The sequence below is a fragment of the Melitaea cinxia genome, chromosome 15 (genome assembly GCF_905220565.1).
Source record: "Melitaea cinxia chromosome 15, ilMelCinx1.1, whole genome shotgun sequence".
NCBI classification, from domain to species: Eukaryota; Metazoa; Arthropoda; class Insecta; order Lepidoptera; family Nymphalidae; genus Melitaea; species Melitaea cinxia.
In genome coordinates, this window is record NC_059408.1 from 8,099,037 (window position 1) to 8,170,068 (window position 71,032).

Sequence of the window (71,032 nt, forward strand, 5' to 3'; positions counted from 1 at the left end):
CTTTGGCAGATACCAGGTATTAAATGCGTACAAAGTAGCAACTAACTCACGTCATTTCCTAATGCGTAATTTTTTATTATTTTGTTTAAATTAATATTAGATATCACGTTAACCAGATCCGCAAACTTTTGTAACAAAACTTACTTCATAGCATAAAACTGAACATCATACGTGTCACTTGACAATTGCTTCTATCGGTGCTGAGAGCATGCACTGAGAAATTTTCAGCTTTTATGAAATGACGAAAGTCTGGCCCTCCTGGGCTCTCGGTCTAAAGGATTTTCTATGTTCATTTGTATTTTTTTTTTTTGTTCGCCGACAGCTATATGAAGAGAAACCCGCTCTTGTAAGTTTATTAAAATTTAATAATGGAATCTTGGCGAAATCAATAAACCATTTAATTTGAAATTTATCAAAAGTATCTTAATTATAAACAGCACTAATACTATAATAACATATGAAATAGATACCTATGTTTAAAAATTTTACTAAAATAACAATTGAATATAACAATAAGATAGTTATCATTAATGTTGACAATTGTTAAGATAAATTATCTCGTGTTGCTTTAAGTAGTAATAGAATTAAGAGATTTATAATTTAATATGCCGTTTCCGTTGCTAAAGCCACAATAGACGAGACATGTAAACAAATTATTTAGGAAAAGGTTGGTTTTTTGTTTTATGTTATGTATCTTATAACTTTTTACCGTGTGTACTGATTTTGATGGTTAATTTTTAATATAGTATTTAAATAATATCCCATTTAAATTTGAGTGTGTGAGTGAGATGTGACTAGTAATTTTTAAGTTATACCTAATAACGTGTATGGTGTACTATACTGCCGACGTAAACCTATTTTTTTTTAAATAACAATTATTTAACATTGATAAGCTAATTGCCAATGCGTGTTTTTAAATCGTACCTATTCTTCATCCTTTTAAATATATTATTTTCTGTAGCTCGTTGTATCTATGTTAATATAACAAAATGGAAGAATTTGTTTATTTGATACAACGTACTAACGTTACTACGTAAAGTATAGGTAGATATACCTATAATCACATAATTTAGAATCTATATATATATAATTAAAAAAAAATTTTTTTTATAGAAATCATGTCATTATTTTATATAACTAGGTGACTAACAAGCGTAGATACGGCTCACCTGATGGTAAGAGATTACCGTAGCTTATAAAAATGTCTTATGACAAATGTAAAATTAAGTAACATAAAAAAAATACTTTATTGAAATAGGCTTCAAAAGCACCTTCGAATCGTCATTTTACAAATTAAAATTTTTAAGTGATTCGGACTATAGATTCTGCAGAGTAAAATCGGCAAGAAACTCCGCAGTTCATCACTTCAGCCTATCGCAGTCTTCTGCTGAACATAGGCCTCCACAAGCTCGCGCCAAAATGGCGCGAACTCATGTGCTCGTAGTCACTACGCTGGGTAGGCGGGATGGTGACCGCAGAGCAGCCTGTGTATTTCAAAGCCAGCAGTTAGATATTTATCCCGCCATCGGTCGGCTTTTTAAACTCCAAGGTGGTAATGGAACTATGTTATCCCTTAGTCGCCTCTTACGATACCCACGGGAAGAGAGGGGGTGGCTATATTCTTTACTGCCTTAACCACACCGCTGTTACTCTTTTAAAAATAATATATAAACTGTATTTTAGTACACAATTAGTAATTAATAAACACTGGTATGTAACTATGTAGTGTTAAATTCTCTCATTATAAAAAATGAGAAATTAGTAAAACAAATAAACGAAACGATATCTTGCATGAAAAACAGCGTCACTAAGTCCACACATCCTTATCATCTATGTAATCCAGCACCGAATGATACGCTTTATCCATTAACTCATTTTTAATAAACAATTTAAATTTATTTTGAGACATTTGCAAAATTGTTTGTGGGATTTTTTTATACATGCGAATACTATAACCCAGAAAGGTGACACGTACTTTGCGCAGTCAAAAACCTGAAGTTATAATTATGTTATTCCTTCTCGTGGTTACAGTGCGATTTTTTATATCAAAACAATCAATATTCTTGTGAATATACATAAAAGTTGCTATAAATATAATGCGTAACAATTGTTAAATTATGTCTACCTTATGAAAAACATCCCGCCGGAAGACTCGAGCTCCAAGATCATGAACGCCGCGAATGGCCGTTTTTTTGCAAATTATATAGTCTCAATATCTGTAGCGTTACCTCAAAGTAACAGACCGTAAACCATAATACTATGGAAATAGCTAAAATATATTAAACGTGCAGTAGCAACATCCGACTCCGCGTTGGCGCAACGGTCACAGCCATGGATTGTGCCTGTTGCGCTGGCGGTTGCGGGTTCGATCCCCGCACATGACAAACACTTGTATTGGCCATACAGGTGGTATTTGCCGTGATCTGGGTGTTTGTGCAGTCCTTGTGGATCTTCCCAGCGTGCCTCGGTGAGCACATTAAGCCGTCGGTCCCGGTTGTTATCATAGCCTAACCTGATAGCGATCGTTACTCATAGTAGAAGCGGAAATATATCCGCCAACGCGCATTGGGGCAGCGTGGTGGATTAAGCTCTGATCCTTCTCCTGCATAGGCCTATGCCCAGTAGTGGGATATAACAGGTTGAAGCGAGCAACATCGGTCAGTTGTCGCACTTTTGTCATCGTATATAAATATTATGTAATCTATATAAATAAAAATGAATGTTGCTAAGCGCATAACTCGAGAATGGCTCGACCAATACGCCTAATTTATTTCTTTGTATGTTCCTTAAGGCTTGAAGGAAGGTTTTAATGCAAAAAAAAATTACTATTAACTTTTGATAAAACGAAGTCTGTCCGGGCAGCTATTAGAGTAATAATTATATTTGTGGGCAATCGAAATATTGCGGGATCCGTATTTATTTGGGTTATCACTCAAAGCGGATCAATAACATTAATGTCATCAATGAGGTAACGAACACACATGAAAAATAGGCAGCTATAGAGATAGCCGATAGAAGTGAATACTTAATTCTGTTAGTATTAAAATTTGAAATTTCATAATGTTAGAATTAAAAATTATATGTATAATGTTGCACAATATGTCAGCTGTATGGGTACAGATATACTGCTATAAGCATGTCAGTTATGTGAACACATGCGATTTCACCCATGCAAAAAACGTCTAACGCGCTCAGCACACGGCCGATGCGCTTGAGTCGTGAGCATGTCGGTGACGCGAATCCATAAGTTTTTCCCCATCAAAAAGTGCCGAACATGTCCTTAAGAAATTTTCACTTCAAAAATAGATTCAAATTTACCTCCTCCTTTTTCTGAAGTCGGTTAATGATTACCTAAATACGTTTGAATACGTTTGCTGTGTGGCTACGGCACTAAAGAATTTAGCCACCCCCTCTCTTCCCGTGGGTGTCGTAAGAGGCGACTAAGGGATAACAAGGTTCCACAACGACATTGGAACTTAAGAAGCCGACCGATGGCGGGATAACCATCCAACTGCTGGCTTTGAAATACACAGGCCGAAGACGGGCAGCAGCGTCTTCGGTGCGACAAAGCCAGTACTGCGGTCACCAACCCGCCTGCCCAGCGTGGTGACTATGGGCAAAACACATGAGTTCACGTTATTTTTGGCGTAAACTTGTGGAGGCCTATGTCCAGCAGTGGACTGTATAGGCTGTAATGATGAAATACGTTTGAACTTGCTCGCTTATTTTAGTATACTGAATATTACACTACTATTAATATTTTATTTTAGTTGGATAGATTATAGTTTATAATAACTACATATATAATACAGAATATAAATCTAAAAAGCTAATAACAAGCTAACATATATTGAAGCCACATGAGTGAACCAGTGACTATAACTGTCAACTTGGTTAAACTGTTCTCTACGTTTAGTACTGAAATATATGTGTCATCCAACAATAAATATCTACAAATAAGCACACAGGCTTGAGTATTTCTTAAATGGTTTTGCAATTTAATAGGTTATTATAATCGACCAAGAAAAATTGTTGTAGAGGAATACACAACAAGGCGTTTTTAATGACGTTTTACATTTTAAAAAAATAAGTATATGATATTTTTAACATTTCTAAATATTGTTTAGCATGAATAAGATACGTGTGTACCTACTCGTATTTATGTAAACGGTGTTATGTCAAAATGTATTAAGATGTTTGTAAGTTGACATGCCGTTATCAAGATGTGTCTCTGATCAAACAAACATTTATAACACGAACCTTCATTACTAATGACGCGATAACTCACTTTAGGTCTATTTTATCTATACAAATAAATAACATTTGAGTGTCTGTTTGTAATATTAAAATAATAGCTTTTACTAAATGCATATTGATGTATAAACGGTACAATAATTTTTTGTTAAAAAACGCGGACGAACTCGCGGGCACAGCTAGATATAAAATAGATTGATCGATATGAGGTCAATTAACAAATAAATTGTGTATATCAGCTCCGTGCTGCGTGCCGTTTTACGGCGACGGCACCGTGCCGTGGGCATGGGCCCGGGCCCATACTCTATTCATTGTACATTGGATTCATAACTAACAGTCAACTCCTCATTCATATATATGTTTTAAATTTAATAATTGTAGCTTTAGTTATTCAATAGATATAAGACAAGCCGTAAACACAGAGTAGATACGATAGAACTAAAATAGACAAGAATAAGTCCTCCACATAATGCAGAGTTCTAACTAAAGACGATATAATTATATGGTTGAAAAGGCTTTACATATTTCTTGTACTTAATATTCACATACATTTGCTTTGCTTTGTTAAAGAAAATGTGTTGATATAACCTTTTTTTCTGGACAAAAAAAAATGTTTAAAGTTGCCAGTTCAACGAAATAATTGTTTCAACCTTTTTAAAAAAATTATAAATAACTCGTCTCGTGATTCATAGTTTAGAAACATTATTCGCTTTTACCGTAAAAATAGTATAGTTATAAAAAGTACACGCGTATTGAACAGCCCAAGGAACTTCATAAAGAGAACGTGAAAGATTAAAATATATTATTTAGAAACGTTAGTCATAATTGGACGTGGAATGATATAGAAAATATTGAATATAAAAAGGTTTTTTTCACGTTCCAGAGGCGTTTATGAAGTTACTTTTAATATTTCATTTTTGTTCGTTCTTTTAATATCACTTTTTATAAAATAATACAAGAGAGTGTTTTTGTGTTATATCTGCAGAATGCTTAATATATACAAATAATGGCATTGTGAAACAAGTCTTTGTGGGATATAATTAAATTTATAATAATTGTAGATTTTAATCGGTGGAGACGTTGGATGAGCTCGGCCAAAAGCTGGCTGGCCTAAGCGGGTCCTACCGACGAGTCGATCTCAGTATGAATTTGGACAAAACGAAAGTTATGTTTAAAATCCAAGTTATACCGTCACCGGTATTGGTCGACGGTATCGTTCTCGAAGTTGTTCAGGATTATGTCTACCTTGGCCACACCATTCAACTAAGCCGAAACAATTTCGCGAAGGAAGCGGGTAGCGGTTCAGTTGGCGTTTGACAGGCTTCGTCGAGTCTCAACGCTTGAAGAAAAAAGACAAAAGTCGGAAAACCGGGATGTATGATGCGAACTTGGGGCGGTTTGGGGAACGCTGTTTGCACAAAAAAAATTTATTAAATTACCATACTAGAATGAGGTTTTTGACCAGAGTAGCACAGCGTGGTGAGTAAGGTCCAATTCTTCTGCTACATGGAGAAAGAGGCCTATACCTAGCAGCACTACCCCTTTACGGTTGGCGCTTTATGTTAACAAAACAGAATCTATAATATTGCTCTACTCAATAAATCAAGTGGTAAAATGAATTATGTGTTTTATAATTCGAAGTAAATAAAAAAACTCCAAATTTCCCAAGCTTTTCTTAGTAGTCACTAAGATAATACAGTTAGGAAAGTTTCTTAGAGATAAATCGCACAAAATTATAAACATACCTATTATTTTTGTTTACTACTACCGTCAGCAAAAACATTGTTACAATATTATTTCTAAGAGTCAATTATTTAATTTTAAAATATATTACATTAGAGTATTTAATTATAATAGCTAGCTGTAGCTATACCTGTAGGTACCGTAATATATATTATTGTTAATTTTCTTAAAATTAAAATGAAAAATGTTATTATTCCAGTAGGCTTGAAATGCACTTTTGTATCATCCCTGTAGAAAGTATAAAAATTAGTGTTTAATAAATTGACTATGGTTCATATGAAGCTAACACTAATTCGCAATATATATTCTTCAAAAAAGAATCGGCAAGAAACTCCACAATTAATCTTTTTAATTACAAACTATAAGCATATAGAAACTGTCAATTGTTGTAAACTTAGTCATAGATTACTGCGAGTAATACAGTCCGCGATTAAAAAAAATAAAATATTACAGATATTAAAAAAAATATATTAAAAAATTCGCTAAAATCTAACTCATTTCTATTAAAATCATTTAACTTTTACTTTGAATTTGATTTTATTTAAATAAATTAGCTGTAGTATACCGGAACAGTTTATTATTTCCCGTCAATCTCTTTTATATTCAACGTCAATCTCACGCAAAGGGGAGGGGGATCCAGGAAAATGTCACTAAATCTCACCTAGGGGGGAGGGGGTCGAAACTGATCGAAAAATAGCTCACGTAATTAATAGATATTCCCTTATACGAAATTCTTAATAAAATATGAAACAATTTGTTTCTGTTTATTAAATTTTGATAAAATTAACAAGTAAAAATTTTTATAATAAATTAATAGTTTTGACACTACATACCTATACAAAACCAAATGACCTTAGTGAATACGTACTGTCTAACGTCACTGAAAACTATTCCGGCTACCAGTAACATGAATTTTGAAAAGTAGAGTTCTTTTTGGCTAACTTCAAAAAGCTTATAAGATGTTATCAATTATAATGTATTTTTTTTTTCATGTGATACCTCAGAACTTTTTACTAGGTGGACCAAATTTGATGATTCTTTTTTTTTTTAAAAAATAGGTGCTGCTATTATGTGTTCCCATTTAATGGAGATCAGATGGACTTTTCAAGTTATATCTAATAATGCGTATTTACTTGACTATTTTTTTTACTACCTACGTTGTATTACGATTTAATTGAAATCGTTTTTTTTTTTTTATAGAATTAAAAATCCATCAAAATTAATTTTAAAAAAGCCTAAAAGTGTAAAATCGGTTTGAAAGATAGTTAATATTACAACGAAGTAACTTCCTTTTAGGTTTTAATAAATAAATAAAAAACATGATTTTCAGTGTGTCAAATGTGTAAACAAATTTGTATACCATCTAGACCATAAATAATGAAATATTGTTGTTATATGATAAGGTATAATCAATAAGTGTTTCATCTCTATGGAAATTCAACCAGGTGCGGTTTTCCTGCAACTAGTAAATCTATTTTAATAATGCTTTTACCATAAGATGAGTCACTATCTTAAATCTATGCTAAGTTAGAAAAACTTATCTGACTAGCCCGTTGGCGCAGTTTGTAGTGACCCTGCTTTCTGCTCCGAGGGTTGTGGGTTCGATTCCCACCCCGAGTCTGGGTGTAATATAAATATTTATTTATATATTTATATATGTATTATTTATAAGTATGTTTATCGAAAAAAAAAATATGTAGCTATATACCAGTCGGCTGTTACCTATAACACAAGCATTAAGTTGCTTACTTTAGGAACAGACGACCGTGTGTGTATTGTGTAAATATTTATTTATTTATTTATTTATTTATTTATTTAAATAACTTTGCAGTATATCGAACTTTCTACGATAGAAAACTATGTCCTAGTAAAATATTTTTTTAGCTTATTAACGTGTTAAAAATACTTCAATTCTATATCTTTAGTAGTGTATCCAAAATATTTTGTTCATAATGTATCATTATTTCACTGACTTAAAAAAAGGAGGAGGTTACTCAATTTGACCGCAGAATATATATATATGTGTGTGTGTGTGTGTGTGTGTTGTGCGTTCGGGGATAACTTCGTCGTTTATGAACCAATGTTGATAATTTTTTTTTTGTTGGAAAGGAGATATCCCAAGTGTGGTACCGTGATAAGGAAACTAGGATCTCATGATGGAATCCCAGAGAAACCAAGGGAAAACCTCGAAAATCGTAGTGACGACTAGTGCGTTTGTTAATCTTTTTCGTCTACTTACGTTGCATTACTTGTCGATGTAATTACAACACCTAACACCTTTAACACCCTTATCTGTTTTCAATCTCATATCAAAGCCGTATGCATGTTCATTTGGATTGGTCTATTGTTTTGCATCTGTTCACTCACCGGTAGGATATTTGTGTTGTCACAGTCTGTCACATAGGCTAGTCCACGTAAAGCCGGCGAAACTGCGGTGGAAAACTAATAACTTAAAAAAATACTAAATAATATGTAATAATATATGATTTTTTTGCTTACCGTACAAGTAGAAATAGCTCCTGTGACTAAACAATAACATACTGTTTGTCTGTGTGCGAACTTAAGTATCGTCATTAATTATTATATTAGTATTTCATTGGGAAAACCACATTATTTATCTAAATAGGTTGTTTTTATAATCTCTGTTCAAACATTGATGAGTATAAAAGTATAATCGAACAACAAGATAGCATCATTTCAATTAACTGAAACAGTGAAACAGTAAACATGAATTTTAAAGTACTTCTCGCTTTCTGCGTTGTTGTAAGTATTGTGCAATTATTATTAAAATTAATAGTAACGTTGTTTGTCTAGACCCCCTTGACTACCACTCAAAACTTGATATCACAATTACTATTTTTTCGTATAAATTTTTTTAATTCTTTAAATTATATTTTCTTATTGCAGTTGACAATAGCATGTGCACTTCCCCAAACTGGGTGGACTGGGTGGCCACCAACAGGGGCAATAAACCCTTGGATACCACCATGGATTTCTTCAGCTCCGTGGTACCCGCAGTGGACACCTTGTACTACTGTCGGCAAGTCTTGCCTCGATTGCTCTACTAAGCTTGTTTGCATGAAGATAGGCGGGATGCAAAAAATTTGTACCGACCCGACTATGCCATACTGCAATCTTGGAGAGTGTTCTGCAACGCCTTCAGCAGAATGTGCCCCGCCTGCGGTTCCTGCGTCTGAATAAAAATGTGTTCAGTTAAAATCATATATCTAAAATATTATGTAACAACTTGTATACTCACCGTGTAAAATTAACTTGTAAAATATATCTCACTTTAAAATGTCAAATAAATAAAAGTTTTGTTATTTAAAATAACGCATTTTATTTTTTTTTTCTTGGAGGATTATTTGAAATATTGAAACTATAGATAGCACCCAAAAAATGATGCTCTAACTTAAAGAACATATAACATACTTTTATGGCGGAAAATTCTAATATATTTTAACAAAAACGACCTTAACAAAAATGAAAAATCGTGGAAAGCACTAGTTTGTATCTAGTTTCTATTCAAGCTTAGAAAGCCATATTTCTCATACTTAAGTTAATCATTTAAAAATAGACGACTTATACCTACGCTTGAATGAATAAATATTCCAATATCGGAAATTAAATTCTACGGAGAAACGCGTACGAATCAAACAAAATTGGATTTATTGGCTTTCATTGAAGCGTCGAAAGAAATCCATATACATTTGTTCATTTACATAAATACACATATACACTTATGAATTAATAAATTAAATTAATGTTTGCCCGTGACTTCGTACCCGTTGGAAATTAAGATAAAAAATCAATATATTCATAATTTATTTTTTATTTTTTCGATTTCTTTTTAAATTTAATAATATTATTAAGTCAAAGCAATATTGATTTCATATTTCTCTCTACTTTTTGTTTATTAATATGTCTCTTAGGATTTTGCACTGATATAAATAAATAATCAGTTCAGCTATTAGTCCTGATAGGCATATGATCGATATAGACGATATAAATCACTGCAATGTTAATATCGAAATTGATATGAAATAATTGCTAAATCAAACCAGACGCGAAGGTCGTAAAATTAGTTTAACATCAAAGTACAAACATTAAAGATTAAAATAGTGAAACATTATTAGAGTATTATTATTATTAACAGAACGTTCAAACAAAGCTTTGATATACATACATTACTTTGCTTTTGATATACATACATTACTACTAAGTTTAACTTAAATAAACTTTAAGGTTCTTACAATCAAACAAATTTGAAATTTTACAAAATAATTTCCACCAGCAGCAGCAGCACTTTCTATACGCCGAAACCAATCATCAAAAATTTTATTCTATACTTTTTCAGAGACTTCCTTTTCTTTTCTTTTGTGCTAGTGATATTACGTAGTTTTTCCTTCAGGGAGAAGGAAAAGTCATAGTCGTAACTGAGTCATTGAAAATAGATGCTAAGACAGGAGTAACATAATAACAAGGATAATCATTTTTCGGCTAGGTAATGATATCAGAACCGACAGCATCAGACTTTATAGCTAAAATATTCTTCTTAACATCACATTCGGTTAATGAACGAAAAGAAAATGGGAAAAATGTGGGATTTACATCGGCAGAAAGAATTTTAATGTCGATCACAACAATATGTTAAATATTAATATAATACCAGTTTGTCAGATATGAAGTATGTACTAGCTTAAGAGTTCCATTGTATATCATAATAAATAAGTATCTTTTGTTCGACTAGTTTATTATCTTATTATGATATTCAATTTAAAATCTGCCGGGGACAGTAAAGAAATAATGTTTTAATTTCAATAAATTTAATAGTTTTATTAATTGTCGCGTTCGAGGCGTCGTTTGGAAAATTACGCCTCAATAAAATCTTATCAACGAGCTACATACTGTGGATTTAGGAACCGTTAAAATTAAGTGGGGAGGGCTTATTTCACATATATCTCTCAAATGACCTTAAAAATGATCCTCCCGTGTATTTAAAACGAATAATATAAAATGTAATCTTAATATATATAAATCTCGTGTCACAATGTTTGTCCTCAATGGACTCCTAAACCACTTAACCGATTATAATAAAATTCGCACACCATGTGCAGTTCGATCCAACTTAAAAGATAGGCTGTATTTTATTTTGATATATTATGTTATTATTATATTTCAGAAAAAAATAAGGTGATACGGAGTTCGCCAGGTCAGCTAGTATTATTATATGTTTGATTGATCTATTAAGGATTGATTGTGTGTGATATATTTTAATACGTAAAACAAAAACTTTGTACCCTTTTATACGAAAGTTGCTCGGACCGAGGAGTATGAAATTTCGTACACTTATAGTTTATATAGAGAACGAGTGCAAAATGCTAATTTTTTTTTTAAATTACGCATAAAAAATATTAAATCAATAAAAAAAAACATTACACACACTACCATGTATTTGACACACACACACGCATATTATACTATTTTGTTGATTGTCAAGGTATCTGTAGTCAAATTGAAAATTTAAAAAAAGGTTTTTTATTTTCATTATTTTTGGGTTTTTTTAAATTACCAAAATTTTAATTATGGTCGAATTTCGACCGCTGGGCGACCCCTAGTACATATAATACTACGGTAAATAAAGAATTACGCAAATCAAGGTTTTTTTATATGTTATAAAAACAACTGTGATTAAGTCTTATTTTTGAACTTTAGAATAAATTTCGTACTATTATTTATTCTACTTCCTGAACTTGTATAAAAGTAAACTAAAAAAACTTCTAGCGTTTCAAATCCATTGTTTCTATCAAGTGATACAGAGCCTAATATTTGTTTACTATTGACGTAGAATTTCTGTGAAAAACAATAAACTTTCCGTTGTTATGCACACTGTAGGAAAACCCTGCAATATACGTGCTCGCGATTTCCTTGTTTGTACTTTCTATGCTAATGATAGTTTGTTTAGATAACCACTACAGTATAAAAGCAATGACATTAATTTAAATTAGCAAACATATTATATAAAATCAAAGTAACAATGGCTGCTCTCAAGAATATTGTTACAATTTTTGTACTGGTAAGAACCGCTTATCTATATATTTTTTATTTCAACCGTAATTATAGCACATAAATAATATAAAAACTTTCTTTAACGTTAACGATAAATATCAAATATTTTTTTTTATTCTAAAATAATAAATAGAAATAACATTTAATATTGACCGCTCCAGCGGGGTTCGAACCCTTGTCTCCGACTGACCGTGTCGGCGCACTAGCCAAGTAAGCTAAGGAACGATGTACCCGCTAGATCGAAATTTTTGATATGATATTCAAAAATGTTATAAATAACATTTTATAGTATTAAGGGGCTGTCTCACCGGTTGTCTTTCGGTTTCACCATCGAACTTCTCATTAAATTAATAGGTAGATAGTTATAACATGCCTAGCAGACTATATATAGGTACAGCCTAGTAAATTTTTGTAAGCGGCTACAGCGCTTTTTTTGCGTTTTGAAATTCAATAAAACTAAATTGCGAAAAAATATTTTTTTAAAATTAAAAGCATATCATTAAATTAATAGGTGAATAGTTAGAACCTGCCTAGCAAAAACTATATATATAGATATATAGGCCTAGTAAATTTTTCTAAGCGGTTACAGCGCTTTTTTGCGTTTTCAATCCGCAAACAATTTTACAATTTTCTACCTATTTTATTAAGATTTAAAAAATCAGAAATGTATAACACATAAGCTTACTGTTCTACATAAGAACATTTTTTATATTTAACTGAAATAAATATCACTTCCACTTCGAATATTTACATTCAATGTGGAATGTCGCTACGAGCTGAATTCTTTAAAAAGAATGCTTGTAATACCCTGTAAAAGCATTGTTCAGTTTTTATTTAGGAACGTCAATCCTTTGACATTTCAGATTATTTTATTGGCTGTTTGTTTCGGGCAAATACTTCAAGGTGGATCTCATGTGTCACAAGGTGGCCCACATCAAAACCAAGGTAGAAATCGTCGCCAAGTACCACAAAATGTAGGACAAGTTGGTAATATTGATGATGAAAGTCTTCCTGGAAGCTGGCAAAACCCACGAAACTGGACGACATGCGACTTCACAGTTACTTCCAAGATTTCTTGTCATGACTGCAACACTCGTATTATCTGCAAACCAATTGGCGGTCTTCTGATAACTTGCAATAATCCAAATAAACCTTACTGCAATTCTGGTATCTGTTCCGCTGTAGCGAGTCCTGATTGTGTTTAAAATAACGAAAATGTTTACAAATATTCCGAATAAAAATATATTATACAATATTCTGTGCGTTTTTATAATAAAATAATAAACATTTTTCTACAATCTATGTCAGACAAAAATACCTACATTAACATTCCCCACCAATCCGACTGTAACAGTTCTCGACAAAAGAATTCAATTTGGCTAAAGTTTATAGCAGGATAAATGTTAGTGTTTAATGAAAATTCTTCGGTCCTGTTACGTCGATTACATCTTGTTACCCATGTCAGGCGAATAAAAGCACTTACCTCGGAGATGAGGAGAATATATTTCGTCCTTTAATACTTAGTCAGCAAATATATTAAAGTATGTTGTTGACTGAAATTCTGGAATGATTATTTATTTACCTAATGAAATAAAAATTCTCAGATAAGAGATAAATCATCTTCCAAGCCGCAATGTACTTAACGTGCAAAATAAACAGTTAGAAAAATCCAAACATGACGTCGTATATCGACTTATGAATATGTTTTTAATGTTCAAATATCATTATCTCTCTTATTGTAACTATTCTCTATTATCATTTCCTCTGCCGGCTCCATGCATCACGACCTCACGATGTTTCACTGTATTATTCATAAAGAAAACCGCTTTTACGCTGAAATATTGAATTCAGAACAATGTTTGCTGGTTCTATCATGTTTAAGGCCAGGGCTGAGGTAATCGTAGAATGTTTGAAATTTCGTAAATATTTGCTAGTGGTATCTCGATGGACCATGGTTAAAGTCATTATCAAGATAACACAAAGTTATGTAAAGTAACAAATTGTATAGAATTACGACATAGTTACACTTCAATAACATAGGTGATACTGTAGGTATATTTTTGTCAAACAAACGAAAAATGTTACTTTTATCTACAGATGTCTTGCTGTACCATTCATTATTTTGTTTGAAATAAATTTTAAAATAATTTATAGTAAGTAGTGGTAAATCAGACTATATATAATCCGTCATATCTCTACATTATCCAATTAGAACTGAGAAGAACTGACAAGCTTCTAAAGTTATGGTCGTTGGCTAAGACCTTATGATCGTAGGAAACACAGTGTCTAATCACACAACATTTTATACCCTCCTAGGACATATAGGGCACAAATTTATATGCAGCAATAGAAAACTATCAACTAGCTGCTGATAATAATGACAACGAATTTATTTATATCCCTTTTCAATTATGTATAATAATCATTCGATTGCAACTTAAAATATTTATGAGTATTATGATATTTAGTGGCTGTGTGGTTACAGCAGTAAAGAATATAGCCACCCCCTTTCTTCCCATGGGTGTCGTAAGAGGCGACTAAGGGATAACACAGTTCCACTACTACATTGGAACTTAAAAAGCCGACCGATGGCGGGATAACCATCCAACTGCTGGCTTTGAAATACACAGGCCGAAGACGAGCAGCAGCGTCTTCGGTGCAACAAAACCAGCCCTTCGCTCACCAACCCGTCTGTCCAGCGTGGTGACTATGGGCAAAACACATGAGTTCACGCCATTTTTGGCGTGAACTTGTGGAGGCCTATGTCCAGTAGTGGTCTGCGAAAGGCTGCTGTGATGATGATGATGATGATGATGATATTTAGTGGATTTATTACGAAGATCTCATTTGTTTTTGTATTCAGTTACTTTATTAAATCTCGGGTAGCCGGTAAGGTTAATGGCATGAGCCAAAACCAAATGTGCATCAACGGGATAACAATCAATTTGCAGTGTAGGTCTCAAACATAACTGATAGTTTGCGTTGTGGCTGGTCAGGCTGATAGGGTTCAATTCGGATACATTTTCTCACTAATATTCAATTGTTTTATTGAATTAATATTTTATTAAGCATTAATATACAAACATACAAAACCATACGCATTATTTTAGAATATGGTAAACTAATACAATAATAAAGCTAGAGATACCGCTTGCTTTTTATTGAGTTTTAAATTTCCTTTTTCTTTTTAATTTGTACTGACATCATTTTATCGTATACGTTACTTATTTTATAACTGTAGATATCCTAAAATAATTGTAAATGTAAATGTATAATTTATTATTGGAGTTATCAGGGAAGTGGACAATAATATATATGTATAATTTTTTGATCTGAAAAAATAGCTCTAAAATTCTTATTTAATAAAATCTCAAACTCAAATCTCATACGAGTAATTAATAATATTAATTAGGTAGTTAATAATTATTCTAATAATATTCAAATAATAAAATCTGGTTGTGGTAAAATTACAGCCCTGACGCTTGCTGATTAACATAAGTAAGTCTTATTATTTATCAGGATATATAAACTCAATTTAATTTCTACTTCATCAAATCGAACATCAGAACTACGACAACACTCTTAAAAAAATAAATAAATCATAAAAATTACTAAATGGCGGTAGCTAATGTCTACGTATTCGCTTTCCTTACAGCGCTGGTAAAGTTTAAAGTTTATACAAATACAAATTAATATGTTTTATTAACAAATATCTTGACTATACCTTGATTTAAATTAAGGAAAGGAATTAAGGAATCTAATATTTTTATTCTATTTCTAGGTAGCTGTAAACCTAATTTTTGCTGAGCAGAATTCTCTGGAACAGCAATCACAACTCTTCGGCCAAGAAGATGTCGGCTCTGATTCTGAACGTGAAGTAAGATCTGCAGAAGAAGAGGAAGGACAACAAGAGAGAACATTTTGGTTGTTGTTCCCCACAACCACCACATGCAACTACACTTCCCAGGTACTTAAGTATAAGTATAAAATGTATTATTGTTTTTTAATTCTATGTCCAAAACTTATTAACAAATCTGCTATAAGATCGATACATCTTTGTGTAAAGAAAATTTTTTGTTATTAGGAATTTAAATTACTACGTCCGCCTATCGCAGTCCAATGCTGGTCATAGTCCTCCCCAAGTTCGCGCCAATCATCCTGGTGTTTCGCAAACCTCATCCAGTCTCCACCGGCAATCTTACGAATGAGTAGACCGTCGGTCCAGCCGCATTACCAATTACCATAGCATTTACCAATTTGGAACTTAAAAAACAATAATTTATTACTTAAGCGATCAAACTAAATTTGGACTTATAAATGATAACTAAACACTTTAATTAGAAGTTGATCACAAACCTCTACCAGATGATTTTTTATCGACTTCATGTTTTTTTTTTATCGTACTAAAAATTATTAAAAGATTTAGTTAACAAAATACATATAAACGATAAATAAGTTAAATAATAAAAGTTTAAAACTGGATAGAAAATAACTATAATTGTGTTTGCTCGCAAGCGAAAAAAAAAACCGACTTCAATTACATCAAGTAGTAATACAACGTAGATCGATGAAAAAATAGTCAAGTAACATAGCGTTATCAAAGATTACTCAAAAACCAGTTATCAGATCTCGATAAAATTTATATGTGACCACATGATAAACATCAGCTTTCGATTAAATTAAAAATTATCAAAATCGGTACATTCAGTAAAAAGTTATTGCGGATTTTCGAGAGTTTCCCTCGATTTGTCTAGGATCCCATCATCAGATCCTGGTTTCCTTATCATGGTACCAAACAAAGGATATCCCCTTTCCAACAAAAAAAGAATTATCGAAATCGGTACATCCAGTAGAAAGTTATGTGGTATAATACAACGTAGGTCGACGAAAAAAGCGTCAAGTAAAAACGCATTATTAGATATAACTCGAAAAGTAGTTGTTAGATCTCAAATAAATTTAAATGGGACCAATTGGCACACAAAACCTTTCGATTGAAATAAAATTTGTCGAAATCGGTCTACCCGGTCAAAAGTTCTTATGTAACATACATAAAAAAAAAAAAATACAGTCGAATTGAGAACCTCCTCCTTTTTTGGAAGTCGGTTAAAAACACTAAAACTGGCCATTTCTGAATACAATTAAACATAAATAAAAGGCATAAACTTTAAACACTTAAACCTTCAGAAATAATTTTCACCCATGACGTTTGATTGATATATACGTTTGAGCACAGTAGGAACATCTTGCTCAAAACCTGAAACAGCCCGACTGCGGAAGTACCTCAATCTTACAGAAAACCATAGTCAATAAGTAGCTCTCGCGTATTCGTTTGATGAATAAGCTGGCCAGAGCTCCTGGGGAGGGTCGGACGTAGAGTCAACAAAGCGCTTGGGATGCTTTTGATGTGAAGGCATAGTCCATATGCTACGGTAACCGCTTACCATAAGAATATGGGCCGTATTAGGCATAATTTATTACATTATACATTTGTCTTCCTTGAAGTATAAAAAAACCGATCAATTAAAATTTAACAGGGTGGATCGCGGTGTGCTAGCTGTAGACGAGCTGTTCGCTGCCTTCCCAACAATGTAGGCATTGTACGCACCTGCCGCGGACTCCTTCGCTACTGCAACAATGGTCGATGCTCACTCTTCCCTGGATCTAATTGCACCTCTGGTTAACGAATCAGCTAAATATATAAATCAGGTAAAAAATTCTAGTTTTTTTTTTTTATATAATCATATCGATTGGGTTTTTAAAACAAAAATACAATGTAGAGAAATTTTGTTGCCTGGTAAAAAAATTCGTATTTATTTCATACAAAGTTTTTATTTTATAATAAATGCGATCTCTCACAAACAAGCTTTTACTTCTCTAAAATTTAATTTATTGTTGTCAGTGAACTGATGGACGGAAATTTTATTCCTCTCGCTTACAATAAATGAATTATATTTTGTTTTTTTTTTTCAGATCACTACACGGACCCTAATCAAATAAAATATTTGTAATCTGAAACATTTTCAAATAAATGTATATTATAGCCTGCATTTGCTTTTTTTCGAACATAGAATTGATACTTTTTAGGCATTAAAAAAATCATGTTCTTCTTATACGCATCATTTTATATAATTTCATTCAACCTATAACATCACAACTGTTGAGAATAAGCCTCTTTCTCCGACGGTTTAACGTGCTATCCAAGGCACGGTGGGGAAACCCATAAGGAAAGACATCCAAACCGAAAGAAATATTTGTATAAATACAAATATCCATCCCGAGCGGGAATCGAACCCGCAAACCGTCGGTGTTTTAGGCGAATACTCGCACCACTACACCAGAGCGGCTATTGTTGAAATACAAACGGTATACGGTAAATTAAAATTTAATAAACTCCTTAAGGTTTTTTTATTCTAAAGCAAAATGAATTATAAAAAATAAAACAAGAATATAATGACTGTATTGATTTATTTACAATAAATAGGACTCTAATTGATTAAATAGATACCTAATTCATTATCTTAAAATACATCAATTACATCTAAAAAGACAATGAAAAGTAGACTACAGTATAACATTTTCAAAATTTATTATCTTAATGTGGTCATCGAAAGTTGCTCGCTTATTGTCCAAAATTCACAAGAAGTAAAAACATTAATTAATTCTCAGACATGACATTAAAGCTCCAAGCTAAAACGTGAATCTCGAAAATTTACAACGCAATAAAAAAATTATTTGTCAAACACAGCTAATTCTAGTCAGCAAAGAGACAACTCTTCGATATGTTAAACAATGAACGTAGAATTTATCACAACTCGTATTACATACTTGAAAATTTTGTAAAGTTTAAAATATTGATCGCAAGAATTTTCTAAGTTTTCAGAAAAATTTAAAACACGTATACCTAATGTTTATTAGTTTGGCTAACATTTATTAATTTTTTGTATCTATAATATTTATTTAGACACATAATTTGCGATTGGCCACGTAATCTTAAAATATGTCTATAATTAAAATTGTTTGTATGCATCTGTGTGTCATGATCAAGCCAATGTCGTCATCTTAAATATAGCATCCGAAATTGCCATTAACCGCTAGTGTTTCGATTAATTAATCATTTTAATAAATTTAATATATTTATTGTCTGACATCCATATATAGTGTTCCCGCAATTTAACAACAAAAACCGTAACTTTTTTATCATAACATACATATAAATGAGGTCCAAACCCATAGATTTAACATAGATAAAACATATATAATTTTTTTTAATTAAAATATACAAAATTAAAAAAAAATCAATTACGTTTTGGTTTCTACCAAGCTGAGTGACTTTCGAACGCCCAGCTTACAATGACATAGCTATTGATTCTTACGACGACTCGGTAAACTGCTGTTGCGGTAAGTCTTCCTAAGGAGAATGTTATCGGCGGCCGGAAGTAATAAATATCGCTTGCCTGAAGAATGATATGGGACTTTCAAGGATCTAAAGTAATAAAACTTCGGGTTTTCTTTGCTCTGCCAGCGGTTTTTGGCAAATGTGTCTGGATAGTTGAGAGAAAGGGGGGACTGGGGAAGGGGAGTATTTGGAAGGTCGTTATTTAACGGTCGGTGGAGGTATCGGCCGGTCGGGTGCGAGTTAGTAAGTACTGGCGGCGTCGGTAGGTCGGAGTCGTCTGAATCGTCAGCTTTGGAATCAGCGAGATATTCCCTGTGAGACAAAAAAATATATATCAGTTACAAATTATCATATATTTACGACATTAGTTAAAACGTTACAAAATTATTAAGAAAAATTATATCGATTTAAAAAAAATAAACGTGTGTGGAAAAACAAAACAAATTTTGAATTTGTAAGGAAAATGTATATTTGCCATAACATAAGTACGGCAAAATTAACTAAAAAAATACGAATACTTTACCTAATCCCGAAATTCTCGTCAGGGGTATGCTTCCTGCAAAAATTAGAAGTATTAGTACTTTATTTACAATGAAGTCTAACGATAACATATAGTACTCAAAAATACACAGAAAGTATTTTAAAAGAAACCATTTTGTGTAAATTGAAAATATACGTGTTGTGAACAATTTTTTTTATGTCGTTAGAAAACGTATTTAAGTATATCATGCGTAGTTAGGGTGTTGAAAGAATGGAGTATTCATGGACTAAATTTTTTGAAAAATTTTTATACACCAAAAGCCTACATAAAACACCGATTCTAAACATTTATAACGTGACACCTCTAAAACACTTATCATGCCTCTATTTGTCGCTTAGCTTCAGATGAACCTGTTTAATAAGCTCTAAAGCACACCCTAATCTTATATCTACAATCTATACAATCATTGCAACTATATTCGAACTTTAAACACCTGTATAATTCCTGACTATGCAATAACAATCTGGCTCTTCCAGACCTACTATATCGTCCACCAGAAAATCTAAACGAGGGTAATAAACCTAACCGGGCTAATGACCCAATATGACGTTTTTCAAAATTTTCACGCGATACGTCATCCTCATTATCTGTAACAGATGCAAGTTCTAAAGATAACAAAGTATCAATGTTGTTAAAGTTTACTAAAAATAGCCTATAACTCACCTACAGACCGTTTGTCTTCATTTCCGTTGTCATTATCTTCTGGGATATCATTTCGGTCGAGTACATCAGGGATGTTGTATATGGAACGTCTGTTCCTAGTGCCAGCAGAGTCAATATAAATTGGTCTAAAAAGACCATGCGCAGGCAACCCAAAAGAACCCCTCTTAAGATACCAATTACCATTGTAATCCATATTGGAATCATAGTCTACCGGAACACCAACGTCGCTGCGCTTAAAAACTTGTGACAGAGGCGGTAACATATCTGGATTTATTGATTGTTGAAAATCGTACATTTCATTAAAATCTAAGGGACCATCCATTTCGGATAGAGGCGGTACAGGGTTTTGATAAAAAGGAAAATAATACTCATCGCCAACAATATCGTCTCTCTTATGAAGCATTCCATTACGGGCTAAGGCTTGTATATTTCGTTTATCATTTGGCTGACTATATTGGCCTCTTCCAAATCGATAACCATCTCTTGCTAGTGATTGTACATTTCTTTTCATACCATTGAAGCTGCGAAGTCGAGCTATCGAAGCTAGATTTCTTTTCTCGTTAGATACGTCTTCGTCTTGTTCTTGTTTATCAGTTTCGTCATATGGTGATCTAAATGTCGGAAGCTGGCCATTTTTAGCTAATGTTGAAATGCTTCTTTTAAAACTCGAAGCTGCACTTCTCAAATATCCATCCCTTGCTAAGGTTGCTACATTCCTTCGTGGAAAAGTTGGCCAAGTGTTAGATGAAGTATCAGTAGGTAATCCTACTACCTATATTAAGAAGTAGGGTATTATTTAATAGCTCGCATATCGAAATAATCAGGTATAAAAGATAAGACTCACCTCATCAATGTAAACAGAGTACGCTAGAAAAAGTGTTGTAAAACTTATGAGAAACCTGCTGCTATGTCCTCTGAAACTTGAACGCCTGTTGCCCTTCATCTAAAAACAGACATGTTTAAATTTGTAGGTACGATATGGGTTTACCGAATGTAGCAAAATATTTGTCTATGTTTGATAAACAAAAGTATTTCTTTATTCTCGTTGGTATAATTTCTATTTCTTATTAATTGGAACAAAGTGAATGTTTAAAAAAAACCATAACTAAACGAACTGTAATAAAAAATAGAAACCAAAAAGGAAGTAACTGAACCAAAGTTCATCTATACATATAGGTACATATTCATAAAATCGAAGTGTCCGTCTGTGATTTCAAAATAACCATATTTTTTCAAGTTTTCGGAAATTCTACCTTTAAAGGTGAATTAGGGATTGAGGATTTTATAAAAATCGGTTCGGTTTCGTTTGGTTGTTGTAATATTAGAGATACGAAACTTTGTGTTTTCAGACTACTGATTCAAAATGAGTTGAAATGTCTCTCAGGGTGTATAACATATGTTGATGTGTATAATATAGGTCGATGATTAGTAAACAGGTTAATGTGAAAGTGCCATTGCGGAGTCAAAAGTATGGAACTTTATACTCAGGCAACGAAATTCATTTAAAACGAATTAACGATACAGTTTTTAAGAAGAAAATGCATAACTCCATCTATGACTTTTAAAAACGACTATTAACCTCGCCAACATGATCAAATTTAAATTATTTATATCCAAAAAGAGATTGATGATGTTTTTGAAATCTCATAGATGGCGCTGCTTTAAAATTGTTTTAATAATACTTATATTCATTTAATTATGGTTATCTGCCTAAGTTACTTATATTGCGTGATTTTTAACATAATAACAACAACATTCAAATATGCGTCGTTAGATTACACGTTGTTACAGAATGCGTTGAAGAAATAAAGGTTCACTGCTCGTTCCCCGTAGGATAGCGTGATAATATGTAGCCTATATGTTGACCTGACTTCTTAATAATATTCGTACTAAACAAACCACGACAACGTCACCTTACTCACCACAGGAACACAGCGCCGCTCAAGAGCAGTGTTACTTAGCTGATATTTCCTCCTGTACCCTGTTACTTGTGTACCTCACGTAATTATCTTAAAGTATGTCTGTAGTATCATAAATAAAAAGCAAGAAAGTTTTTTTTAGGTTTTTGATTGCATATTAAATAAATTAGTATTGCAGCTTTTGCGTAAGTTTTGGATGGTAAAATAGGGGATTAGTTCGTATATTTCAAATTACCTAAAATGGTTGAAGAAGATCTAAGTAGAGACTTTTTTTCGTTTTTTTCGCCTTATGAAACCTGATCGAAGCGAGTAGTCTGATAGTTCTAGCGCACGAAAGTCGAACCATAAAAATCTGGTATATAAAGAGGTTCTAAATTATTGTGATGTAATTATTAGGTAGTAGCGGCTCGCTCTGGCTTCGGATAGATATTTAAAAAATATGTTTTATTTTATTTTATAATATAGCCTATGTCACCCGGGGATAGTGTAGCCTAAACCTAACCTAACCTAACAGTGAAAGAATTTTTCAAATCGTTTCAGTAGTTTCGGAGCCTATTCAATGCAAACAAACAAACAAACAAATCTTTCCTCTTTATAATATTAGTAGGTATAGACTACTTCAGTACCTCTTAGTAAATATAAAGAATTTCTACGCGAAAGAAGCTGCGGGTAGCAGCTAGTATGGAATAAAAAATATCGGTAACAGTCACTCGGAAGATACAATCATGGCAGATTCAATTACGCGAATGCCATGTCGGTGCTCACCTGACATTTAAGTACAATACGTATTTTCACCCTTCAATGCATCGACATTCAAGTTTTAATAGAAATGTTCATGTACAAGAAACAAACTGCCTCGTGTAAACTCAGTAACAAAATGCGTTACTTATATTTTTATATCACTTTCCGTACAGTAAATTATCTTATATGTAAATAATAAGCGATTTTTACCCGATTGCAGAAGGAGAGTAATGTTTTTTGATTGAATGTTGTTTATATGTATGTATATAGATTTCTTTGTTTTCGACTACACCCTAAGCGGCTTTTAAAATTTGAGGTGTCGTTAGATTCGTCTTGATGACCCGAGCGACACTGGATACATAGACAAAAATAAAAACTTTAAATGGTTGATTTTGGACGCAATAATTCAACCATTAAAAAAAGAAATAACTAAACATATCGAGTGTCATATAAAATGATTTGAAAAAATATTAGTTCATGTTAGAAATACATATTGACGAGGCGTTGGCGCAACGGTCACGGCACTGGTATGTGGCTGTTGCGCTGGCGGTTGCGCTGCGGGTTCGATCCTCGCATATGACAAACATATGTATTGTTTGTGCAGTCCTTGTGGGTCTCCCCACCGTACCTCGGAGAGCATTTTAAACCGTCGGTCCCGGTTGCTATCTTGTACACCTAATAACGATCGTTACTCATAGTAGGAAATATATTCGCCAACTCGCGGTGAAGCAGCGTGGAGGATTAAGCTCTGATCCTTCTCCTACATAGGGAAAGGGGCCTATGCCCAGCAGGATATTACAGGTTGAAACGAGTAAACGAGAAATATATATATATATATATATATATATATATATAAATATATATATATATATATATATATATATATATATATATATATATATATACTTATGAGCTAAAAAAATCATCCATATTTCCTTATGTCTTACGCTGTCACTGTGTAAAATCTTGTGTATTGTGTGTGTGTGTGTTTCCGGACCCCCGGCACAGAAGATAAACCTACTGGGGGCCGTTGAGTGTGAAGCGTTTATTGTTTATTATTTTACAAAATTCAACATAAAATTCCACTGTGTATTTATTTATTTTATTACTAAGTGATCTTTAGATTGCAGTATTTTGAATTATCTTAAATATGCTTGTGTACAATCAACAAAAAAGATATTAAAACACTAAATTTTCAAATCAAATATTACAAAATTTTCGTACGTAAAGTTTATGTATAATTTAGGTCGATTAATGATGTTAGTAAAATTTTAAAATATTAAATACAACTCATTGTTTTTGAAAAATGATAAATTGCTTTATTAATTTTGTGATGGAAATCATTAGGTAAGTTTTCATCTCGCTCGCATTTCTCCGATTTGATTTACATACATTACTATTATTTTTCACTCAATTTTTTGTTCAATAACAATAAAATATAGACTATCACTATATCACTCCTGAATAATGTAGCTTTTTGTTAGTGAAAGAATGTTCGTGATCGGATCAGTATTTGCAAAGATTACCCCCTACAAACAAACAAAGTTAGAAACTTTACCTCTTTTTAGTATTAGTAAAGATTATTAGGGATTTAATTTCTTAGTATATTAATAACGATCGTTTTTGGTTCTAAAAGGAACCAATTAGTACTAATCCTATTAGTATCGACTTAGGCTTCGCTATCCATTCGTCCTGTATCGTAGGGTCGTGTCTCTTGAGTATTAATAGGCACGCTTCATAAATAAAGACGCTACAGTAAATGTAATTATTAAAATAAATAACGTTCAATTTTAAATGACATTTTCTTTGTGCTTTGTTGTTGTAAGTACTAGGTCGTCGATCCTGCGTTTCATCGATTTTTAATACTAAATGTATTTTACAGTAAAACAGTATAAGCTATATTTAGTTGCTTATTATGGTATCTATATATAAAACACAAACAAAAAATTTAACTCTGAATTTTTATTTATTTAAATAAATTATAAATATACAATTTTGGAACTAAAATATCATTATTGTCATTAAGATTAAGCATTAGTAAAACAGGAAAAAAAAAATTAAGATTTTTTTTAAATTCTTATTATTATAATTTTAGAATTAGATTTTTAAATAGTTTGTTTTTTTCCTATTTGTTATTTAATTTTATAACAATTTTAAATACTTTATTATATTATTAAAAAAATAGAACGCGTAGGCCTTTAGACGAATTATATATTTTTTTTTATAATTTTATCATAAAAGAAAATTATATATTAGATTAAAAATTATAAAGTAAAGCTAACAAAAATACTACTTAATTTATTAAAACATAGATCCCATCCAGCATTCATCTTACGCACATAATTATATTTTAATATTTGTTTAAATTTTTACTTAAATACGAAAATTATTCTATTAATGATAAATAATATATTTCTTTAATTTAACAAAATAATGAAGACTTAACTAATGTTTTAACTTACTTTCAATCCCAGCCTCTTGTCACACACTTTGAAACTTAAATTTTAATTCAGGGTTCTTTTTACTTTATGATCTTGGCGGGAATGATGCCTCATTCAGGGAGTTAATGGTTTTTATACTGAGATTTAGCTCCTGAGCGCATGCGTGTACCATAGGCCACTTTTTTCAGTAAATGGTCATAACAATGTAGGCCTTATTTATGTCTTAATAAGATCGATAGATTTATATACATTTTGGGGAGATTGTACATAAGGGGAGGAGTTTTCAACGTACTTACACACTGCACAATATCCACTCAAATTGATGGGCACTTAGTTTACTAGGTTTTATTTGAGTTCAGGTGGGCATTACTTTAACTTTGTAAATTGATGTTTATTAATGACCGAAGGTCTTACTGGAGGTTGCAGTTGCGAAACAGGTTCCATAGAGAATTGATACCCACTCATGCATTTTAATCGAGCACTTTATTAATTTCTATTTATGTTCATAAAATGTTTAAGGAATATTGGAAATATTTGTACTTTTAATAATATTTTTTCATTGTCTAACTTTGTTTTGACGATCGCTTTGGTGTAATGGTGCGTGTGCCGTGTCGGCGGCACCTAAACATCGACGGTCGCGGGTTCGTTTCCGACTCGGAGTGGATATTTGTGTTTATACAAATATTTATTTCTGGTCTAGTTGTTACTCCTTGTGGGTATCCCCACCGTACCTCGGAGAGCAGGTTAAGCTATCGGTCCCGGTTGTCACCATGTACACCTAACAACGATCGTTACTTATAGTAGGGAATATATCCGCCAACCCGCATTGAAGCAGCGTGGTACAATGGAAAAGAGGCCTATATGCAGTTCGATATTACAGGCTGAAGCGAATGTGTAACTTTATGGATTTACAAATCGTTAAAAGCTGCCACTTAAGTTATTATTAATATGGGGTATATTAATAATAACTCCTTATAAGCCTCATACTAATTTTTGTCACGTATGAGAGGACAGTCATAATAAACTAACAAATATTTTATCTTAACAGGTCGAGATGACAGTAAAAAGGCTTTGCATCAAATCAGTAGTCTGTCATTTTTAGTTTATAATATTAAAAAAAAGTACCGTTACAAGAAATACCATAATATACTTTTATAGGTTACTATAACAAACATTGAAATGTTTTATACAACATTTTTAAATAAACTTTATTCGGTAGAATGACCAGGATCAGCACAGAGTAGCTACGTAACATATGTGTGTGTGTGTGTGTGTGTGTTTGTGTGTATTTTACCGAAACAATTAATATTATCATCTCCTTTCAATATCTTATAATAAATTAAACAAACCGTTAATAAAACTCAGATACATTTTTAAATTATACAAATTATCAACAGTACATGTATCTTGTTCTGGTGTAAATTGTAATTAAGCCTGTAGCATATTCCGCGATAAGGAAAAGCAGTAATTAAACACCTCTCTAATTAATAAAAGTTTGGCACTCTATTAAAAAGCTTTTATAAAGTTTCCTGTACTTCAAGTTGATACTTATTACTTTCTTGTCTGAAGACTAGATACTTGATGTATAAAATGAGTGAAATAGAACAAGCGATTTCGAAAACTCCTCTTACTTCAATTTGTAATAAGGTGCAATGTAATTAATATTTGGAAGTCTACAATAAATTTGTTATATGAAACAACGTGCAAGACATTTTACACTATTGCTTCAAAATCTAGGATATTTAAATGTTACAAAACAAAATAAAACATTTAAGACAGTCGTTATCATTTTGTCAGTGAAACGTAGGTAAATTTAACAATTGTACAAATAAGGCTATAATTGCGAGCGAAACAAACGTATTTTTTTTTTGTCAAAGTTTTTAGCTAAATTATGTGTTTCAAAGACATTCTAATGCTGGAGACTAACGAAGCGTGACTTACGCAGGTCTTAAAATTCTTTCATGACGATGGAAAGACATTCTTACATGCTCTTATAAATTGATATCTTTGAAATAAAAATACCTCTAATTATTAATTTTTAATCTATTTTTGTACTGTGTGGCTACGGTACTAAAGAATATAGCCACCCCCTCTCTTCCCGTGGGTGTCGTAAGAGGCGACTAAGGGATAACACAGTTCCGCTACTACCTTGGAACTTAAAAGCCGATCGATGGCGGGATAACTATCCAACTGCTGGCTTTGAAATGCACAGGCCGAAGACGGGCAGCAGCGTCTTCGGTGCGACAAAGCCAGTACTGCGGTCACCAACCCGCCTGCCCAGCGTGGTGACTATGGGCAAAACACATGAGTTCACGTTATTTTTGGCGTGAACTTGTGGAGGCCTATGTCCAGCAGTGGACTGTATAGGCTGTAATGATGAAGCTATTTTTAATAATTCAATCTTTTTTAAGGGTTGAGAGGGGGCAAGGAGAAGGCGGTTTGCCCACCTCCTCCCCCCCTCGTAATAGTGGGGTCGGCGGCCGATAGTCGGGGGACTTCGGCCGGCCGGACGACACGACCCCATACGTCTGGGGGTGGCCTTGTTGTGAGCGAGGCCACCCCACCATCATTCCGGGGCCCGGAAGCTTTGTCCGGGCCTACCGCTGAGGCGAGGTGGCGAATGCCCCACCCAAGCGGATGACTGCTAACACGTGGTGGTTTTTAGTCAGTAGGAGTCTGACATAACCCTCTGGCGCCCCCGCGCTGGAGAGTATCCATGATGGATTTTCTCCGCGTAATAAAAAAAAAAAAAAAAAAAGGACTGGCTTACGTGAACAAAATGTGACTTAGCCTAACAAAGAAAGAGGGATGTATCCAAAATGTTTATGGACGGTTTTTCAGTTTTCTTAATCATTTCATCGCAACAATATATAAAGAGTGTAGTGGCTTGTTATATTATCATCAAACATCCATAATTTGTTCATTAGTGGCTCCATGTAGCCTTGAGGACGTTTGTATGTCAAAGTCAATATAGTTCTCTAGTTTCGGTCATACCAGCCTTTACGATGAATTTGATCATTGCTAATCGTATCACCTTACCGATCTATCGAGCCACCACTTATCCGCTAAAATCCTCTGCAATCGATCCATACAATTCCTTACTCTTCTTCGTATCCGAATCAGTCGTCTGTGATAATAACCGGGACCTAATAACTTTACGTGCTCTCCAAGATGCAGTAGGAAGTAGGTTTGCAAGGTCATAGAACCAGACTAGAAACGAATATTTGAAAAAATAAATAGAAATATCTGCCCCATGCAATAACCTATTCCATCAGCTAGTTACTACCAATACTGATCTGAGCCAATGTGTCGTCAAAAAAGTAATTTCACAATAATATATAGATAAAGCTGGGAAAAGTTTTGATCATAATTATTAGATCAATTAAAATCCATTAAGGACCTTTCTGTGGAATTAACCATATGGAGAAGAAATTAATTTTATATGGAAACTAGCGCTGACCCCGCAAACGTTGTTTTGCTATATATGTCATTAACACCCCCCCCCCCCTTATAACCTCCCCCCTTATAACCTCCCCCCTTATAGCTTAGGGATATGAAAAATAGATGTTGGCCGATTCTCAGACCTACCCGATATGCACAAAAAATTTCATAAAAATCGGTCCAGCTGTTTCGGAGGAGTATGGTAAATAACATTGTGACACGAGAATTTTATATACGAATCCCACCACAAGCTAACATCTGTAATCAGTCTGACAGTGTGCTTTATTTCTGTTTTTTTTTTTTTTTTTTAGTATAGTTATATCTAGTGTAGGATTTATTACTGTTGAGGTAGCGAATGCTAGCGCGACCCCATCTCGCATCATTAGTAAGAATCTGACATAACGAGGGTATCCATGATGGATTTTCCCCCCGTTAAAAAAAGGATTTACTATTGTAAAAACTAATAAACGTCGATAAAAGCATCGTGAAGAATTGTAATAGATAGGCACGTTAGATATTACATTTTATTTATTTATAAGTGTAACTACAACTTTTATTTTCTTTTTCAACGTCTCTTGGTATCCAAAAAGTTTTTATTAAACAGAAAAAAGGATAACTTTAAATATGGAAAAAAACATATTATATATTTTACAGAAAAAAATACATTATATGTGATAAACAGTGCAAATACATTACATTACACTTTATGAATACCTACTTCAAAGGTTACGATATCTACGCAATATCTAGACGGCTCACATATCTCGTTGATTTGACGCAAAGGGATCACTTAGCTTCATATTACTTGAATGATTTAGAGTCTACTAGGATTATAAGTTACGAACGCTTTATAAATACGCATATGTCTAGTACCAATTCTGTGTCCCGCAGTTTCGCCCGTGAAAATCCGTGAAAATGAAAGTGGTGAAATCCCGTGTACAGCAATTTTAAAAATCTTATCCCTATTTTAAAATCGTAAAGCGAATCCAATATATTTAAGGTACTTTTAAATTTTTATTTACCATACTACTACCTGAAACTTCTAGAAATAAGAAAAACCATTGTTTTTAGTAGCAAATTACGAAAAAAAAAATAAAAAATATTTTGAAAATTTTCGTTCCCTTACGGTAGTTTTCTTTTATATTTTTAAATTAGTTTACAAATATTTTATAATAATGTAGCAACTCAATAAGATTTTAAAGAACTTGAGTTAATATCAACGCGAAGAACATGGGAAAATGCGAAATTTTAGGCATACTTTTTACTTTTAAATTGAATTTTAGAGTGTATTCAATGATTAATTCATATAATTCATTGCATATACCCTAGTCTTCCTCGATAAACAGACCATCTAGCATTAGAAGAATTTTGAAATTTTCAAAACTCGTCAACTTTGTGTAAATATGAATAATAAAATATACTTTGTATTCTATTCACATTTTTATTTTTTAGTAAGATTTTTTTTTTAATTAATAATTGAAATTTACTTTACTTTTCTAACGTAAACAGTACGTTTATAATTCATTTTTTAGTTAATAAAACAAAATAAGAGAAGAAAACAACGATTTCACAGTCTTTATTATTTATGTCCACAACCAAGAAGTATAAAACTCAAAAGTAAATTTAACTTACACTAAAATAGGACGGTATAAAATTAATTTAAAATTGATTAAATCAACTCATCATATGTTATTAAAAATTCATTACATTATTAATATTAAAGTAATAAAAAATATATTTTTACTTATAAACTAGTTTCAACGTGACCGAATTTCAAGTCGCTTAATTTACTCTCAACAAGATTTAAATCATTTATTCTTTCCAAAGTGTTTACATCCGAAGGTTGCGACATATTTGAAGTAGAAGCTATTTCATCTTTACTATTGTTAACACTTATGTTCCAAGTGTATTTAAAGTTTGATTCGTTATTTATTGATAGTTTTAAAATGTTATTTCTTGATCCGCTACTAGTTTGTAACGGTTTTTCTATTAACCCCGTTGAATTGAATGGCCATCTTTTCTTAGTAGAAATATTTGTTGTTAGATCATTTATCTGATTTAGTACATCTGGAATCAGAAATATTACGATTACTTTATTAATATGTGAATAACGCAAAACAATATTGTATTTGCAATTGTTGCAATGTTATTACATATGTAATAACAATTATTGAAGTTAAACTTCTTTACGCACGCTTGACTTGGGGAGTAAGCTGGTGAATATGTGACGAGAGCGTTACGAAAAGTGTGATCAGGCGAGTCGAACGGAAGTTGAGAGGGAGATATAATTTAGTGAAGATAGAAAGAGGGAGTGTTACGTTTCGTATACTACTGTAGGGGCATCTAAATAAGTTTTACTTCAGTCGTGTGGTCTAAAGCACACTCGTTTTATTGAAGTAAAATTTCTTCACTTACGCTTGACTTGGAGAGTAAGCTGGTGAATATGTGACGAGAGCGTTACGAAAAGTGTGATCAGGCAAGTCGAATGGAAGTTGAGAGGGAGATATAAGTTAGTGAAAATAGAATGAGAGAGGGTTACGTTAAGTATACTACTGTAGAAGCAACTAAAGAAGTTTTATTACAGTCGTGGGATCTCAAGCACACTCAAAAAATAAATAAAACATTGTTAAAGAAGTGCCAAAGATTTAGAATAGCCTAAGTAGTTTCCAATTACACTAAAAAGTAAGTTACAAACAGACAAGGAAAAATTCAATATAATAGTAATTTTTATTTCTTTTACTTTTATTTCGTCACTGTACTGCTGTAAGACTAACGCCGAGTTGCACGAAAAGAAATTAAAATTTAAGTAGTGATTAAACTAATTTAATCGTAAGAATTGTATGAAATTCTTGTGATTAAATTAGTTTAATCTCTACTTAAATTTTAATTTTGTTTCGTGCATCTCGGCGTAAGTCACACAAGGCGGTAAACCTTGTCCTATTAAGAAGGAAATTGGAACTGTATACACTACACAACTATGCTTCATTAACGGGTTTCAATTGTTTTCCAACACATATTGCGAGTAGATGAGTTTTAAACTTTAACACTTGAAAACTTAACTATGTATATGTCCTACTATCCTACTTAATATTATAAACGCGAAAGTTTGTGAAGGTGGATGGATATTTGTATGTATATTTGTTACTCTTTCACTCAAAATACTGCACCGATTTTAATGAAACTTGATACGTAGATATCTAGAGATCTAGAATAATACTTAGGCTATATCTTATGCCAACATTCCCACAGGATCGGAAGCTACGCGAGTGAAACCGCGTGGTGCAGCTAGTTTACTATATATTATATATTCTATGACAAATTAACAGCAAAATACTTGTTCATGAAGTCATCACTAACTGCATATTCTACTAACATATATAACATATGTGTAGTAATTTTGAATTACAATTTTCAAAATGCTTATTAAAAAAATAAAAAAACATTCTACCTGTGATTTGTAAACTTGTGTCGTCATCCATGAAACTTTCCTTTTCCGATCGAACACTTTGTTGCGGCTGTGATTTCAATTCAACAATATAATCTTTATCAAATGGCACCGAACAAAGCCTACTCAATACTGCCTTTCGTAATGAGGACCTCGGTTTAAAAGGTGAATACAGGATCGACGTTTCACGTTTCTTACTTTTTATTTCTGATAAATTGCAAAATTCATCAAATTCTATTGAAAAACTTAAATCGTTAATTTTTTTCGATCTCAAACGCTTCGTTAACATCGCTAAAGGTAATCTACTAGTCGATGATCTTATATTCGTACGAGGGAAGATACTCCTTGTAACATTATAAGTTTGTCTCTTAGGTGAATTTATGTATGTGTTTCCATTAACAAAATTTATTGTATGCGTTTTATTTTTATTTTCTACTGGTTCCTCATAAAATTCTTCGTCATTTTCTTTTGGATTGAATAAGCCGTTGATTCGTTTGACTAAAGTGTATAAAAGTTTGAGACGCTTTATTATTTGGTCTACAGTCACTGTAGTATTTTGGGCTTTCTTTTTCAGTTCGTAAATGTGACCATTCGCCGAACTTAAGAGATTGCTAACAATTTTACACTCCTCCAGCACTGAAATTAAATAAATATACGATTATTATCGACATCGTATATCTATACATATAATTTAATATTGACCTCGACCATTAAGATATAAAGTTTTTTGATCTATATATTAATATGTGAAGTAAACACTACGTACCACGTACGAGGAGTTTGTAATTTCTCACACTTATAATTTATATAGAGAAGGGGTGCAGAAAGCTAATATGCTTTTAAAATTATGCATAATAATTGTGTTTGCAGGCAAACGAAGAAAAACCGACTTTAATTATATCGATATATCGACAAGTAATACAACGTAGGTAGACGAAAAAATAGTCAAGTAAATACGCATTATCAAAGATTACTCCAAAAGTTGTAATTAGATCTCGATGAAATTTAAATGTGGCCACATGATAAACATCGGCTTTCGATTAAATTAAAAATCATCAAAATCGGTACACACGGTAAAAAGTTATGCGAATTTCGAGTTCCCTCGATTTCTCTGGGATCCCATCATCAGATCTTGGTTTCCTTATAATGGTACCAAACTAAGGATATCTCCTTTCTAACAAAAAAAGAATTATCAAAATCGAACATACATAAAAAATATATATATACGGTCGAATTGAGTACGTAACCTCCTCCTTTTTTTGAAGTCGGTTAAAAAATACATTAAATCAATTTTAAAAAAACAACACTGTCATGTATTTGACATACACATATCTTTGAGAACAGAACCTTAATAATGTTCAAACTTATGATTTAAATTAATTATAGTCGAATTTCGACCACTGGGCGAGAGCTTATAAAATAATATTAAATACTTAGCGATTATAAATAATATTAATAATCGCTAAGTATACAATCGAAGTTTTAATCTGATGATAAAAAATTATTGTTTCAAAACTTCAGTGGAATCCTCATTTATTATGTCTTACAGGCTTAGTTCCGCGGCTGACTCGATGAGAAAACTATGACACACTGCTCGATTAGTATACTTTAGTTAGTTTCATAATATATAAAAAAATATTTATATTGATAGAGACGTTTTAGCTATAACCTATGTATATGTATCTCAAAAGCTGAGGATTCATTTAAAAAGGTAGATGTTCCGACAGTTAGATCACAATATTTATACTAAAAGTTTATATTTGAATTAGCTGACTCGTGGAAATTTCTTTGGGCGTCAAACTTTTATAGTAGACTCCGAGTTCATAGACCACTATAGTTTCTGGTTTACTCCCACTTTAATATTTTTCTTCCCATATCTCTTAAACCATACAACATAATGTTTAAAGCAGAGCACTGTATAATAGATACTGAAAGCCTAAACCGTAATTTAGTTTTTTCTGTCTGTCTGTACCTTAGCCGCGATTTATACCGAAAGTACCTAAATGATATTCAATGAAATTTGGCATAATTTTTTTCTTAATACGAACTAGAACTCTGTTTATTTTTTTATTAAGAAATTCATCATGATTCCTACACAACTACTCTTAGTATTAGGTCCAATTTAATAAAGACCCAGAATGTAGAAAAACCTTCAAATTTATAGTTCATTTTAAGTTGTCATGTATACCTGACGTCGTGTTGGCGCAACGGTTATAGCCATGGATTGTACCTGTTGCGCTGGCGGATGCGGGTTGGATCCCCGCACATGACAAACATTTGTAGTGGCCATACAGGTGTTTGCCGTGGTCTGGGTCTTTGTGCAGTCCTTGTGGGTCTCCCCACCGTGCCTCGGAGAGCACGTTAAGTCGTCGGTCCCGGTTGTTATCATGTACACCTGATAGCGATCGTTACTCATAGTAGGGAATATATCCGCCAACCCGCATTGGAGCAGCATGGTGGATTAAGCTCTGATCCTTCTCCTACATGGGGAAAGAGGCCTATGCCCAGTCGTGGGATATTACAGGCTGAAGCGTATTCATACCTGGGACCTGTTTCACCTGTTGTGGATAAAGTTTATCATGCAAATAAACTACGATTAGACTTTAAGAGCAGGAGGTAAAATAGGCCATCAAGACCTGTTTTACGTCAATTAATAAACTACAGCTTTTAGATTCATTTTTGCGAATAGAAATATCTCATAAATACAGTGGAGTTGGATATATACGAGTATAGAGAAAATAACACATCAAATACTTTTATCTGTTGGATATCATCATCCGTAAAATAGCGTTATCCACAACTGATGAAACAGCCCCGAAATCTTTTTATGTAAAACATCACAATTTCAAAATAATGATGCATTAACATGGATTCATTACTAACGTGGTAATATTGCACCCAGGTTTTAATATTCACGATAAAAAATTGCTTTAAACAAGTTAAACCAAGCTACCTATTAAAATTAAAAAAATTAAAATAATCTTTTATTAGTGTCAAAAATCTAAGTAAGAATTGGAAATGGAATCACAACTATAAATCCTCATTTAGAAACAATTTCTATCACTTATAAAATGACTGAGTAAAGATTATTTTAATGATTAACTTACCCTTATTTAAATTTGTCAAAAGAGGTCCTAATTGTTCTTTGCAACTCAAAGCGTCAGGTTCAAATTTTTCATATGCGTTGAAGAACTCGAAGACAACTGAACCTATATTAATAACAGCACATACTTTACTGTTATTATATGTGGATTCCTTTGTTATCTCCAATAATTTTTGATGCATCATTTGTCTCGCTTTCTATGAATAAATAAATTTTAAATAAATAAATATGTGTAATACAATACATAGTAATCTGTACTTATGATAAGCAACTAAATCACTGTATTTTGAGTAACAGCTGGCTGACATTGATGATAATAATAATAATAATAACAAATGATAACCATTTTTTTTAAATAAATGTACATATAAATAATACGTCAACAAATAATTACATGTTACACCCAAACTCGAGGCGAGAATTAAACCTACAATGCCTCGCAATACCGTGCATGTATATCTGAAAAAAATTGAAAGTGACTAGAGATGTGTTACGGAAAACAGCTTCGTAATTAAATGGACGGATAAACCTTATACATAAAGTACATAATTTTTTTTTCCAAAGATATAATTTTGACATAATTCGTACAGAATTTATATTTCAGTTCTTTCTCCTGTAAGCAAAATCACTGTTTCTTAAACCAGCCACCTATAACAAGATTTCATTAGCATCTTTTCAAATTTAGCATACCTTTACTTATAGACCTATCATTTTAAAACTTTGTATTATTAGTGTTTTAACTGATTACAGAAGCTTATAATAAATATAAATACATTACATCAGCAAAAGCAGCTGGATCCACTATCAAGAATACATTATCCCTGATTTGCAACGACTCCTGGTTCCAGATGTTGATCAGGATCGAAGAGTGGTGACTTTGTGGTGATAGCATAACTGCTGGTACTAAATGGGGATCCAATGCTTCTAAACTAGCCAAACCACTGCGTAGACATAATATCCCTGAAAAATATACACATGTTTGTCATTATAAACATACTACTTTTTATTAAACTAGACAACCCAACAAACGTAGCCCTGTCTTGTAAATTTTCCAACTTTCTTTCTGCCCAACTTTTCTAATTTTTCAATTCTTAAGAACCACAAAGTTTTCTGTATAAAGTATTAGTAAACTTTGAAAATAATGCGGCTAGAAGCTGGATTAAACAGCTGTTCTCTAGTTTCGCGCTTAGCAACATATTTAGCCATTTATTTTTATTTATGTAGATCTTTAATTACCCACAAAAACTGCATAAAGTTATTTAATTGACAAACTTTTTTTATATACCCCTAGGTTGGGCGCATGCAACATCAGGGGGTCGAAAATACATTGCCGACCCTACACGTCTATCAATACCTTACATCTTCAAGACTGTGGCTACCTCACTCAAAATAGAAATACAATGCCACTATATGGTATATAATTTAACTGTGCCTGGCTCATTCAGATTTTGAACAAGACATTTAATGTTTAACCTACCTCAATTAATTTTATTCTATCTAATGTTTTAATTCTGTACATTTCTTATTTTACATTAATAGAAATCTATTTTACTTTATATATGTCAGTCACTTCAGACTATTTCAGTCCACTGCCGGACATGGCCTCCCTAAGTTCGCACCAGACATCCCGGTTTTCCGCAATCCTCATCCAGCCTACACCAGCAATCTTACGTAGATCGTCGGTCCAACGGGCCAAAGGACGTCCCACACTGCGTTTGCCAAGACGCGGTCCAGGACCCGTCTGCTCCAACGGCCATCGGTCCTGCGACACAGATGACCAGCCCACTACCACTTCAACTTGCTAATGCTGTGGGCTATGTCGGTTACTTTCGTTCTCTCGCGGATAGTCTCATTTCTAATCCTATCTTTAAGAGAAACCCCAAGCATAGCCCGCTCCATTGCACGTTGAGCGACTTCAAACTTGTGGACCAGTCCCTACGGCAGTGTCCACGTCTCGGCTCTGTATGTTAACACAGGCAGGATGCAGGCGAAGACTTTTGTCTTCGAGCATTGCAAATCTTCGAAGTGAAGACTCAACGAAGCCTGCCAAACGCCGCCAATCCCAACCAAATCATCCTATCGGCCTCCTTCTCGAAGTTGTTGCGGCCTAGTTAGATAGTATGGCCTAGGTAAATAGAATCCTGAACAACCTCCAGAAGGGTCCGGTAATCGATACCGGTCTCAGTATGACTTTGTTGTTAATCATAACTTTCGTTTTGTCCAAATTCATATCGAGACCGACACGTCGGGAGGACTCGTTTAGGCTGGCCAGCATCTGGCCTAGCTCATCCAACGTCTCCGCAAAGATGACGATATCGTCGAATAATCGATAATCGATCGTGAAACGAAGGTACGATATGTATTCGCCGTTGACGTTGATTCCCCGTTCCCCCCAATCCAAGGTCTTAAAGACATCCTCCAGCGCAGTGGTAAACAGTTTCGGTGATATTACATCTCCCTGTCTTACACCACGCCGAAGTAAAATGGGTCTTGTTCTGTGGTCCTGGATACGAACGGTCATCGTCACCGCGTCATACATACATCTCAGTACTTCGATATATGGCCAGTCAATATGACATCTCTGCGGAGAGTCCAGGCCGCCTAGGTCTCGACAGAGTCAAAGACTTTCTCGTAGTCCACAACTGACATACACAGTGACTGGATGTGGTCCACGGTGGTGTAGAAATTTCGAAACCCAGCCTGCTCTGGTAGTTGGAATTCGTCGAGTCTTCTGGCGAGACGATTCGTAACAACCCTCGAAAACGGCTTATAGACGTGGCTCAGAAGTGAGATCGGTCTGTAATTCTTCAACAGAGACTTATCGCCACTCTTAAAGAACAGCACCACCACACTTCAGAACCACGCCTCCGGCGTGGTACCTCGGTGGATGACGGCGTTAAGGCGGTAAGAGTCTTGCCAAGGCTTTTTAGGGCAGGTCGCCCTGCGGCTTTAAGGAGCTCAGTCGTAGCTCCGTCATCCCCGGGGCCCTTCCGTTTTTAAGCTGTCCGAGCCCTGCACTAATCTTATCTTCTTCGAAGTCCGGGATACACCCCGAATCCGATCTCTGAATAGATATGTCAAATATATTTAATTGGTATAGATAATTGGATATTTCGATCATCATAATATTTAATAAATAATATCATTTCAAAACTTACTTTTTTGATCAGATGAACATGACATAGCAAATGATCCAATCTGCAATAATCTCTCATTGTGCAAATCAAATTCTTTTATAAAACTGCACTTTTCTTCCAAATCTACATCACTATCATGACATGTACATTTCCCTTTAAGACTTGTTTCAAAATGGCTTTTCAATACATCTGCCGGCGTCACATTCTGACTAAAGCAATGAATTACTAATGCCAGTAAAGCCGTGTTTGTATTCGTTTCTAAGGCATATAGGACATCTTTTAAGACATCTATCAGTAAATTGACATTAGATGGCATTAAAGGTAATTTCAAGTTAGAAATTGTAGGTTGAACCATATCTAGATTACCATCAACCAATTCACTTAATAAGGCCTTTGTTTCTCTCAAAACCTGAAAAAAATCACACACAAATTATAATAGAAATCCAGTTTACATTTACTACTACTGAATATTACATTGGTAATGAAATAATTACATTAGATAAGTTAAAGAGCTAAGCTAGCTCTAACTAAACTTGGGTTTAACAAGGCCAATTATGTAATAACCAATTAAGTAAATCAATATCTTGTTAACAAAATCAAATGGTATCAAATTAACCCTAGCTTTGATAGCTTGAAGAATTATTAAAGATAAAAAGTAACTTAATACACAGTTTTAAAATTGTACCTTTTCAAGTACAAATGAATATTAATAAATAACGGCTCTTATATAGACAAAAACCTTTATTAAAAAATTATAATAGAAAACCAAGCAAAGAAACTTACAACTTGACAACGAGCTTTTACAACATGTTGGTCATCATATAAACAGTACCGATACAAAGTCATTGATGATAGCAGTAGTTCATCTATAGAAGTATGTAATCCTTTGATGCATTCCACTAACTAGAAAAAAGTTACACATTTTAATATATTTACCACAACTATATAACTTTGTTTTTGAAATGTAGTCTTCTACAATTAAGAAATAAATTGTTTTTGCACGCCTCATAAGCGAAGCAGATGAGATTGAGAATAATTTCCCATATTGTTTCACAAGAAAGTGGGATACAAGAAACTTCTGGATGTTTAGGTATTATTTTAGATGAGATGTTAGGATGAGAAGAAGGAGGAGGAGGAGGAGGAGGATGAGAAGAAGGAGGAGGAGAAGGAGGAGGGAGGTGGAGGAGAAGAAGGAGGAGGAGAAGGAGGAGGAGGGAGGTAGAGGAGGAGGTGGAGGAGAAGGGGGAGAAGAAGAAGAAGAAGAAAAATCAGTTTACAAAGATTTTTCTTTGACAGGGTAAACCACAAACTGCTGGTGGCAAAACTCTCAACTTTTGGCTTAAAAAAGAGCCCTTTCTTTTGTTTTGGATTTCTTCATATTTAACGGGTCATAATTCCGTTTTATCGCGCTTAGTCTGATGTTATTCAAGGACTAATTTTAGGACCACTTCTAATTAATATTTTCATTACGAAATTACTAATTGCATCAATATTTCCCAATGTTTAATATATGCATGACGTTAAATCTTTACAAGACAACAATAAAGTTTTTGAGGCGTGTAAGTTAAATGGAATGGAGCTTAACCCTTCCAAATGTTATCTTCACCTTCCATATTACCTTCACTAGTAAACGATTTTTAATTGAGAGAAAATATTTTATTGAATTGCACCCATTGCAGAAATTGGACTGCATTCGCGATTTAGGTATCACTATTGATGCTAAGTTACGTTATAACATACACATTTATATAACACACAAAAGCAAATGCAGGTCGGTACGCAAGATGTTGGGGTTTATCTCATAAACATAGATTAAAAATTATAAACATAGATTAGAAAGTGGACAGAGACAGTTTACGCAATTTTACTACATTGGACAAGGCAAAAGAAAGCCCTACTATTCGCAGCTTTATAAGTTTTGGTTAAACTCACCCTCATACCGGCACAAGCTACTTGATATGGTTTTCTTACACAAACTAGTGAATGGAACTTCTGTACAAAATTTAAACTAACGTTCATACCACGGTATCCCATTTCACTTTTTGCTTATAAAGCCCAGAGAACAAACCTCGGTTATTTTCCCTCATACCTAGACTGATTAAGGTCTACAGAGAATTCAAGCAAGAAAGAACGAAAAATATTTAATTGTTTACAATAGTAAAAATCAAAACAAAATTGATTGAGTATATAAACAAGAACCCGACAATAACCGTCGGGCGTTAGCCCGCCAGACACAACACCTGTCAGGCCGGAGGATCCTCCCTTTTCAATGGTGAATGAGGGACTTCACACACTGTTCATCACCTACAAACTGGCGACCCCGAGCATGAACATCAGCGCAACCTTCAGAGGAATTATATGTATATTTAATACCTAAGCTTACAACTCATTGTAATTTTTTTTAAACACAATTATTTTGGTGGTTCTTATTAAATAAATAAATGAGTCATAAACTTGTTTGTGACCTAGTCATATAAAAACAAAAAGCTTTAAAGCTAAAGATCTATTTATATAAAACCAGTGTAGAGATATTGATAAAATATCTAAATAAATAAAAAAATATTATAATAGTACCTCCTGCTTCCATTGAATGTGTAATTCTTCGTTATCTTTACAACTGTCGCAATATATAACACTAGACAATTTACTGAGAACATCAAACGTCTGATCAATCCAGTTGACAAAATACATTGTTGGAACAAGAATAGAATTATCAAGTGAATCTATTTCATCTTTTACAGATTCCTTGGTGAGTTGCTCAATTGACAATAATTTTTTGTGGCACCACGACAGTCTTTCCAGTATACATTGACGACTTTCCTGTAACAAAATTTATTATATTTATAAGATTTTTTTTTAATCTAATACTCAAATTAAATATTAAATATAATACTCAAAATAATGATAAAGAATTACTTGTGTATGATAATAAAGTACATAAGTAAATCTTTTCTTTTCACAAATAATAGGATTATACAGAAAAATCAGAATAAAAAGAGACATCTAAATTATGTAAGAAAAAAGTATAGAAAACTTAATACCTGTAAATATACATCATTAGTATGTTCCAACTTAATAATTTCTAACAGAGACAAGTAGCATTTCCTAATTTGATCCGCACACAATGTGTAAACAGTCCGTATATTTACATGATCTTCATCTCTATATCCATATTTACAATTGTTATGTAAATTTTCACTTATTTTTTGCAATAAAGGATAAATATTTGCTAACAAAATATCCTGAAAATGATATTTGATTAAAACATTGTACTTTTGTGTTATAAAAGATGTTTGCAAAGACATAATCACCAACCACAATATATTTAATACTACTATGCGGATCCTTAGGAAATGTTGTAAGATTTAAAGTGTTCTCAATTATATAACTTCTTTCCATGTTGATAAAAACGTAAAAATGAACTATTCAAACATCAAATTATTGATGTTAGACCAAAGTTACACATAATTCGCTACCTATGTTAAAAAATTCAAATATAACGTATTTGACATTAATTTTAATTTTGACATTTTTAATGTTTACTATCTACTGTCATATACAGCCATCCATGGATCAAGCATACTTCATCCTAGACATCCATCACAAATAAAAACAAATCGATAATTTATGAATGTTAACAAAAGTGTCACAATAAAATTAAAAATATTTTTAAGCAATATTTAATATCTTACAAATTTTGGATCTGTAATGTTTGCCACACATTGGCATGTTAAATATTTAAATAATAATCATCATTATTATGCTATTTAACAACAGAACAAACTTAAAAAGCGTATTTAAAATAATTCAAATCTGTAAAAAAAAGGGTCTGTACTTATGTACGCACGCTTCTTCTTTACTAACTAGCCAACTCTTTGCTAGCCAACTTTAAAAAATAAAATAAAATTAATAATTAAACGTAAAAATTTACTCTCATAAAGTCATAATTTTTCCCTAACGGCCAAAAAAGGATAACTTCAAAAAAATGGAATAAGAATATCTTTATATATGTGGTAAAAAAGGAATATTGTTACCTTACCCTTGTACTAATCCCTTTCTACCTCTGTCAAAAAATTAAGTTTTAACTTTTATCTGTTGCGAAACAAAGACAATTTAAATTGTTTAATTTATAAGCATAAGCCACAGAGTATAGTAATACTTGGCATAAGCCTCTTTGGCATAAGCTTTTGATAGATTCTTTTAACTCTCTATTTGCAAGAAATAAACAGAATTTATTTAGAAAGTACGTTAAAATGAGTGAATTAGTTTGGGGCATTAAAAACGGCGATATAGATCAAGTTAAAGACATAGTGGAAAAAAATGTAAGTTTTGTATATACCGCAATAATTAAAAACTGATTCGTCATTAACATAATTTCAGTGATAAAAATCACAAAAAAATGCAATGTATTATTGCAGTCGAACAATAAGTAAATTAATGAAACCTTACTTTTCGTTCTGATATAAGGTCTCATAAAAATATTACGTATTTGCTTGAATATAAGATCTTTAAGTAAGAAAGTTATTATTTTTACAGAAAATTGACGTGAATGCTTTAATTGATGGCCGGGTTCCTTTACATTATGCAGCAGATTATGGTCAAACAGCTGTTGTGAACTATTTGTTGGATAAAGGAGCAGACCCCAATGTAAGTAGTCATTTGTTATACTTCAATGCTGATTTCTGGCAATAAATATTAGTAGACTGCTTTCGAATAAAATTATATTTTAGAGAAATGTACATATTTCTGTCTAATTTTTGCACTTAAGTAGATACTATTCCTATATGTACATAATTTTCTAATGTATTAGAACTTTAATTAGCTTGTTATATGTATGATTATTTTTACAGGTTAAACTTACTGTTTTCCTTTGTCTTTTTCATTCCATTTACATTGGTGAAATCACCTACCCTTCTGGCACAACAGAGTCATTAAATCCAAAAATTAATTAATCTTACTGCTGTTAATCTATTTTATATTGTTTTAGATGGTAGATAAACATGGAATATCTGTGATACTTGCGGCTATTTGGGAAGGACATACTGAATGTGTTAAAGTATTATTAAAGCATGTAAGTGTTTCAACTGGAACTTTTTAAAATAATATTGCAACTTGAATTATAGTTACAAAACAATAGTATTATGATATTGATTAACAAATGCTTTGTATTTGGCTGCACTGAGTAGGCAACCCACAACTGCCAGTACAACAGCTAGTGCTGTGACAGTTGTGCCAATGCAATGTATCCATTTTTATTTAATTTTGTTCTATATACTATTATATTTTGTTATATCTACTCACAGATTATACTGACTTTAGGTGTTAAAACACAAAGAAAAGAATTATCCAATTTAGTGCAGTCTTTATATAGTTTATTTTTTTACAAAAAAGCGTGAGATATTGAGATATTGATTATTTGATAAAAATCGAATAGCACCACCTCACACCTGTACCCAAGCTTGATATTTTCAAAGACCGTCTCCCTCCCACCCCCTGCACCGATTGCGTGGTACGGGTACATTTCCTAATTATAATTATTTTTTCTTAGGGTGCATCTAAAAATGGAAAAACACCAGATGGAACACCATACATTGATGCAGCAGAAAAAGAAGAGATCAAAGATCTGCTAACATAGAGATTCATTATTGTATAATTTAAGTTTTAATTCGCTCACATTCTAGTTTCTTAAAGCTATAAGAAAATTGTTTGAATAAAAAAAAAAATCATAAAATATTTATATGCATTTATTTATATTGCAATTATTTTTGTATGCTCAAGGTGAAAAGCATATGTCATGACTGCGTCCATTAGAAGTATTTTCTTTTACAAATATCATTTAATTGTTAATGTCATGAAACTAACTAAATGCACATAGGGTATTGAAATGTGTTGACATTTTATTGTATATTCCATTTCATTACAAATTAAATAAAATATGAGCAAAATAATTTACAAGAATAACTGGTTTCCCAATTATCTCTTAAATAAACTAATACAATGTAGTTTTTGGAACTTTTTTGTTAACCATAATTTAAAATATTTGTAGTAATAAAAAAATCAGTTATTTTATTTTGGATTATCTTGAAATTTCTCTCATTACTTAAACAACCATCAATGAAATGATTTATACATATTTGTAGCATTTCATACTTCGAGAGGCCTATACTCTATATCTAGCAAATAACTTATTTTATATTAAAGAAGAGTAGGCAAACACTTAAAAAGTAATTTTTATTGCTAAAATAAAAACAATATTCATCTAAACTTTTGTTTTATTTCAAGTTACCAATTTAGAATATCAATATCACTCATAGTCACTCATAAATACTGGTAAACTGTAAAAACAATTATTTTCTAGTAAAATTAAATTAACAAAAGAACTACTTATGTTTTAAAAATTCAGGAGAAAATTAAAAATTTAACGAAAAAAATATTGTATAAATCTCAACAGCAACAAAAAAGTTTAATATTTTAGTTTTAACTTTAAAATTCATCTTTACCAGTTGTATATTTCTTATATTTATTTTTAGCTGGTGGACAATAGCATGCATTCTTTTGTGCATCTAAATATGATTTGCATCCAAGGGTTAATGTACCGGTAAAAAGAAGCTTAGCTGCACCTTTACAACCTGAAACAAAATTATAAAAATATTAGATTCTTAGTCATATTAAAACTTATTTATTTTAGGACAACTTACAAAACATACACTAATGCAGATTTTACAAAAATGTTTACAATAATTTGCTGAGAGTTGTTTTATTTACAAGTTGCCACGGCATGGTTAAGGACTGTTCCATCTAAGTAGTATTTATTTTATTTATTTTAAATTTGTATAAATGTAAAAAACAAAAACCTAAACACTCCCAATAACAAATTCTTATATAAATTAAAATTTACAAAAAGATAGAATGAACAAAAAATACAATTTATCCATAAACAATAACAGATTAACGTTAGCTAAAATTTTTTTTAAAAGAAAGATTATATATAAAATATACACTCATACATCTCATGAAAAACATACAGAACATGATAGATATTGAAGGACATCGTGATTCATTTAATGTCAAGATAGAGGAGATGTAAAGCTTGCAATAAGTTTATTTTTAGATTTTGGAAGGTTGTCTGAAAAAATATCCACATCAATTTCATTGGTTTTTGTTACTCGGTTATACTGTTCAAATAATCTGTTCATGGTAGCATTCTGACCTAATTTTGTTTTTGAACGTTGAATCAAAAATGGAACATATTCACTTGCACGGGGGATTTTTTTTTTTTTTTTTTCGAATTGTAGAGTGCTGTTGGCCCTAGCGGCCTTTACAGCGTCACCGGTGAGAGGGGCCGGGCACTAAGGCAAACCGGCCGACACGGAGAAATGTAGTGGGCGCATTTATATATATTTTTTCTACAAGATCGGGGCTATCCAACATACCGTTAACAAATCTATACTATAACGTAACTTTTTATTTCTTGTTCATTCTCGTAACAATTATTTCGTTCGTCGAGTTGCTATTCTCATTGCTAGGCGTTTTGCTATTAGCGTGTTTCGTGTGAAGTAGGGCTGCGTAAGCAGCCATTGGTGGAGTTCGCGGTGTGGATTAGACTCGGCACTATATAAGCGCTGGTGCTGTGCTCCTCCAACATCTCATTATTGATAGTATAAGACTGTGAGTTCGGGTGAGTTCCACGTGAGAATCATATATATTTGCATTTATCGATGTTCAGTGCCAAACCGTTCCTCTCACACTAGTGGGCTAAGCGGTTTAAGTCCTCTTGTAGAAGGATAGTGTCATGTTTTTTATTTGTTTTGCAATTTTGAGATCGTCGGCGTAAAGAAAGCATTTGCTGTGTTTAAATATTCCTACAATGTCATTCACAAATATGTTAAACAAAATTGGCCCAAGAACCTCCTTGGGGACACCTGATTGGGTAAAAAATGTTTGAGACGAGTATCCACTGACAACTACCCTGGAACTCCGAGTGCTCAGATACGAGCAAAACCAATCCAACAAGTTACCTGTTTTACCAAAAGGTTGAAAGTTTGTGAAGAAGAATAACGTATATGTAAATTTTATATTATATTATGATTAAATTTATGATTTTCATGATTATTTTCATGACTCAAAGTAGTTTAATCTAATTTGTGTTTAATCTCAAAGAATGTTTTACCACTCTAAAATGTAGAATTATTTTATGCACATTATTGATGTCATTCATTAATTATTCAGCCTGTTGCTGCAGTTGGCCCTACTTTCAGCAGAAACAGGTGTAGGATGGATTTCTGCATCAAAACAGACTTGATGTAATCATCATCATCATCCTCATCATGACTTGATGTAATATAAAAAATAAATATTATAAGTCAGCTGTTTTCTAAAACATATAGATGAGTTACCTTTTCTTAGAGTTTAGGACAATGTCTGTATTGAACATACAAATATATTCAGAACATAATTATATAACAGCAATGAAATTTTGAATGACAAGAGCCTAAACTGTTTCAACGAATTGGCCAAGCTTATATTTTCACAATTAAGTATAAAGGTACCTTTCGTAATCGTGTTCCCTGCTACATTGATGTCCTTATAAGTATCACAGTAATTATACAAACATCTCTTAAACTCTAAATCACAAACTTCTTTCCCACTGTTACAAGTGTCATAGCATATATCGTGAGCATCACAACATTTCGTCATCTCTTCCAATGGTAAATACTCTGACGAGATTTCAAAACCAAGGGAGCCACAGCCATCAGATTTCGGAATATGATTTCTATTCCGTACAGGTTTTTGTCCTAAAACAAAAAAAAAATAAGAAACATAATAATAGTTAATTCAATCAAATACATTCTTATTTTTTTTTTATGTATTTCAATTTTTTTTTTTTTAATTTACCTTCGGGACAAGTGAATATGCAGTCTTCTTCAACAGCAGCATCAAAGACCTCATGTAAAGACTTAAACTTTTCAGCAACAGTTATAACATTTTTAAATACATCACCAAACACTGTTTCGGCAGATAAAACTGCATCTTTTAAATTTCGTAACATACTCGATCCTATGCCAGTATAAGCGTAAGCCGCAAAAGTCAGAATATAAATAAATATCTTCTTATATGGGATCTCCATTGTTTAAATGTAATGACATATGTAGAATTTGTATCATCTCTTTGAACTGCTTCAAACGACTGACGTGGTAAATAAACTATGAACTTGGATTAGTATATTGTTATTTATATCTTGAGCAAATCTATTTTTCAGTATTTTTTTTTTTTTTGTTAGACAAAATCTGACATTGTCAGTTGTCAGGAAAGCTGCCAGGGTGAAAATTATAAAAAAATTAAAATATAAAAATAAAATTAATATGTATACAAAATGACCAGTCAATTGACGTCACAAAAAATTAGGTCCGATATGTTGTGGAAATCACCCTCATGTATGTTTTGTATTGTTTGTAGTTGACCGTTGCGACATGACCATCTAAAAAAATAAAAAAAAGTGTGTGTATAATATGTACGCACGTAAGAAGTTCACGTTGCTAACTTCTTTGTTGCTAACTTCAAAATGTCGGGTTTTTTTCGTGAAGAAAAAGCCGACACTTTACTATATTTAGCTGTAACAGTCGGCTGTTACCTTTAACACAAACATTACGCTACTTAACATAAGAACAGACGACCGTTAATTGAAAATTCGTGCGTGTCACATAGTCCCGTTTAAATTTGATCGATATCTGATGACTACTATTTGAGTATTCTTTAATGACGCGTATTTATTTACTTGACTATTTTTTCGTTTACCCACGTTGTATTACTTGTGGATGTAAATGAAGTCTGTCTTTTTTCGTTTGCGATCACACACAATTCTTTGCTAAGCTAATTACGTTATGCCTTACTTCCTAACCACTACTTGTATTATACTCTACTATACTACTCTCATTTTTATATTTTTTTTTTTCAATGTAAATTTTGTTAAAATTAAATATTTAATATAATCGTAATAAATCAAGCTACTTGCGATCTTTCATCTAAACTCCTGCTTAAACAATCAATATAAATTTATATAATATTTGTATTTCATATTGTCATTTTTACCTGGATTAAACTAAATGACAAAATAAAACAAAAAATGTCTAAAATCTAAATGGGATTATGATAAAAATGAATTCATATGCATTATTATATTTATTTTGACATTAACTTAAATCAAATTATTCACTACTTTTAAAGTAATAATTTATTTAATTTATCAACAATCACTAATTCAATTTGCTCTATGTTCAACAATAACAAGACAATATATATATATTTTATCTTGAACGCAACTTTATAGCCACTACCCACATGCGTATCCGGTAGCCATGTTACTTTAAAAAGTTATCCTTTTCCGTTTTGTTGTCGAGAAAATGACGGGCTTTAGTAATAAGGTGAGATAAAATTGGCATTTTTTTAAAGAATTAAGTATTTATAAAGTTAAATTTTAATTTCTAAGTGAAGCCGTGATGTTTAAAATATTTCCAGTGAATAATTTTTGGTAATTGTATAGAAATTATGATAATTCGTGACATACACGTGCTGACTTGTTAGGAGTGTAGTGAATAAAATAATCTTAAAACGTGATTTGGCTCAACACTTTGCGTATATCTTTGCATATTTTCGCCGACTTTAGTTTTTTTCATTAAACCTTAAAGATAATTGTAATATAATATTTATTTTTAAAATTGAGGTTATACTTGTATAGCGGTAATTGAGTGTTGTCAAATAAAATATTTCTTATAGTAGTGCGTTTGTTTTAGGCCATAGTTATCGATGGCCGTGGCCATCTGCTGGGCCGTTTGGCCGCAGTTATTTCCAAGGTTCTTTTGGAAGGGAACAAAGTTATTGTTGTGAGATGTGAACAACTTAACATCTCAGGAAATTTCTTCAGGTAAATGTGACTGAATAAGATTCATTTTATGAATTAAACAATTGTTTATAAAAAAATAAGTAATATAAAACCTACTTTGATGTTCTGTTATATTTAATAAAAAAAAAATGCATTAAACATGCATGCGCACATTAGAAATGTGTTGTTAGATGCATGTTCAGATGATGTTGCTTTGGGTAATTTGCGACTGAAAGCTATCATGTTGCCACTTTGTTATTTTCTGATTTATTTTATTACATTATTCATATACACATGTCTATTCAACACAATTAACAATATCTTTATTAAAATTACAGGAACAAGCTGAAGTTCATGTCATTTTTGCGCAAACGCTGCAATGTGAACCCAGCGCGTGGACCATTTCATTTCAGAGCTCCTTCAAAGATTTTGTGGAAGACTGTCAGAGGTAACGAACTTAATTTTAAGTAACAAATGATAGTTCTTGTTATTTATTATAAATCTAATTATTAAATGGTAAAGTTGAGGCGGTAAATAAATGTAGCATGGTCCCTTTAATTTGAATTAATAACATTTGTTTGAAGTACTGGAAAAAGAAAATTATGTTTTTCTGAAATCTGTTCTTCACACACATAAGCTAGGAGTGATGTTTTTATCTTCATTTTTTTTTTTTTTCAATATCATGTAACCTTATTCTAATTTGTTTAATATGTAATGTGTCTACAAATTATAAATGTTTACTAGTGTTTGACCATAACTGATTTTCAGTCAAAACTGAAACCGAAATTACAACCTTGGTCTCAGTTTCATCAACTTTTAAACAAATACTTGGACGTACACGATTTCGACTTTATATTTTAAATAATGAGTTCTTAAAAATATAACTGATAATTAAATATCAATTTTTGAAGATATGGGTGCATAACATATTTACTAATCTCTCAGTCAATGGCATTCTTCTAGAAAAATTGAGTTTCAGTTTGGTTAAACTGGCCAAAACCAAACTATATTGTTGTAATCATATGTTACTTATAAGAATTTTTTACTGTTTTTCTCAATCAAATTAGTTTCAATTATTTTGTATTATATTTTAGAACAATTCTAATGATTATCTGTTATTCATTACCTACATTATTTGACATCTTGTGATAATTACTATATTTATGAAGCTAATTATAACTAAGTATTTATTTAATGTTCATAGATCTTGATTATAATCGAATGTTGTTTTTCTCAGGCATGATCCCACACAAAACTGAGCGTGGAAAGGATGCTCTTAGAAGGCTCCGTACTTATGATGGATGCCCACCTCCATATGACAATCGTCGCCGTGTGGTTGTACCAGCTGCCCTGCGAGTCTTCTGTTTGAAACCTGGCCGCAAAGTAATTATATACTATAATACGTATACTTAACAAAAATGTATTCTCTAAAATTTAAATTTATATGTTTTGATAAATTTTAAAGTACATTTGAATTTTTATACAAAAACAAGTAAAAAAATTCCTATTATATCTTATTTTTCTGCTATTATTACTACTGAGCTTAGAGTATGCTATTGCTTTCATCATTGAATATTTTGTATAGAATTACTTTGTTATGGGCTGGTTTTATCGTTTTAAAGTTTTATTAATTTAGTATTACACAATATAACAAATTAACAATGAATTAAAACATAGCATTAGGTCCTCTGTAATACCTCTATAGAGTTAGTACAAAATTATAGTATAGAAATTATCATTATCCACCAGCCAATTATTAAAACAGTTGATTTTCGTAATCTTTGGTAGTAGTTTCTTCTACAATAACTTTTTTATTTGTAAAATTATTGTATATTGTTAGGTGTTACAAAAGGTATTTTCTTATTGTTAGTTTTCATATGATGTTTTTATTTGGGTAATTTGCGACTGAAAGTTATCAACTACTGTTGAAATTTAATAAAATTCTGACTATCAATAAGCTAAGCATCCCATACAGTCTGTACTCTTTTTTACTCATGTTTTAAATATTTTCAGTACTGTCATGTTGGCCGTCTATCTCACGAAGTCGGATGGAAATACCGTGATGTTGTCCGTAAACTGGAGGACAAGAGAAAGTTCAAGACCATCCATAAGGTTGCTTATGAAAAGAAACTGAAGGTATGACGCAGTCACCGTTATCTATAAAAACATTGTAGATTTCTTTTTATTTTTTATAAGCAGTCCCGGATTAATTGCAATATGAAATTTTGACACTGCTTAAATTTCAAATTAACAACATTTAATAATTCTTATTAGAAAATTTTTATTTGAATATATGCTTAATTAAATTTTATACACTAGACAGTTTGTTTAACAATTTGAATGTTAAAATAAAAGCATATTTTAGTGACTACTTTAACATGATGATTATATCAACTTACCTACATTATTTGATGTTTATGAAAAGAAAATATACCTGATTATATTAAACTTAGAAACATTGAGACTCAAATAAAAATATGGATTGCTTACAATTTAATATTTTTGTTGTAGAAAATCACCAAGGAAGCTGGAGAGAAGGTGGCAAAGGTTACAGCCCCCTTCAATGCGGTCATGCAATCCTATGGATACAATTAGGATTTAGGAAGTTATATAAAAAATAAACCTTTGGTTGCCCAAATTTTGTTTTATTGTGAATAATGTTCTGCCAATATATTTTATACCAAACAAAAGTACACTTTATATTGTACATTTATTTAATAAGGGAAGTTAAAAATAAAATCCTACTAATGTTGTAAATTGTCATGATAGATATTTGTTACTCTTCGACGCAAGCTCCCGTAGTCTACCGCGGGGTTAAATTCAACCCGAGCACTCGCACACTGAGAAAAATAAACAAAATTTGTATTTTTTTGTAATTTACATATAATGGAATAATAGTAACAAACGAGAAAAAAAATATGCACAAAATTCAGCTCAGCTCCTACTGATTTTCGTTGATAGCAAGAAGGGCCTTAGCTTCATCTAACAGTTCTTTCGATATTGATGATTCGACTTTAAATGATGAAGTCTAAACTTTTTGTAATTATTACTTCGGGATTCTTGCGCGTCTTCGGTCAATTGTCCGATAGGTAAAGTATTTTATGCACGGACGAAAGTATATAATACCAATTATAACTATTTACGTACAGTTGGGCTGTACTATATGTGTATTCACCGAACTTTTTTGAATTAAATAGCCATTCCAGATGACATAGTTTGTAGTATTATGTACATTCGTTTTATAAATTCTACGTCTACACCTATAATGTCTGCAGAGCAAAAGTAATTCTTAAAAAATCTCCGAGCTGTGTTTCCGTCATTACTATTTCCAGTGCCTTGTCGAGGTTTATCGACATTCAGTCCCATTTCCTCCCTAAACCGCTTTTGTACGAGTTTTTTCTTTTCGTCTTTGTTTTTTTTTTTTTTCAGGTGAAGTAGCTGACCACTTTTCAAAAGACATCATTACAGCCTATACAGTCCACTGCTGGACATAGGCCTCCACAAGTTTACGCCAAAAATAGCGTGAACTCATGTGTTTTGCCCATAGTCACCACGCTGGGCAGGCGGGTTGGTGACCGCAGTACTGGCTTTGTCGCACCGAAGACGCTGCTGCCCGTCTTCGGCCTGTGTATTTCAAAGCCAGCAGTTGGGTGGTTATCCCGCCACCGGTCGGCTTTTTAAGTTCCAAGGTGGTAGTGGAACTGTGTTATCCCTTAGTCGCCTCTTACGACACCCACGGGAAGAGAGGGGGTGGCTATATTCTTTGGTACCGTAGCCACACAGTTCAAAAGACAAGTTATAAGAAATGTGTAAGATCATCTTCATACTCCTATTCCAAGCATGTAGTGGTAACAGTCCTTATTGAAATGAACTTTCGTTCACATCTCGTGTCCTAACTGCCTCTAAGTTATTCATTTGCCGAGGCCACCACAAACTGTACAAGAAGCGCTCGAACGAGTCTTAGTAAAAACTTGTGCCACTTTACCATCAATCATGGTTAAAAATAGGCCATGAGTAATTTCGATTACCTCGCCATTCTTATTTAACAGGGAGGGAGACAGATTTTGTTTTTTGATATCAGCCACAACAGACGCGGTTTTTTCAGGAGTTTCTTTGGCAAATTCTAACAATATAGGTCTGCAATATCTTACATATGAGCAAGTTTCATTCTTCCAAACAACAGTATTAGTTGTCTCATCTAAGTGTCTAATGGGTACAAGTGAAGCAAAAAAAAAGGTCATCTGATATTAAATCGCTTTCTTCGGGCAAAACTTGCTTGTATTCACTCTGTCCTGATGACCCGTCACAACCCCATTTACAGAATAGTTTCAACTTTCTAAAACTGTTTTTGTAAACTGAATCAATTAGTAATATACGCGCCACAGTATGATCCAACAAGTCTTGCAGATTGACTTTTGCACTTATGTTAGTAATGGTTATGCTCGAATCTAGTGGGTAACACATCTTCTTCGCTTCGACTAAAGTTGGATAAGAAGGAAACACTGAGCAGTTTTTGTCCGCCAAACTAAGTCGGAGTGTCCCACATCTGGGGGCACGGTAGTGCCCCAAAAAAAAAAACGAACGCTTACCGTCACGTAGGCGTAAAGTGAAAAATTTATTCACTTTTTATTAATTTTCTGTTATACAATAGTTCTACTAAAGAAAAAATAAAAAGAAGAAGAATAATTGATATACATATAATACAAATAAAAATAAAAAGAGAAAATATATATATAAATGAGACAGGAAAGTCGTCATCTACAACATCGGCAGCCGGTAGTAACGAAACGGCTAAGCCACATATTTTGACTAAGGTGTAGAGTTTGTGAAGTTAGGGCTTGTAGAGTTAGGGCCTGTAGAGTTAGAAGCTTGGCTCTACATGAGATTTGATATCTTTTTGACAGTGCGAGCCATATGATCTCGTCTTGGCAACATTTTACATGAAAATGTTTTTGGTGGGATTGTTCTTTGTTAAGATCTAAGTCAATAAATGTCCCTAGTGCTTCCTCCTTTGAAAAAGGTGTAACGTCTTCAGAGTTCGCAGTAATGTATTTAAGATTTGATACAGATAAAGACAGAACCAAATAGAATATTGGCTTTATTCAACAATAAAATAAGACATAGTAAATAATTAGGTATTGATATTTTGACAGAATGACACTGATGATAATGTCATAGTATTATCTAATATTATAAAGAAGGTAATTAAATAACATGTAACCTTCATGCTTAACAAGGAGATCACATCATTCACCCCCCTTTATGAAGAGACGTAATCTTGAAAGTGGGCTGGAGGTCTGCGTTCTCGAACAGAGCGACGAACTTGTACTCTCCACTTCTGGACTAGCAGGTGGAGCTTCGTTAGAAAGGACCGCCTCCATTTCTAATTGCTCTTCGTCGTCCGACGAGTCATCATCAACGGCCTGAGGTAGTGGCGCTAATGACCTATTAGAGACGGTGTCGTCTCTCGTCCATCCGCTAATCGAACGTAAGAATATTCAGGATTGCTTTGTAACAGCTGTACCTCTTCTACAGCCGGATCATATTTAGAACTCCTTACGTTCTTCTTCATATAAACAGGTCCGGGTGAATGAAGCCAAGTTGGTACAGATTGGCCGTTTATCGAGCGACGAGGATGGTTGAACATACGCTCATGCGGCGTTGCATTCGTTCCCGTACATAAGAGGGATCTTATGGAATGTAGCGCTGGCAGCAAAGCTTTCTCCCAGTTAGCAACGTCTTCGTTATTTGATCTGAGATGTAATTGAATTGTTCGCCACAGCGTACCATTTAGTCTCTCAACCAAACCGTTTCCTTGGGGATTGTAAGGGGTGGTGCGACTGCAAGATGTTCCCAGTGAGGTTAAGAAATGTCTTATTTCATCCGATAAAAATTAACTTCCTCTATCGGAATGGATATAAGCCGGAGTACCAAACATAGAAAATAAATCTTTAAGGCAATTTATGACCGTTCCGGATGTCATATCTTTACAGGCATACGCAAACGGAAAACGACTATATTCATCGATTATCGTTAAAATGTATCGGTTTTGAGTATTAGATGGAATCGGCCCTTGTGAAACCGAACTGGTTATCTAACAAAATCTTGTGCTTATCCAGGAATTTTGACAGAGACATGTTGAGATAACGTTCCAGGATCTTCGAAAAACCTGTAAGTATGGGTCTATAGTTGGATACGCTATCCTTGCTTCCTCCTTTATGTATGGAATGTACAATGGCCTTTTTAAAGGCAGTTGGGAAGACATCCTGAGAAATAAAAAGGTTTATGACGTGAGCTAAAGGTGCAGCAAGAACATCACAAGATAATTTAAGAACACGTGGCGGGATGTTATCCCAACCTGTGGCACAGTCACTGCGAAGCTTCATAATCAGCTTTTTAACCTCAGCTACATCAATTGGGAAAATAACTAGTGAGTTAGGTAGAGATTTCTGTGAAGTGATGGCAATATTTGGTGGTCGAGGTAGTTTGGCTGCAAGATTTTTACCCAAATTCACAAAGTACTCGTTGACCCTGTTCAAAGAGTGTTTTGGGTCACCCGAATCAGTAGGTTGGGGAAGTTCAATTGGAGGACTCTTTCTATGCTTGGTGGATGTTACAGTTTTAATGATGTTCCACAAAGCCTTGGGGCTGTTTTGAGCCTTATGAAACTCCTGTTGCTCATAAGAAACTTTTAAATTATGTAAAAGAGAATTACAAAAATTACGGTATCTAGTATATTGAGTTTTTAGACTAGCGTTGTTAGGGGATTCTCTAAGTTGAAGCTGCATTCGATTTCGTTTTCTTATACAGCGTAGAATTCCAGGGGTTATCCAGGGCCTAATAGTTTTGCTTTTGCGGGATACTTTCTTGACTAGCTTGTTTTTATTAACGGTTGTTTGAACAATGTCAACAAGAGCATTAGCGGCCGATTCGGGATTGTCATCATGCAATACAGAAGAAAAATCAGAACAGTCCAACTCTTCTTCATAATCTAAGGCTACTATCATTTTATACATATTCTTAGTGATTGACCTACAGTCCGATTTTAATGACAGGACTAACAGATAATGGTCAGTAATATCGGTCACCATAACTGCTACAGTAGCAATGTGCTTAGATTTTAAAAATATATGATCCAGACAATTGGCTACCCTAGTGGAGAGATGATGGGCTGGAAGAAGACCCAAGGAGGAGATCAACGTCAAATATTCATTGGAGTGACGGCTTAGATTATTGATTTTTATGTCAATATTGATGTCTCCAATCAGAGCTATGGTGGGGCAATTTAAGGAGGAAATGAGTTCTTCAATACTACAAAAGAAACCATCTAATCTATCGTAGGATGGTGAGCGATAGATAGAGACCAAAACCGTGTTATCAATAGTCCATATAAGACAGTTAGCATCTAAAATTTTTGGTTCACAAACTAGATGCTTAAGATCTACTCTAACATAAAGTACGACGCCATCATTTTGAATTAAATTGTTTTGTGTACTGTACCATTTTATATAATATAGGTGGGTCAAAGATGGCTTTCATCAAAACGTGGCGGGAATTAAAAATAACAACTGTCAATGTCAAATTGTGAATGTTATCTCTCATTCAACGAGTCGTGACGACGACCATATAAATAACTATGAAACCATTTAATCATGGATGGAGAAATATAGATTTAAGAACAGCCAGTAATATGTCGAAATCTACTGTATTGAAGGAATTACTGGAGTCAAGCTATCTTAATACAGTTCATGGTTATCCATAGCCAATCTGATGTCATCAGTAATCTCAACCAAAGCAGTAGTCGTACTATGACGAGTTCGAAAACCCGATTGAAATGGATTCAGAAGGTTGTTTGAACAAAGAAAAAATTCAAGCTGATGATATAAAAGAGGTTCTAAAACTTTAGAGAGGAATGGAAAAATGGAAATAGGTTGATAGTCACTAAGTGAAGAAGGATTGCTGGTAAAGCTTTAGATTAGGTAAAACTGAATTTCGGGACCGTGGGGGGAAGGGGGGGGAGAGGGTGGGGAACGCTACCCCTGGTACCACTGTCACACCTCAGAACCCCATGGTTATGGAGATATCCATGGTTAAAGTTTTGAGGTTAGAAGAAGAATTTCGAAAGTTAGAGGAACGCTTGGCTCCGGCGCTGCGGGAAGTGCAGCCCTTCCGCCCCTGCGTGCGAAAACACGCTCACTCATGCTCCGTTCCGCAGAGGAGGCTGGTCGCCTGTCAGTGGTCGCTGGTCAGCCGCTCCTGTACGCATTCGTTCGCGCGCTTTCGCATGGCGGCCGAGGGCTGCCCTCCCTCCGCGCCTCCGCGGCACAAAAAAAACACTCTAGGGGTAGGACAGACCAAGACCACGTGGACATTGGGGTGCTCCGATTCGGTTCTGGGTATTTTTCGAATTTCTAAACCTATATTCTAGCACGCAATGTTACTAATTTTATAAGATTATTATGTCTGACGCGTTATTTTGTTTAAAAGTGTCGATTTGTCACACAATGCAAACAGTACGAGCTCAAAGGTATTATAATAGCTTTAAATTCTTCTTCTAACCTCAAAACTTTAACCATGGATATCTCCATAACCATGGGGTTTTGAGGTGTGACAGTGTTACCTTGTATAGATTCCCCTACACCCTCCGCCCTCCACACCCAAAAACCCCATAATTCGGTTTTTCTAATTCGGTTTTACCTAGTCTAGATCTTAGCCGGATTGCTTTTTTCGGCAGAGGAATGAGGAGAAATTTGGGCGTCTTTCCAGGAAGAAGGGAATGTACTGGTCATAATGAAATTATTGGAAATTGAAGTTAAGATTGGAATCAGATAATCAATAATAGGAATAATCAATAATAATAATTTTGCAGCTAATACTATCACAGCCGACAGCATCAGAATTTATTGCTAAAATATTTTTCCTAATATCACATTCTGTTAATTGAAGAAAGGAAAATGAGGATACAACTAACATAAGTATATGTGACACATTAAATATTTTAATAGTACAATAACAGTTAAACTATTTGTCTTGTTTCTTTATTTAAAACAATATAAATATTATGAAATAAAAAGATCAAAATCTAAAACGATAAAAAGTACCAAAAGTTTACAATTTTTGAATTTAAAATATTATGTTAAAGGCAACGGACACGAGAACAACACGAGAGACACGAGGCATGGAGACGAGATACAGAAATGACAGCAATCACACGTACTTAGTCTAAAACTAAATAATATAATTTAATTAATCGCTTAATATATACAAAAATACTAAGCGAATAAGAACAAGATAAATGGACAATATCATTACATAGTATAAAACGAAGTTGCTTCCCGCTGTCTGTATGCTTAGATCTTTAAAAATACGCAACGAATTTAGATGCTGTTTTCTTTAGTAAATAGAGTGATTCCAGAGGAAGGTTTATAAGTATAATACATGCATAATATGACGCTTTCATAATATTTATAATGCTTTCTTTCGGCTTAAACCACTTCTATGCAATAAGAAGCTGAACATCGAGATACGAGTATGATTAACACGCTGTTACGTTTTCTCCATTCTCTTGTATGGTGTTGAAGCATGGACCCTCACCGAATCGACCTGTTGAAGAAGGTTGAAGCTTTCGAAATGTGGGTATACAGGAGAATGTTAAGGATATCCTGGAGAAATAAAATAAAGAACGTAACTGTACTAAATCGTGTGAAGAAGAAAGCGGAAGTTGTGTACGCGGTTAAGAAAAGAAAACTTGAATACTTCGGCCACACCATGAGAAGCTCTAAGTACCAGCTGATTCGACTTATTATCCAGGGCAAGATCCAAGGCAAGCGCAGTGTGGGTCGTAGAAGAACATCTTGGCTAAAAATATACGCCAATGGTTTGAGAAAAGCACCCGTTTGTCATTCAGGGCTGCGGTATCAAGGATAAAAGTTGCCAAAATGATCGCCAGACTTCGTGAGAAGATGGCACTTTAAGAAGAAGATGCATAATATAGTAAAGGAATACTGATAGTTTAGGAGGTTCCTAATGTGACGTCGTAAATAAACACCTTTTTTTGCGCAAATATTATATAATATAATTATTTTATTTTATATTTATTTTATACTCTTCTTTTTTTATACTCATCATTTGTTTTTTGGTCGTACCAACTCAGAAACCTCATCAACCTGGGCACATGCACAACACTTTGCTGAAGATCATGACATGATCTAATGCATAGTTTACGATTCTATAAAGGACATGCAGACAAACATTCATTGTTATATATAGAATTTAATTTTAATATCAGCATTTGCACCCGTGCGAAGCCAGGGCGGGTCGCTAGTATAACTATAAAGCTTTCACTGTCATTGCTACATATCTTTTCTGGTTGGTATTTTTTACTCCTCCTAGCTTATATTATACTATTTGATACTGATTTTATAATCGTTTCTTTTTGATTTCGCATTACAATTTTCTTTTCATTTTTTTTTTGATGTTAATCAAACTTTGTTAATTTGTAAATTAACATTCATCATTCTTCTCTTGTTTCACGTGTCCCGTAATTTGATGTAGTATTCTGATTAGGGTATTGTATAGATATGTCGCACAATATAGTTATTTGTTTGCCGGGTGGAAGAACTTTAATACTTTCAATAGCCGCTGAGAAGATATTTTTATAATTTTTATGTAATTACATATGTTTCTCTTTTTTTTTTTGATTTAACTAACATCGTTAAACGACGAAATGTCTTTAAGAAGCAAAATTTCTTTTTCTAAAATTTCGTGTTCCTTTAGCCAGCAATGAAGAAAAATCCCCGACGTCATGTCCAAATTTAACATGACGATCAGTAGTACGCTTACCTACAGCACCAATGAACCGCAGCAAGATCATTATTTAAAAAAGAAATTTCTTTTAATCCTCGCATAATATAGGCGTTTCAATAAAATAATTCAAATACTTATATATATATATATACTTAAGTTTTGAAAGTACTGACTAAAATATCTTCAGATATTGTTTAAAACGTAGATATGGCAATAATTAGTAAGGACAGCTACATTAAGTTGTCACGATTACTAAGTAAAATGTTTTAAAAATATTCTATATCTCCTAAAATAGACGACGAAAATATGTATTCTTCTATAGAATTTTGGTACAAATATAGCTTTTGTATTGACGTCACACTTTTTCAATTTACGAGTCCTATATCCTGCTCCACTGGGTCTGATCAGATAAATAATTATAGCGCGCGACGTCAAATTTTCTTTTGCAGCTGTGACCAGAGATAAAATGAATGCGATGGTTGTAGTCAAACCACTCGTTTTTGATAAAAAAAAATTATTATGACGTCAAAGAAATATATATATATATATATATATATATTCACTAATATTTTATATTTTTTTGGGATCTCATATTTTACTATAATAATAATAGTCCTATTGTAAAAATATAATTTTTCACTAATATATAAAATTATTTCTTCAAATATTAGCTATAACAGTTGGCTGTTACCTTACATGTACAAGTTGCTTAACATGGGAACAGACGGCCGTGTGTGTATATAAATATGTACATATATATATATATATGTATATATGTATATATATTCACCGTTTACAACCACTACTCACTATTAACTCTTTTACAGAAACGGGACCTTGATTATATTTTGAAAAAAAAAAATAAGTTGCTCTTATGTTTATTAATATTACTCAGATTTAGTAATTAATATTATATTAAACGTCTTATATATGTATATATATTCACCGTTTACAACCACTACTCACTATTAACTCTTTTACAGAAACGGGACCTCGATTATATTAAAAAAAAAAAAAAAATAATAAGTTGCTCTTATGTTTATTAGTATTACACAGATTTAGTAATTAATATTATATTAAACGTCTTATGAGTGTTGAACATTTATTAGATTTTGTATTAGAAAAAATAACTTATAAGTATCAAGATTACGGATCCATGTGTAACAGCCTGCTAAAGGTTATTTGAAAATTGAAACTGTTCTACCGGTTAATAGCAGTTTAATCAAAATATCGACGTAGTATATTCGATGTAGTATAAAAGGTGTTGTCGGCTATTCCAGAGCATCAGTACACAAGCTTCCTTCTAAAGATATAGTTCAGAAAGTAATATAAACTAGTGCAACAGCCCGATACTATGAATAAGAGGCGTTTGCTACTATTTTCTGTATTTGCCCTACTACATATTACAACATCTCAACGCAATTTTATTGATGGAAGTTACGGGCGTTGTAACCATTCGTCACGTTACTTGTCGTCTAACACTGATTACCTTAGATGTGGACCGCATCGAGTTCAACAACTAATATCTGTAACACAAGATCCTGGATCAACTCAGCTAACGAGACGTCTGCGTATAGGACTCATAGAACCATATTCAGGAGGCGATGAAATTTCTAAAACCTTTGAAAGACACCGAAACAAAATTTTAACCACTCCTTCGAAAGATATTTTAGAACGTCAAAATTTTAGAGAAAGAATTGCCCTTTATAGACCTGTTTTAAACAACGATATATATCGTAGCAAATTTTCTAGTTCATCGTCGCGGTATAACAACCGAATAAATGAGGTTTACACAAATCGTTTTGAAGGTAGACGTGTAAGCGGATTCAATTATAACGACCGTGACGTTGGTTCTCTCAATGATCGTGATACTAGAAATGAAAGAAAACGTGACTTACTCGAACTCGTTGAACGCAAGCCTAAACGTCATGCCAATACAGACAGCTTAAGGGATTATTATAATAGGGACTATGATAGATATACAGAAAGGAAAGTATTACCGCAAAAGTTGGAATTAGACAAAAATGCTTACCGTAAAGCTAACTTACAAAATATTAGAAAAATAATAACTGGCAAAGAGACTACCTTTAATCAATTTGCTGCGAATCGTTTTTCAGAATTTAATATATATCGCAATTTAGGTAAGCAATTATCTCAAAACGAATTACGTACTATTACCAGCCGTGATGTGGTAAACAAAGATAAAATGAATATAAATTACAGCAAAAGAGTTTCGAACGAAATTAGCAGACGCTTACTTACTCGCGATGTAGATTATTTTAATTCGTTGACAGAAAATCGAAAGAGACATGAACGTGTCTACAACAGAGAGATAAATGAAGTAGGCAGAGGTACTCGTGACATAAAACTAGAACTACGTGAAGCATCTAGATTTAGAGATTATGTACGAACTAAACGTGACGAAATGTCAAGAATACAAAATTACCGACAAAACATTGATCAGTTTGATGTACATCGTAAAAGGGAAGATATAAACAGCCATAGACGTACTTCTTCTGAAGAAAGGTATACGGCACGACATATTTCAATTGATACTAAAATTCAGTTTGACAGAAAATATGATAACTATAACGTGAGGTATAATAGAGATATGAAAGAGAGACTAATTTTACAAGATAATAATGATAAAGAGAGACGTGTCAATGACAATCGAGAAAGTATTAACTTTGAAGAAACAAACAGACGTGTGAATATATTTGATTCTAGGAATAACAACGATCCAAGAAAGTTTCAGAGAAATTGGCTACGTGTTCGGCGCAGTTTTATTGGACGATCTTTAGAAAGCGATAATGAAAGAAGTACTCGAGATAATTTATCGATGGCACATTCTCAGGGAAGAGACCAGATAAGGGGATCTCGAAAAATACGACGAAACATTGACATGTCATCGGACAACATTTTGAGACGTAATCGCTTAACGTATAGCTTAGTTTCCAAATTAAGTGGGACAGATGAAACTAGACGAAAATTAGCTTATTCGCGATTCCTTAACGAAAATGTTATATTTGGAAGACGACAGCCAGCTAATCGACGTGATCAAAATTATGATAAAATTCTTGACATCGGTAATGTACGACGCAGCTTAGGAAAACAGCGTCGTCTACGGGAAGACGAAAATAGGATGACCACTAGAAAGAATATACATGTTATAACATCACGGCGAAGTATACTAATTGATGGAACAAGTACTGAAAATGTTAATTATGAAAGATCACGCAGTGTAAGAAATAGAGAACGTTCAATAAATAATCGCCTATTAACTCGAAAAGTCGACGACGAAAGGAGAAAAACTAAACAAAGTCAGGAAGATAGATCTTTCAATACGCGACGATTAGACACGATAAACGAAAATCGGTATTCTGTGACAGACTTTTACGGCAGCGAATCATCTAGGACCCATAAGACTCATTATGGAAGTAATGTCTTCGAAATCAAATTGCAATACCTATTTTACGCGCTGCAGTTTGCATACTTACTTAGTGTTCTTATGCAGATTCCCAAAATCAATGAAAAAAACAAACAAAGGAATAGGTGGGTAAAATATTCAGTTCATTAGAATTTTTGTGTTCTCTTAAATTTCAAATATATTTCTCGTTTGGTAAATTAAAAAATATGTGTTATACTTTTAAATTTATCTTTTTTATTTTAATTTTTTGTTAAAACGAAGATTTTTTTTTCAGGATTTTGGCGTGGTTGACACCTGCAGAATATATCAAAATTGATTGAAATAATTTTATCCCAACGTTTGCCGATCGATCTTTAGGAAAAATGTACACAAATATTATTCAAATGTTTATTAGCAACTTATATTTAGCTAAAATAAAAATAACTATTTACTAAAAATTAGAGGGTTTTTATTTGTATCGCCTAAAATATTAACACAAGTACCCCTATCTCTTTTATAAAATACTCTTTCAAATTATTCATTATGCAAAAACTTCATGACCTGGAACATTTAAAAGAGATTTTGAAAATTTGAACGAAAGGTAATTTTTATTGTATATATTTATCTTTCACAAAAAGGCCGAATACCTACTGATTAAAATATACTTCGTAATAGTTTACTTTGAAACCTACGAAATTATTATAAGAAACTTATCATTAGAATACTAGTTAGTCTCATTTCAAAGTTTACTCTAAAGCGATACGCGATGGATACAGAAAATTATAACTAGATAATTCTAATTATAAACACCCACATAGCTCCTGGTATACCACATTGATAGCTTATATCGTTATTAATAGCAAAAATATGTACCTACTTTGTTTTTAAATAATACTTTATTTAATAATTTATTATATACACAAAAAAGGTATAGGGTGATTAAAATAAAAGTTAACAATAATAAATAATAAATATCTACACAATACACACACGGTCATCTGTTCCCAAAGTAAACAACTTAATGCTTGTGCTATAGGTAACAGCCGACTGGTATAGCTACATATATTTTTTTTTTCGATAAACATACTTATAAATAATACATATATAAATAGATATATTACACCAAGTCTCGGGGTGGGAATCGAACCCACAACCCTCAGAGCAGAAAGCAGGGTCACTACAAACTGCGCCAACGGGCTAGTCAATCAAAACAAAGTATCTACATTCGGAGTCGTAAATGTTCGCTTACACGAGAAGAGATTTCTTCCAGTAAGCGCAAAACGAAACAATTAAAGACAAAAAATTATAGTTTTAAAAGTCTTTATTTATTTTTGTCAACAGTATAAAATTACATAAATGTTTTTAAAAAAGTTTACTGGTAATACTTTAGTTTTACTAACGTCATATTACACAGTCGTGTAACTGATATTACGTCATTTCCGTTATATATTTTTCTTACGGCTTTAGTATCACATTTTTTTTCAGTTCGGTCGCCCAGCCAAATGTCAAGCCTGCCGTAAGGAACTTCGTTCCATAAACGAGTACTTTAGGCGACACGAATTTTTTTCAAATGAAAAATTGTATGCTTCCACATTCCTACCTTTGTCGGAAATTTAAAATAATAAATATTATGTAGGTAGTATAATTTTCTTGTTTTTAGAAATTAATTGCACAGTTTACACAATCCACTGGTGGTGCAATAATAAATCTCAAATCGAGTAATAACTCGAACAGAATAAATACACAAATCAATGAGCTTTAAATTTAAGCAAAGCTTTCGGTACATACAATCTTAATAAAATCTCTAATAAAATAAACATACCGACAAATTGAAAATAAAAGTTGACTTTGTGAAGATATACATGTTTAGATATACATTTTGTTAGTTAGATATACATGTTAGTTTATATTCATGTTTAGTTACGACTTACGAGTAATAAAATAACAATGTCTAGTATTATTAATTACTAGCTGTGCCCGCGGCTTCGCCCGCGTTGAAATCAGTTTGATACAAAGTTTTCCCGGCAAACTTCCAGTGATACTCTCATCAAAAGTGGCTTACCCGTTCCGTAAACCTTCCTCTTGAAGCCCTCTCTCCATTGGAATCGATCACATACGCTTTTGGGGACTTTGTTTTATAATACATTAACTGTTGCCCGCGACTATTAAGATGCTAAACGCAAATTATTTTTTTATTTCAGTCACTTGAAATGCTTATCACTCTGAGTAACTTTTTCAAAGGCATAATTTAATAGTTATTTTCATAAAAGCTCTCTATACACCACATTTTTAGTTTTATTTTCAGGCTGCAGTATAAATAACCTATCAGGCGAACTTATAGCTGCTGTATATGTTTCATACAAACTATCAACCCCAATTAAACCCCCTTAGCGGTGGAATATCGCAAAATCCATTCTTAGCGGACGTCTACTAACTATAATCTACCTCTCTGCCAAATTTCACCTTTGTCCATCTTGGGTGGATGGGCCATCCGGTCAGTGATCTTTCTCTTTTATATATATATATAGATTGCGATGTATTATTTGGACACTTCCTCGCTATCTATAGAGCATACATTTTAAATTTCAAGTATCTTACCTTAATAACATAGGTCTTTCATACAAATTTCCAACCCCTGTTTTATCCCATTAAGGGTCGAGTTTCGCAAAATCCGCTCTCGGCGGATGTTTACGCTTTATAAGGAACCTATCTGCAAAATTTCAAGTTTGTAGGTGTTATAGTTTCGGAGATTTCGTGATGAGTGAGTCAACCTACCATCTCCCGTTTTAACCCCAAAAGGGAGTTGATTTCTAAAGATACATTATTTGGACACCTTCGCACCATCTATTAAGCATACACTTTAAATTTCAAGTCTCTTACTTCAAAAAAATGGGACTTTTACACAAAGTTCCAACCCCGGTTTTACCCCCTTTAAGGGTCGAATTTCGTAAAATTCGTTCTTAGCGGATGTCTACGCTCTGTAAGGAGCCTTTCTATCAAATTTCAAGTTTGTAGGTGTTATAGTTTCGGATATTTCGTGATCAGTGAGTCAACCTACGATCCCCCGTTTTAACCCCAAAAAGGAGTTGATTTCTAAAGATACATTAATTGAACACCTTCTCACCATTTATAAAGCTTACATTTTAAATTTCAAGTCTCTTACTTCAAAAACATAGGACTTTCATACAAACTTCCAACCCCCGTTTTACCCCCTTAGGGGTCGAGTTTCGTAAAATCCGTTCTTAGCGGATGCCTACGTCTTATAAAGAACCTACCTGCTAAATTTCAAGTTTGCAGGTGTTATAGTTTCGGAGATTTCGTGATGAGTGAGTGACCTTTCGCTTTTATATATATTATAGATAACATTTAAATTATAGGGTCGGTGCTTTTAAGTTAGGGCTGCCTACTCTAAAACCTGCCTCCCAGGACCGGAAGCGTAAGTTCCCCGGATTTTCGAGCTTACACCCCGGAAATTTCAATACTTTTTTCATTGACGTACCTACATCTTGATTAAAATATATTTTACTCCGTACTTGACTTTAATTTTAAGCCTCTTTTTAACCAACTTCAAAAAAGGAGGAGGTTACTCTACTGAGGAGGAATATATATATATATATATATATATATATATATATATATATATATATATATGTTATCCTCATTTTTTTTAACGATTTTTTTTTTTGTTAGACGACTAGTGTGTTAAAAAATTTTCGTCTACTTACGTTGTACCTATTACTTGTCGATGTAATTGAAGTCGGTTTTCTTTCGTTTCGTCTTTTGTCCACTATTGCGTCATGAGAAAAAATATTCTTTCAACATGCGCATTATGCGCAGGGATGCAAAAAAAATATTGAGCTATTTTTAATAATTCTGAATGTAAATGGACATTTGGTGTTCTAAAGAATTGTAACCATAGTTGATTAGTATTTAAAAGCTTATCTTCTGCGCTGAGATTTAGGCAAAAAAAAAATCATAGAAACAACGCCATACATCCATGATGTATGGCGTTGTTAATAACGTGTGCAGAACAACCAACACCAACCAGGTTAGAGTTCAGATTTTGTTTTAGCTTATAGAAGACATTGAAGATATTGACTCGTTGTCGTTCTATTCCCCCAAAGTTTGTATTGCAGTTATCTCCTATATCTTTTATTTACATAAATTAAGGGAACGGGATCTGAACGGAAAACCATGACTTTTATTGTAGTCCAACCCGAACTACAATTTGAAACCCCGCTCGGACGCTTCCCGGATGTCTTCCAAACTAGGATAAATCCGCGGAAACCCCGACGGCTGTCAGCCGTATATTAAGTAATATGATCCACATAAATTTAATTATAAACAAAATGTTGTCATAGTTTATTAATGCGATACATCGATACGAATACGACATAACGAAGGGTATTGTTTGGATATACTTATACATCGATATATCGTATAGTGATGTGTACGAGTATTTATTTTTATTGCAGATGGAGAGTTCCTTTTGTAGCGTGGGTTCTTTATAATTTATTGGTTCTTACAAGTTCCGTATCTGTTTAATTAATTTAATTTGTTAATTAGGAGTTTTTTGTATATGGGTTTAAAATTTACAGCCGATGCTAAATTCCTCAGTGACGGTAGGATACCATTTCATACTTTTGTCGTAGAATAAGAAGCTCTGGTCTTATAAGTCGTATTAAAATCATTTGCCCAATTTAGTTTCAAAAAAGGCATTTAGGTACCTACATTACTTTTAACAATACCAAACAACAATGTAGCAAAATGTAGTTGACTCCGATACCGAGCACAGACATTTTGTAGGTACACGTTGTACCATGTTTTTCGTTCATTTTTGTAATCTAGGGCCTATCACAACGTCAGCATAATTTCATTTTAACAAAATAGACTAAAATGTATATCAGACGCTATAAAGGCCTAATCTATACAAATAAATAAAATTGGAGAGACTTTTTACTAAATGCGTATGGATGTATACATGTTAGGTACATATACCAAAGTAACATTTTTTACAGTTTTTGTCTGTCTGTCTGTTTTTTTTTTCGGCTAATCTCCGAAACGGCTAGACCGATGTTGATGGGATATTCACTGGCAGATAGCTGATGTAGTAAAGAATAACTTAGGCTACTTGCATTTTAGAATTTTATTTATTTTATAACTCTGCGAACTGAACAATAACTTTTTTGTTATTTCCACGCAGACGAAGTCGCGAGCACAGCTAGTCAGAAATAAAAACTTCAATCTGTAGAAGCAGCTGCGCACAGTTTTAAGGATATGCTCTTTGATTCTAAGATTTTGATTTATTACAACGCTTAAGTCTCTAGCCTCAATGTCTTAATTGATAATATTTTATGAGTTACGAATTATGAACTTATATTATATGTTTACCTATACCTATATATTAAGTAAGCAGTAACTAATACAATAAGAAAATCATGCCGCAAAAATAAAAGTCAGAAATTGTCTTTAAAAATACTTAGGTAGGTACTAAATACAATAATTTACATGTTACTACCTTAATTTTAAATACTTACACTTTTTTTTAATATCTTTATTAGGGACTTTTAAACATATGTACATGATAGTCCTGTACTATACTTATCCTATACTAAAACTAACAATTTTAACATTTTTAAATCAACTACATTATAATAGGTACTAAGTTATTACTAGATCTAAACTTAATACTACTAAATACAAACTCTAGTATAAATTTGGCACATTGGGAACTTGGTTCAGAGAAGATCTGATTGAACAAGCCGACTTCCAATAAATTCACGCCTAACTCGGACACCAAATCTCGTCTGTTCCGTTTGTAACTGACGCATTCCGTCAAAACATGTTGTACGTCTTCTATATAATTACATACTTCGCAATTTGGCGTGTCTACTTTTTTAATTAAATATGCGAATTTATTTAGAGGAATGTGTCCGCACCTTAGTCTTAGTGCCGTTACAACAAGAGTCAGTCTCATATTCATCTTAGCAAACCATGGAATACGAGGAGGCTGACACTGGATCGTTTTATACCAAATACCTTTTTCAAGAGAGTAAAAGTCAAAATATTCTTTAAACTTTTTATTAATTTTATGTTTAAATACTTACACTTACGTAAATACCTTAAAATTACTATAGTTACAGATTCAGGCAATATTGTGATATAACGAAATTTAAGAGTATCCATGTGACGTACCCACATAAATCTATTATACTTAAAGGTTATTCGGAAATTGAATTCGTTCTAGCGCGTAATAGCGTTTTCATCGGAATAGCTCTCGATTTAGTATAAAAGGACATGGCGGGTGTTCTACAGTATCAGTATAAAAGGATCGTTTTACAGAACAAGTGTAGAAAGTAACACTACCACCAACAACTGTGTGAATTTAATACGTATAAAATGATTTTACTTCTATTTTCTGTGTTTGCCCTACTACATATCACAACATCTGATCGCAATCTTATAGATGGGTCTTACGGAAGCTGTAACTATTCGTCACCTTACTTGATATTTAACACCGATTTCCTCGCATCTACACCACATCGACAACAACGATTGTTGTATGGAATACGAACGTTAACCACGCCTGAGAAAAATCGAAACTTTATAATAAGGAACCTTGAATTAGCTCAGCTAACAGAACGTCAGAAAATAGGGCACGTAGAATCACGTTCAAAATACGACGAAAATCGTAAAACTTTTAGAAGGAATCTAAACAGAATTTTAACCAGTTCTTCGGAAGAGATTGTAGGACATTTTAGGGACAGAATTTTTGTTTATGAATCTGATTTCCTGAACAACATTTATAAAAAATTTATAGGTTTCTCAATTCGTTATAGTAATAGAAAAAATGTAGCTTACACAAATCGTTATGAAGATAGACGTATAAGCGGATTCAATTATAACTACCATGATGATAGAAATGGACGAAAACGTGACTTACTTGAACACGTCGAACGCAAGCCTAAACGTCATGCCAATACAGACAGCTTAAGGGATTATTATTATAGGGACTATAATAGATATACAGAAAGGAAAGTATTACCAC

General features: G+C 32.9%; 10 protein-coding genes and 1 long non-coding RNA gene across 11 annotated transcripts in view; 7 read left to right on the top strand and 4 right to left on the bottom strand.

Moving 5' to 3' along the window:
- Positions 1 to 8,566: 8,566 nt before the first annotated feature.
- Positions 8,567 to 9,327, top strand: LOC123660437. Its single transcript, XM_045595520.1, has 2 exons — positions 8,567 to 8,760; positions 8,905 to 9,327. Exons 1-2 carry the CDS (start codon positions 8,725 to 8,727, stop codon positions 9,196 to 9,198), a joined length of 330 nt encoding a protein of 109 aa, XP_045451476.1. The 5' UTR covers positions 8,567 to 8,724; the 3' UTR covers positions 9,199 to 9,327.
- Positions 8,854 to 11,070, bottom strand: LOC123660438. Its single transcript, XR_006744189.1, has 2 exons — positions 10,393 to 11,070; positions 8,854 to 10,168 (listed from the first exon to the last, which is right to left on the bottom strand). It is a non-coding gene; the product is annotated as an uncharacterized LOC123660438 (long non-coding RNA).
- An 817-nt stretch (positions 11,071 to 11,887) lies between these two features.
- Positions 11,888 to 13,321, top strand: LOC123660138. The gene is made up of 2 exons (XM_045595241.1): positions 11,888 to 12,073; positions 12,930 to 13,321. Exons 1-2 carry the CDS (start codon positions 12,035 to 12,037, stop codon positions 13,269 to 13,271), a joined length of 381 nt encoding a protein of 126 aa, XP_045451197.1. The 5' UTR covers positions 11,888 to 12,034; the 3' UTR covers positions 13,272 to 13,321.
- A 2,268-nt stretch (positions 13,322 to 15,589) lies between these two features.
- On the top strand, positions 15,590 to 18,176 carry LOC123660404. Its single transcript, XM_045595493.1, has 4 exons — positions 15,590 to 15,726; positions 15,848 to 16,033; positions 17,601 to 17,772; positions 18,037 to 18,176. The coding sequence occupies exons 1-3, from the start codon at positions 15,682 to 15,684 to the stop codon at positions 17,745 to 17,747; spliced, it is 378 nt and encodes a 125-aa protein (XP_045451449.1). The 5' UTR covers positions 15,590 to 15,681; the 3' UTR covers positions 17,748 to 17,772; positions 18,037 to 18,176.
- Positions 18,177 to 19,315: 1,139 nt separating this feature from the next.
- On the bottom strand, positions 19,316 to 25,874 carry LOC123660406 (neuropeptide-like precursor 1). The gene is made up of 6 exons (XM_045595494.1): positions 25,789 to 25,874; positions 21,511 to 21,609; positions 20,667 to 21,438; positions 20,437 to 20,590; positions 19,986 to 20,018; positions 19,316 to 19,774 (listed from the first exon to the last, which is right to left on the bottom strand). Exons 2-6 carry the CDS (start codon positions 21,607 to 21,609, stop codon positions 19,426 to 19,428), a joined length of 1,407 nt encoding a protein of 468 aa, XP_045451450.1. The 5' UTR covers positions 25,789 to 25,874; the 3' UTR covers positions 19,316 to 19,425.
- A 4,894-nt stretch (positions 25,875 to 30,768) lies between these two features.
- On the bottom strand, positions 30,769 to 42,292 carry LOC123660653 (serendipity locus protein alpha-like). Its single transcript, XM_045595708.1, has 9 exons — positions 42,209 to 42,292; positions 41,935 to 42,135; positions 41,468 to 41,713; positions 39,677 to 39,796; positions 38,915 to 39,302; positions 36,535 to 36,716; positions 35,761 to 35,953; positions 32,657 to 33,289; positions 30,769 to 31,275 (listed from the first exon to the last, which is right to left on the bottom strand). Exons 1-9 carry the CDS (start codon positions 42,290 to 42,292, stop codon positions 30,953 to 30,955), a joined length of 2,370 nt encoding a protein of 789 aa, XP_045451664.1. The 3' UTR covers positions 30,769 to 30,952.
- Positions 42,293 to 43,023: 731 nt separating this feature from the next.
- LOC123660713 (myotrophin-like) lies at positions 43,024 to 45,117 on the top strand. The gene is made up of 4 exons (XM_045595761.1): positions 43,024 to 43,215; positions 43,430 to 43,540; positions 43,881 to 43,964; positions 44,442 to 45,117. The coding sequence occupies exons 1-4, from the start codon at positions 43,147 to 43,149 to the stop codon at positions 44,526 to 44,528; spliced, it is 351 nt and encodes a 116-aa protein (XP_045451717.1). The 5' UTR covers positions 43,024 to 43,146; the 3' UTR covers positions 44,529 to 45,117.
- A 227-nt stretch (positions 45,118 to 45,344) lies between these two features.
- Positions 45,345 to 48,242, bottom strand: LOC123660712 (group XIIA secretory phospholipase A2). Its single transcript, XM_045595760.1, has 3 exons — positions 47,789 to 48,242; positions 47,443 to 47,688; positions 45,345 to 45,522 (listed from the first exon to the last, which is right to left on the bottom strand). Exons 1-3 carry the CDS (start codon positions 48,018 to 48,020, stop codon positions 45,377 to 45,379), a joined length of 624 nt encoding a protein of 207 aa, XP_045451716.1. The 5' UTR covers positions 48,021 to 48,242; the 3' UTR covers positions 45,345 to 45,376.
- Positions 48,243 to 49,205: 963 nt separating this feature from the next.
- On the top strand, positions 49,206 to 52,410 carry LOC123660135 (60S ribosomal protein L13a). The gene is made up of 6 exons (XM_045595239.1): positions 49,206 to 49,314; positions 49,684 to 49,814; positions 50,111 to 50,220; positions 51,010 to 51,155; positions 51,786 to 51,908; positions 52,284 to 52,410. The coding sequence occupies exons 1-6, from the start codon at positions 49,294 to 49,296 to the stop codon at positions 52,365 to 52,367; spliced, it is 615 nt and encodes a 204-aa protein (XP_045451195.1). The 5' UTR covers positions 49,206 to 49,293; the 3' UTR covers positions 52,368 to 52,410.
- A 10,748-nt stretch (positions 52,411 to 63,158) lies between these two features.
- On the top strand, positions 63,159 to 64,442 carry LOC123660397. The gene is made up of 2 exons (XM_045595486.1): positions 63,159 to 64,130; positions 64,280 to 64,442. Exons 1-2 carry the CDS (start codon positions 63,190 to 63,192, stop codon positions 64,323 to 64,325), a joined length of 987 nt encoding a protein of 328 aa, XP_045451442.1. The 5' UTR covers positions 63,159 to 63,189; the 3' UTR covers positions 64,326 to 64,442.
- A 5,941-nt stretch (positions 64,443 to 70,383) lies between these two features.
- LOC123660654 (uncharacterized protein MAL13P1.304-like) overlaps positions 70,384 to 71,032 on the top strand; it is a 2,485-nt gene continuing 1,836 nt past the window's right edge. Inside the window, exon 1 of the mRNA XM_045595709.1 lies at positions 70,384 to 71,032. This exon is cut by the window's right edge and continues 1,549 nt beyond it. Within this exon, the coding sequence (XP_045451665.1) occupies positions 70,384 to 71,032 (649 nt within the window).

Excerpts from the sequence above, each read along its gene's own strand:
- LOC123660712 (XM_045595760.1), bottom strand. The coding sequence starts at position 48,020 with ATGGAGATCCCATATAAGAAGATATTTATTTATATTCTGACTTTTGCG. Across the intron at positions 47,689-47,788 it reads CATATTCACTTGTCCCGAAG|GACAAAAACCTGTACGGAAT; the intron begins GTAAATTAAAAA and ends TTTTTGTTTTAG. Across the intron at positions 45,523-47,442 it reads AGGGAACACGATTACGAAAG|GTTGTAAAGGTGCAGCTAAG; the intron begins GTACCTTTATAC and ends ATTTTGTTTCAG.
- LOC123660653 (XM_045595708.1), bottom strand. The coding sequence starts at position 42,292 with ATGGAAAGAAGTTATATAATTGAGAACACTTTAAATCTTACAACATTT. Across the intron at positions 41,714-41,934 it reads CTAATGATGTATATTTACAG|GAAAGTCGTCAATGTATACT; the intron begins GTATTAAGTTTT and ends ATTTTGTTACAG. Across the intron at positions 33,290-35,760 it reads TTTGACAAATTTAAATAAGG|TGCTGGAGGAGTGTAAAATT; the intron begins GTAAGTTAATCA and ends ATTTAATTTCAG.
- LOC123660397 (XM_045595486.1), top strand. The coding sequence starts at position 63,190 with ATGAAAGAGAGACTAATTTTACAAGATAATAATGATAAAGAGAGACGT. Across the intron at positions 64,131-64,279 it reads AAAAACAAACAAAGGAATAG|GATTTTGGCGTGGTTGACAC; the intron begins GTGGGTAAAATA and ends TTTTTTTTTCAG.
- LOC123660406 (XM_045595494.1), bottom strand. The coding sequence starts at position 21,609 with ATGAAGGGCAACAGGCGTTCAAGTTTCAGAGGACATAGCAGCAGGTTT. Across the intron at positions 21,439-21,510 it reads ACTCTGTTTACATTGATGAG|GTAGTAGGATTACCTACTGA; the intron begins GTGAGTCTTATC and ends TTCTTAATATAG. Across the intron at positions 20,019-20,436 it reads CATAGTCAGGAATTATACAG|GAAGCATACCCCTGACGAGA; the intron begins GTGTTTAAAGTT and ends TAATTTTTGCAG.
- LOC123660713 (XM_045595761.1), top strand. The coding sequence starts at position 43,147 with ATGAGTGAATTAGTTTGGGGCATTAAAAACGGCGATATAGATCAAGTT. Across the intron at positions 43,541-43,880 it reads ATAAAGGAGCAGACCCCAAT|ATGGTAGATAAACATGGAAT; the intron begins GTAAGTAGTCAT and ends ATATTGTTTTAG. Across the intron at positions 43,965-44,441 it reads TTAAAGTATTATTAAAGCAT|GGTGCATCTAAAAATGGAAA; the intron begins GTAAGTGTTTCA and ends ATTTTTTCTTAG.
- LOC123660404 (XM_045595493.1), top strand. The coding sequence starts at position 15,682 with ATGGCGGTAGCTAATGTCTACGTATTCGCTTTCCTTACAGCGCTG. Across the intron at positions 15,727-15,847 it reads TCGCTTTCCTTACAGCGCTG|GTAGCTGTAAACCTAATTTT; the intron begins GTAAAGTTTAAA and ends TTCTATTTCTAG. Across the intron at positions 16,034-17,600 it reads CATGCAACTACACTTCCCAG|GGTGGATCGCGGTGTGCTAG; the intron begins GTACTTAAGTAT and ends AAAATTTAACAG.
- LOC123660138 (XM_045595241.1), top strand. The coding sequence starts at position 12,035 with ATGGCTGCTCTCAAGAATATTGTTACAATTTTTGTACTG. Across the intron at positions 12,074-12,929 it reads TTGTTACAATTTTTGTACTG|ATTATTTTATTGGCTGTTTG; the intron begins GTAAGAACCGCT and ends TTGACATTTCAG.
- LOC123660135 (XM_045595239.1), top strand. The coding sequence starts at position 49,294 with ATGACGGGCTTTAGTAATAAG. Across the intron at positions 50,221-51,009 it reads TTTGTGGAAGACTGTCAGAG|GCATGATCCCACACAAAACT; the intron begins GTAACGAACTTA and ends TGTTTTTCTCAG. Across the intron at positions 51,909-52,283 it reads CTTATGAAAAGAAACTGAAG|AAAATCACCAAGGAAGCTGG; the intron begins GTATGACGCAGT and ends TTTTTGTTGTAG.
- LOC123660437 (XM_045595520.1), top strand. The coding sequence starts at position 8,725 with ATGAATTTTAAAGTACTTCTCGCTTTCTGCGTTGTT. Across the intron at positions 8,761-8,904 it reads TTCTCGCTTTCTGCGTTGTT|TTGACAATAGCATGTGCACT; the intron begins GTAAGTATTGTG and ends TTCTTATTGCAG.